Genomic DNA, 60,948 nt, shown 5'->3' on the forward strand with positions numbered 1-60,948 from the left:
TAAGCAACAAGGATAGGATACATAATCTGGGAAGTGATTAAAGGGGTTCCTTGTGTTAAAAAAAACCTTTTTTGCATGAAGTATCCTGTGAAAGAAAAAATACATACTCTTCCATTGATTTGCTTCTACTGGGATCCAAATGGCAGATCATAATGGGCAATGGGCGTTTTTTTTTTTTAAGATGAAAAATAAGGATATAGACATATTGTAGTTGGGAATGTTAGCTGTAGATAAAGTTCACGGGCTGAGCCCTCTTCATACTCACCGGGTGTTTGCTGCACAATGCTGCAAACACCTGTTGCTAACATCTGCATGGGTGTTAACTAGAGATGAGCGAGCACTAAAATGCTCGGGTGCTCGTTACTCGAGCCGAACATTTCCAGATGCTCGAGTGCTCGTTTCGAGTAACGAGCCCCATTGAAGTCAATGGGAGACCCGAGCATTTTTCAAAGGGACCATGGTTCAGGAATAAAATGTGTTATTTAATTGAAAAATAATGTCTTCTGATAATTTGCAAACATCTGCGATCTATTCTTCACTGTTCCGCGCGTATATTATCTCCCGACAAGTTAGCAGATGTAAAGAACAGTGAAGAATAGAATAAAAACAGTGAACACAGTGAACACAGTGAACACAGGATCATTTAAGATAAAAACACAGTGCAGAACACAGTGCAGAATAGATTACAGATGTTCGGCACATCTGCTTACTTGTCGGGAGATACGCGCGGAACGGCGCGAACAAAATAGCATGTGAAGAACAATATATATGTGTGTGAAGAACACATTGCAGATGTTTAAATACATCTGCAATGTGTTCTTCACACATATATATTGTTCTTCACATGCTATTTTGTTCGCGCCGTTCCGCGCGTATCTCCCGACAAGTAAGCAGATGTGCCGAACATCTGTAATCTATTCTGCACTGTGTTCTGCACTGTGTTTTTATCTTAAATGATCCTGTGTTCACTGTTTTTATTCTATTCTTCATTGTTCTTCACTGTGTTTTTTTAATTAAATGCTCGATCTCGAGCAGGGGAAATACTCGTCCGAGCAACGAGCCGTCTCGAGTACCCTAATGCTCGACCGAGCATCAAGCTCGGACGAGCATGTTCGCTCATCTCTAGTGTTAACCCTTTGATCGCCGCTGGCAAAGCTGTTGGCGGCATTAAAAAACTGACGGTGCATGGAGGCTTGCTTCTGGCATCAGCTTCTGAACTGTGCCAGAAGCTTCGGTTGCAGGCTGTGTATTATAGCCGACACCCACCGCTAACACCCGCGATCAGGTATAAAATGCATACAGCATGGCACCACATAGTATAAAATGCATACAGCGTACCACCATGTAGCATAAAATGCATACAGAATGCCGCCATGTAGTATAAAATGCATACAGAGTGCCGCCAAGTAGTATGAAATGCATACAGCATACCGTCATGTAGAAAAAAAAGCATACAGCATGCCTCCATGTAGTATAAAATGCATACAGTGTGCCTCCATGTAGTATAAAATGCATACAGTGTACCACCATGTAGTACAAAATTAATTCAGCGTGCCGCCATGTAGTATAAAATGCATACAGTGGGCCGCCATGTAGTATAAAGAGGGGAGCATGGGTGGCGGGGCAGGAGCTGAGGGGAAAACCAGGAGCGGAGGTGTGCGGGGAGTGGAGGGTGGGAGCACGTTGCCAGACAAAGCACTGGAATGCGGTGCCGGTCATTATATTTATCCTGTCATTAGGGGGTTAAGCTATGTGCGCAGTATTCTGGTCATTATTTTACATCTGCATTAATTAGCTAAAACCAGAAGTGGGTCCCCTAACACAGACAGAAGTATAATCTAACCATTATCATTTCAATTCCTGTTTTTGATGCTAGGACTGGTTGCCCCTAGCAAGAAAAAGCAGACCCGACATCAAGTTTCACTTCTCTGGTCGACTGCCTGACCCGGGCGTATTACCAGATTGGCAGTCAAACAGCCAATACGGCAAATAACCGCTCATAGCAACTAGCCAAACTAGAAGTCAGGTCCACTCATCACTACCATTGTTCCCTGGCGTGCAAACTCCTGTACATATTTTGATGTTATCATTCTTATGGTCTGGTGATGCGTGTAACTTTCCAATGGACCCATTGTCATCTATTTAGTGTGAACTATCATCAGAAGCAGAGGGGAAACTGTATGAAGAGCTTCTCTGTGTTCTCTGTTGTTTACATATGTTGATATATAAATATATTTGTACTATGTGTTTTCTGTTTGGAAAAAAGGAAGGAGAAAGCCACCCAGTAGGACTCTAGCACTTGTGCCTGCTGTCTTTAAACTATCAAATGTGAGCTGAAGGGTTTTTTCATAATCCAATAGCTCTTGTGATGTAGGACTTTTCCTATTACTTTGATTACCTATGCCCACCAGGTTCTTTGCTATTCTCCTCAGTTTAGCCTGTCCCTGCACTAGCTGTATTCCCTGGTTGTGCTGCTTATCTATGGGAAACCAAACTTTAGTTTACCCAAGATGTTGCCATATGCCCATTTTTTTTAACTTGAAGCTATTTTGTGCAGCCCGGTCCCTGACCAATGGTGGATCTTCATAAAGGGCTTGGGTTTTGGGGGTTTGTATACTTGCCTCCAGCTCCATCTCTTCACAGCTCTGTCTTCTCCTCTTCCTGCCCGCATGCCCACACGGTGCCAGACGCAACCCGTAGTGTAATACTTAAAGGGGTATTCCTATTTCAGCAGAACTCACCTCTCCTAGGTGAGGTCTCTGTGGCTCCCGCGGTTCAGCACGCGTCCCCGTCACCTACTCGCAAAGATTTAAAGAGCCAGCGTGCCGATAATTGACCCTAGTCTGTCATAAATTCCTGCCCCTTCCTGTGACCTTTGCCGGATCTTCAAGCCATCCCCTGAAGAGAAAGCCCCTGCGTATCCTGCTTTCCTGAGTATCCTGCATTCCTGTGCATCCTCCATTCCTGTGTATCCTGATCCGTGTGCCAGTCCGTTGCTGTGTTCCTGATCCATATGCCAGCTCCTGACGTGAGTCCTAGTGTGCCTTCCTATATTGTTCTCCTGATGTCTCTCCGGGTACAGATTGTCTGCTGCATTACTACCTTGGCTGCCACCGCGGGCTAGTCGCACCTGTGGAATGACCTGGTGATACCATGCCGCATCAAGACCATCCCACTTTGTGGCAGGCTCTGGTGAAGACCAGGTGCCACTTAGACTCCGGCCCCAGGTGTTGGCTAGTACCATCTGCCACGGTGGTCCAGAGGGTCCACAGACTCACTGCCCTGACATTAAGATCCGGCCGTGGACCCCACCAAGGAGCCACATCAGATACTGGCTGAACTTTCCGGTATTGTCGCCTGATCGCAGAGTCCAGTTTGTGTCCAAATTCTGGCGTTCCTTGTGTCTCCAGCTGCAGGTCAACGTTGACCTTTCTTCTGCCTAGTAGAGAGGGTGAACCAGACTTTGGGCTGCTACCTCTGCCATTTCGTCTCAGCTCGTCTAGACAACAGGGTTACCCTACTACCTTGGGCTGAGTTCTCCTACAATTGCCTGGATTTGGGTTCTGCTGGCTCGGCTCCGTTCTTTGTGGTCTATGGATGGATTCCTCGCCTTCCTCTTCCACTGTCTACTCTCTCTGATGTCACTGCAGTAGAGATTCTGGTGAAGGACCTCAAGTCTATTTGGGACCAGACCCACCAGTCCCTTCTATGAGCTACAGACCATACCAAGACCCAGGCTGATAAGAAACGTCAAGCTCCTCCTGTCTTCTCTCCTGGTGACAAAGTATAGTTATCCTCCAGATACGTCCGGCTTAAGATACCCAGCTACAAACTTGGTTCCCGAATCCTTGGTCCCTTTGTGGTAATTAAGCGCATTAATCAAGTGGCCTACAATGTCTCACTCCTGAAGCCAGTGGTCTTAACCCGCTTCTCCCAGCAATCCCCTCCTCCTGCTCCTGAGGCGGATTGTAGACTGGAAGGGGTTCGGGCCTGAGGAGAGATCCTGGGAGCCCAAAGAGAACATTTTGGATCGGACTCTTCCCCAGAGGTTTCCTGGGACCAAGAAGAAGAGGGGGAGGCCGAAGGGGGTGGGCTGTCACAGGTGCTCTGTGCACCCGTGTCCCTCCGTGTGCCCCTGGTGCCCAGCTGAACTCACCTCTCCTGGCTCCAGTGTTGGTCTCTGCGGCTCCCACAGTTCGGCGTGCGCGTCCCCGTATTGAAGGGCACGCACGTCGGCTCGCAAAGATTTAAAGGGCCAGCACGCCGATAATTGGCGCTGGCCTGCCATAAATTACTGCCCTTTCCTGTGTCCCTTGCCGGATCTTCAAGCCATCCCCTGAAGAGAAAGACCCTGTGTATCCTGCGTTCCTGCATATCCTGCGTATCCTGCATTTATGTGTATCCTGCGTTCCTGTGTATCCTGATTCGTGTGCCAGTCCGTTGCTCAGTACTTGATCCATGTGCCAGCTCCTTCGATTCCTGGCGTGAGTCCTAGTGTGCCTTCCTGTGCTGTGTGTTATAACGATCTGTATACCTGTGTCACCATGGTCAGATTTCTGTCCACTAGTAGGGAACATAGAAGCTTTTTATAAAAGGACAGCAAGCAGAGATCTAGAAAACTGAATTGATACAGAAAGTATATTGGAAAATTGTATAACTTTTTATCATAAAAAGAATTACATTAATTTGATGTAATTGGAGTACCCCTTTAAGTCCTAACATTTTGCCACATGTTGGTTTGGATGCTGGAGGACCCTAGTCATATGAACAAACTGGGGCCCATGGGACAGGCCACTGCCATCTTCCATTCCCTGAACATAATCTGCACAGCAGGAGAGCTGTTCACCCAGATCACACACTATATACTTCACGCAACAATTTTTATGGCTGGCTTCTACTTCTTATTCCATGCTCCATTCTGCTCCAATGTAAGCAGGCTGCCAGGCTTTTCTTTAAATAGATCCTGTATGTATACACTATACTGAGGTTAGTGGATTTACTTGTTTGATTCTCAATGCTAAAGTTACTTGAGGAGAGACCACTAAGCATCATGGGAACTATGGGCAGCATATAATTGATCGCTCTTTAGGGCGAAGACAGGAAGAGGTTAGTCTCTGGCCACTTCTCAGTTGCTAAAGTAGATTTCCGACAAGTTGCTTCAAAACAGAAAAATGCAATAACAGAAGAAAAAAGGTGAGAATCACAATACGCTTGTGAGTTCTGTTTTGAGAGGGACAATCATATTAGACAATTTGGCAAAACCATTTTGAAGTCAGAGTTACACTTTAACATTGTTAAAATGTGAAGCCTATCAGTAATTGATGCTTCTTTTGGTAATAGCATCAGGTTCCCTTTATTCTCTTTTGTACCAATGACATTATCATTATGAATTGTATTGCTTGTGGGTGGATACATTTTTATTGTTTACCTAGGGCATTGAAATTCCTATTCCCAGCATTGAACAAAAAATACTTTTGTGGCTTCAAAGGGATGGAATATTGCAGAGATAATCACAGTTTTATGGATATGCAAATCGGCCAGTCAGTTCACTGCGGTAAAGCTATACTAGCTATATTTGCTTACAGATTTGCTTCCTAGTTTTCTGTCTGTGATTAATACTATGCCTATGTCATAACTGCCGATCAGACCTCTGCACAGCGCATATGCAGACTGATTTGCATATCCATTATAAGAAAACCACAGGCAGAACAGAGCCTCTGTAGGGTCTGTAATATCTCGATCCATTATTACAGTTTTCAGAGTGCTCAATGAAACGTGCCTGGTTAGATTTACAACACTTCCTCTTTGTAAACTCTACTGAGTTGGCTTCAGTCCAGTGAAAGCGGAATAGGATACGCCTCACTCATGCCTTATTTTACATGTCAATTGTTACTCTCCTCCTCTTTTAGATATCCTGGGAGCTAAACCACACTTAAAGAAAACCAGACTTCGGACAGATAAGTAGTTCAGATCTTAAAGACCTTGGCTTTTGCACTGTATTGGCTCCTGGACAAGTTTTAGCTTTATACGGATTTTTCACATGGAGCTTTACCCATGTTCTAACAGCCGTGCCATTCAAGGGGATTATTCAGTGATACCCAGCTCCTTGCTGTTCTCTGCAGGTCTACTAGGAAATATCATTGCCCTCTTCATCCTATGGCAACACAAGTTACACTCAAGGAAGAAAGCCTCTGTATTTTACATCTTGGTTACTGGTCTGACTGTGACCAACCTGTTGGGCAAATGTTTAGTGAGCCCCATGGTGTCTGCTGCCTACTCCAAAAACCAAACTCTGGTGGAGATGGGTAAGGATCGGACCCTGTGTAACATCTTCAGTTTCTTCATGATTTTCTTTGGGTTGGCTCCAATGCTTATTCTTCTGGCGATGGCCCTGGATTGTTGGATTGCGTTGGCAAATCCATTTTTTTACCATATGCACATCACAAAAAAATCAGCTTTGCTAGTGCCGGTGATAGTATATATCTTCAGTGCCGCCTTCTGTTCAATGCCGTTCTTTGGAATTGGGAAATTTGAACAGTATTGTCCAGGGACCTGGTGCTTTATACAAATGACTGTGGAGGGCTCGGAGCCTAAAGTTCTTGCATATTCTTTACTGTATGGTACAGTTATGGGAATATTGGTTCTTACTATCATCATCTGTAATGTGGGTACCATGAGACTTCTTTACCAAATGTATCAAACTCAGACCCACAGGAACTCTCTCAAAGTTGGACCCAAGGTTGAATTTGAAAAGCAGTCTGGAATGGAGGCGCTAGATCATCTAATCCTTTTAGCAGTGATGACCATCCTTTTTTCAGTTTGCTCCCTTCCTTTAACGGTGCGTATTCACTCCTGTTAAATGTTCGGGTTATATTTTACAACTTTAGAAGATGTAACAAGAGGCTCTTTATGTAAATAGATTTGTAGTTGATAGTAACGGAAATTTTAATTAAGATCTTGGTGTAGAATAGAGGTATGCCAATGAAGTATCCCACACATATGTGTTCTCCTTAATTAGTTGTTAATGCAGCTGCTATTTGACCTGCATCCTCCCTGAGTGCTGTGTACAGTATATGTCCTTAGGATGCAATGGAGCCATCATCAAATGTCACATCTGATGATATTTTAGGGATGACAATTGAATCTGTAACACGGTCTCCTAACTATACTGTTTTATTTAAGGGACCTGTGTCACTTATATGTCTGACTGATCATTGGGTCCCTTCCAAGTGCAACATCTGCAACATGGTAAAACTGCACTATACTGTAAAAGTATCTGTGTAAGTGGCTTAAAATTATGGCTTCAAAGATTCCAACTAAAAGAACAAAATGTTTTTAATCCAGGAGAGTCACTTTGGGGCTAGTGCTACACTGCAGATATGCCCGTAACACATGTTAAACAGTCACATATCACCAGATAATGCTGTGTGCATCACATGTGGTAAAAATAAATGTGGTCACAAAGTAAATTGCGCGTTAATCAGGTACAGGCAGTCCTCAGGTTACGTACAAGGTTTTGTAGGTTTGTTCTTAAGTTGAATTTGAATGTAAGTCAGAACTGTATATTTTTTAATTGTTACTCCAGACAAATTTTTTTGGGGTCCCTGGGATTTTAAAAATGTTGGATTGTCATAAGAACCAGGGTTAACAATAAAGCTTTATTGCAGACACCTTTAATAACTCTTACAGCTGTTTATTGTAGCCTAGGGCTAAAGCTCAGTAAATTACCAATTACCAGAGGTCTGTTTGTAAATAGGGGTCCTCTTTAAGTCGGTTGTTCTTAAGTAGGGTACTGCCTGTATATCATTTTTGTGATCTTCACCTGTCTTACGTCCACCAATATTCTACTTTTAATACGCCTTAAATTGAATGTGAAAAAAACAACTAAGCAACTTTTTAACGACAACTCCATTACCACAAACTCACACAAGTCCATGTTTCTTTTTATGACACATGCATGTAATGTCGGTTAAGGGGCTCCTGAAAAATATATCCCACAGTTAAATATATATAATACAAAAGACAAACAATGCACTTCAATGCCCTTTGCCCCAGACATGACATGATAGTGCTGCCCTCTAGTGGAACACCAGACATTAGAGCCACGTTTATTTGTACCCCCTGGAATAACGGTATTTGCAAAATAGCTATTTGAGAAGTTAATCAGGTTTTTGTAGGTTTATCAAGTTCATTGTGGGTTTTTTTTAACATTCTGCACTTTGCATCTGTTCACAAATGTAGATAACATCTGTTTCTTTCCATTGCCTTGGGAAATAGATCTAAAATAGAACAAAAGAATATGTAATAGTGTAGTCATAACCGTGAATCTACAGATGAATATCGCAGAGGGGAGATAGAGCATCTCCATTAGACCGCGTGTGTATGCTTTAGAAATAATGGCCTTCTATTATTCCAGGAACACTGCCACCCTTGTTGATGGTTGGGCTTGATACTGCAGCTCACCACCAAGAGACCACAGCTATTTTCAGGGGTCACAACTGTTTTAGATATAAGGCACTGCTGGTTTAAATATGCACAGTTTCGTTTATGTGGTTACTCTACTATATTTATTGATTTTGATTGATTCTACTTATGAAGCATGTTTTTTGACACATAGGGATAGTTAAAATTATAATTTTTCAGGGCCCGGGTCCCCACCAGCACCGCACCACAGAAGCAGCAGATGCCATGCAATACCGCACCATGTAAACAGGAAAAAAGGCTCACCATGTGTGAACAGGTGTTGAATACTCACTGTTCCATGTGGTCTCAGCCACTATCTGAGAGCAAATAGGCGGCCCCTATATGCAGTCTCCTGCTAATTTAAAAACACCTGGGTCGAATGGGACGGAGTGCTGGTACCAGGAAAAACTGAATAAATGAAGGGATAGAATATACTAAACCAACATGGGGAGAGAAAAAAAACTGGACCTCACATCCACATACCACACAATGATCTACTGCCGCTAGGCTAATTATATAACGAACTCGAGGTACTTAGTTACATTTTGATCAAATTGTATAAGCCCACCAACCACTTCACGGGGACCTCTTTATGGTGGGTCCATATGTGTATGTGTGTTTTAACTTTATATGTTCCCTCCCCCCCTTTTATATGTCATAAAAGACCCCTGGGGGACATGCTTTTACATTTTCTAAAACATTTTTTGGGGATTTTGCAGCAGTTGGATCAGATCTGGACTGGGTATGGATCTGATTCACCCCTACAGCCGGGTCTGTATTGCTGGCGGCAATGCCAGCTCTCCTCCTCTGTACATCATGCTACTTCAGCGTGATGCTACTAGGAGTGGAGAAGGGAGAAGCGGTAATAAATTGCATCTCCCTTCTCCCTAGAGCAGTGGTGGCGCCCCAGCGCACCAGACAGGACTCAAAGAATCTTCCTCCAGTTCCAAGCAACTTAAAAGATGCGGCTTTCAGTCATATTTTGATACTTACTTCGCTACTTGGGACTGTAGGAAGAGGGAGCATGAGTAGGCAGGGGGCGAATTATCTTTGGAGAACCTCCTGCTGGCCTTACAATTCTCTGTATATAGAAGGACACTGGAAAGAAGCTAAAATGACGAACATTTTCCATCTTTCTACCTCAGGAGGCCAATTGGAAATTGTTGAACAGGGAGCAATAAGTTACTGCTTTAATTTTTGGTTGTCACTGCGCAACAAATAAGGGGGGTTTTGGGTTCAGTTTGGGCACTCAGCCGCTACAAGGTTCACCATCACTGCCCTAGAGTCTCAGGTTGTCGCCAACATTTGGATACCTGGTCCTGCTTCCGGGGTTAGCACAGGAGCAGAAGAAAACTGCAGCGATGAGACTCGTCTACGTCTTTCGTTAGTGGGCGGTCGGGGACGGGTTAATAAAGGCATTTTTGAAAATAACAGGAACAGGAGATGTTTGACCAAACCTGTAAGTGTCTTTGTAATCTCTGTAGCTCCACTTCAGGTAGTGATAAAACATAATGCCATGGCTATTCAGTTCAGTTTGTTGTCTGTTTTGCACTAGACATCCTGGGTCCCATAGAAGGAATTTTCTTTGTAGCTGCCCTCTGCTCAAACATAAGGTCTTGAATGGTGTAAATATGAAAGGGATTGTTTAATATTTGTATGATAAAAAGTTATACAATTTTAGTTAAAAGGATGTGAAAGTTACACCATGGATGTAGGAGCTTGAGAACCAGGTGATTCTTTGTTTTCATATGTCAAGAATCAGAACACTAGTACAAAACACTTTATTTGCATGTGGAGACATTTTTTTTATATATATTATTGCCTGATAATTTCTGGATTTGGTCAACAAGGGTGGGCATGGTCTTAATTGTGTTTCTTGCACAATAGTAGCCCAGTATTAACCCCTTCAGAAGAAGTTCCCTTTCTATATTTCCACGTTTCACTCCTCCATATGAAAAAGCTATAACTTTTTCTGTTTAAAAAGTAATATGAGAGAACCAGGAGCGAGGTGGGATATTGCACCAAAGTCATGATCAGGTCATGTAGGGGATGTGTTTATCAGAGCTAGGATGTTGGTGCCCTAGGAAATCAAACAAAACTTCCCAGTTTCCCACATCCTAAAATCAATAGCAGCAAAATACAAAAGAATCGGGGCCAATTCTTGCCTTTTTGTTACCCAATGAGAAAAATAAAATGGCACCCTTCCACCATTAGAAATTATCAGGAAGAAATCTAAGAGGCCATCTGCTATTGGATCATTTACAAATAGGTCTACAACCAGTAAATGTAGCGCACATAAAAATAGGAACCTGCAGTACATAGGCTGAACACATAAATATTTATCAGAAATGGATATACTGTATGGATAAATATATACTACCAATGAAAATACAGCACAAATAAATATGTATCTGCAATGAATGCACTAAATGCTATATATACCAGCAATAAAAATACCACACCAATTGCTTAATATATATCAGCAATGAAAATACAGCAAGGATAAGTATTTCTCTCACATTTAAATATATGTGTATATACATATATATGTCAAAGATGAATATACTGCACACATAAATATATACCAGCTGTGAATTTCTACATATAAGTATATAGCAGCAATGAAAGTACTGCACATTAGGTGGCCATCAAGCAGACATAGCCATTAGTTCTTTTTAAATTGGGTATCAGCTGTCAAGTTCTCCCTTTGTGCTAGCCTGGTCCATCCTGCTCTTCATCCTGGGGTAATTATTCTCCATCAGGTACAGAACATAATGAAGTTAACTTCTCCTAGCCATGACTCCTTGCCTTGGTGATTCAGCCTTTGGAGCACATCTTCACACTCTGTTCCCAAAAACATCACCGTCACAGCATAGTGTCCCTGGAATTACACCTATGTCCCAGACTCTGTTCCTAAGTAATATTTACCCCTCAAAACTGCAATTAGCCCCCTGCATATACTAAATCAAATACGGTGACCAAGCAATATATTATAGTATATACTACAGGATATTAATTCTTTAAATAAATTATTATAGTGTCCCCTGACTGTATATAGTAAGGACAGGATACACCTCATCAATTTAGTTTAGAACATCACCTCCATTATAACTTTACTTGGCACAGTCCACCCTAATATTAATTTATCAAATTGCCCTAATTATAAAACTATTTAGCACAGCAACCCCAATAAAAATGTACTTTGCACAGATCCTTCTCCTTAATGTACTTAATACACACTGCCCCAGGATCAAGGTCATTGCAGCGACTGTACCATGGAGCACTGAACTTTTAGTCAATTGTAAGTAAGTGTGTCTTGCATATTATTGATTACTTTTAGAGTTGTAGTGTGGAATTGCACCCATCTAATTTTGGTAGAACTCTAGGGCTTTTAGTGACTTATGCAAAGAGTCTAAATGAATTATATAATTGCAATGTTCATTGGTCTATTTGAGAGTTGTAGAATATAATAGAATTGTATTATTATATCATGTTGGGAGGTGTAGTATCTATGTATACAGTATAATAGGATTGTATTATGGTCATGTCCAGTGATCAGGTCATGATGGGAGGTGTAGTATCTATGTATACAGTATAATAGGATTGTATTATGGTCATGTCCAGTGATCATGTCATGTTGGGAGGTGTAGTATCTATGTATATAGTATAATAGGAGTGTATTATGGTCATGTCCAGTGGTCAGGTCATGTTGGGAGGTGTAATATCTATGTATACAGTATAATAGGATTGTATTATGGTCATGTCCAGTGGTCAGGTCATGTTGGGAGGTGTAGTATATATGTATACAGTATAATAGGATTGTATTATGGTCATGTCCAGTGGTCAGGTCATGTTGGGGGTGTAGTATATATGTATACAGTATAATAGGATTGTATTATGGTAATGTATAGTGGTCAGGTCATGTTGGGAGGTGTAGTATCTATGTATATAGTATAATAGGATTGTATTATGGTCATGTCCAGTGGTCAGGTCATGTTGGGAGGTGTAGTATCTATGTATATAGTATAATAGGATTGTATTATGGTCATGTCCAGTGATCAGGTCATGTTGGGAGGTGTAGTATTTATGTATATAGTATAATATGATTGTATTATGGTCATGTCTAGTGGTCAGGTCATGTTGGGAGGTGTAGTATCTATGTATATAGTATAATAGGATTGTATTATGGTCATGTACAGTGGTCAGGTCATGTTGGGAGGTGTAGTATCTATGTATATAGTATAATAGGATTGTATTATGGTAATGTCCAGTGGTCAGGTCATGTTGGGAGGTGTAGTATCTATGTATATAGTATAATAGGATTGTATTATGGTCATGTATAGTGGCCAGGTCATGTTGGGAGGTGTAGTATCTATGTATAGAGTATAATAGGATTGTATTATGGTCATGTCCAGTGGTCAGGTCATGTTGGGAGGTGTAGTATCTATGTATATAGTATAATAGGATTGTATTATGGTAATGTCCAGTGGTCAGGTCATGTTGGGAGGTGTAGTATCTATGTATATAGTATAATAGGATTGTATTATGGTCATGTATAGTGGTCAGGTCATGTTGGGAGGTGTAGTATCTATGTACATAGTATAATAGGATTGTATTATAGTCATGTCCAGTGGTCAGGTCATGTTGGGAGATGTAGTATTTATGTATACAGTACAATAGTATTGTATTATAGTCATGTCCAGTGGTCAGGTCATGTTTGGAGATGTAGTATCTATGTATACAGTATAATAGGATTGTATTATGGTCATGTCCAGTGGTCAGGTCATGTTGGGAGGTGTAGTATCTATGTATATAGTATAATAGGATTGTATTATGGTCATGTCCAGTGGTCAGGTCATGTTGGGAGGTGTAGTATCTATGTATATAGTATAATAGGATTGTATTATGGTCATGTCCAGTGGTCAGGTCATGTTGGGAGGTGTAGTATCTATGTATATAGTATAATAGGATTGTATTATGGTCATGTACAGTGGTCAGGTCATGTTGGGAGATGTAGTATCTATGTATATAGTATAATAGGATTGTATTATGGTCATGTACAGTGGTCAGGTCATGTTGGAAGGTGTAGTATCTATGTATATAGTATAATAGAATTGTATTATGGTCATGTCCAGTGGTCAGGTCATGTTAGGAGGTGTAGTATCTATGTATATAGTATAATAGGATTGTATTATGGTAATGTATAGTGGTCAGGTCATGTTGGGAGGTGTAGTATCTATGTATAGAGTATAATATGATTGTATTATGATCATGTCCAGAGGTCAGGTCATGTTGGGAGATGTAGTATTTATGTATACAGTACAATAGTATTGTATTATAGTCATGTCCAGTGGTCAGGTCATGTTGGGAGATGTAGTATCTATGTATATAGTATAATAGGATTGTATTATGGTCATGTCCAGTGGTTAGGTCATGTTGGGAGGTGTAGTATCTATGTATATAGTATAATAGGATTGTATTATAGTCATGTCCAGTGGTCAGGTCATGTTGGGAGATGTAGTATCTATGTATAGAGTATAATAGGATTGTATTATGGTCATGTACAGTTGTCAGGTCATGTTGGGAGGTGTAGTATCTATGTATATAGTATAATAGGATTGTATTATGGTCATGTACAGTGGTCAGGTCATGTTGGGAGGTGTAGTATCTATGTATATAGTATAATAGGATTGTATTATGGTAATGTCCAGTGGTCAGGTTATGTTGGGAGGTGTAGTATCTATGTACATAGTATAATATGATTGTATTATGGTCATGTCCAGTGGTCAGGTCATGTTGGAAGGTTTAGTATCTATGTACACAGTATAATAGAATTATATTATGACCATAATGAACACGGCAGGTTAGAAACTATTTTTAAAAACACAAAGGTTTTGTACAATTGAATTAGGGTTAGTAAAGCAGTGCACTGGATACAATGCTAAGTAGCTAAAAGTGTTTAGTGACTATTGGCACAGCTGCCAGTAAAATGGAAAGTCATATACGCCTTCAAGTAATGCTTGTTAAGAATCTTAATGCTTCTGTAAATTACCTTGAACATTAAGAAAAGAAATCCATTTACAGCTTTCAGTACTATTGATTTACTAAATATCACACCAAGAAAATTCAGACTTAATAGCTAACAACTGCCATAATGCCAATGCTTCTTGTTATAAGTGATGTTTACTCTTGTAAATTAGGATTGTTGATTTATAGGGAGGGCTCTGCTTCTGAATCATAAGGAAAGAAAGGCTATTAGTAAGGAACCACAGGACTATAATACTTGTTTATAGGCCACTTTAGATGCTATGAATTTACTTAGCAACTGCATTAATGGTTTTGTAAATTTAATTGTATCCCAACAATGATCTAGAAGACGTCTGGCTGCTATGTAATGTGATTTAGAAAAAAGGGGTGGTTGTAAATAAGGCTGGTTTCACATGACATTATTTGTATACACTAAGCGTACACGTCGGTAGGCACCCGATGTATATGTTTAGCGCAGGGGTCCGGAACCTTTTTGGCTGAGAGAGCTATGAACGCCACATATTTTAAAATGTTATTGCGTAAGAGCCGTACCATATGCACATGCTCTCCAGTAGATAAGTAGTCCCAGTGTCTCGGGTTCCCCTGCAATCTAGGTCTCAGATTGCAGGCACACCCATGCCCTTCTCCGTGGCGGCGCCCCTTTCCGGGCTCTCTCAACTCACCACTGGCTTCCATCCTGGCTGGCCAGCACGTTCGTGTCAGCACTCGTGGATTTAAAGGGCCAATGCACCGCTGATTGGCGCTGCCCACTTTCCAGGTTTCTATAAAGACCAGTGGCTCCCAGTATTCCCCATCGGATCTTAGTGCTTCATGCCTACGAGGAAGCTTTCCACAGTGTTTCCTTCCCAAGTGTTGACCTCCCATTGTGATCCCGGACCTGTTCCGAATTCTGCTCCTTTGCTGCCAGCCCTGACCTCTTTCTTTCTACCCGACCTCGTATCATGTCTGCCTGGACCGTATGCCTGTTCCTGACCACGAGACTGCCTACTGATCCTGTACCCCGACCTTGGCTGCCACCGTGGACAAGTCGTGCCTGTGGAATGACCTGGTTGTACCACGCTGTAGCAAGACCATCCTGCTTTTTGGCGGGCTCTGGTGGGCGGGCTCATTGTCTGTGGTTGTCCAGGGGGTTCACTACTCCAAATTCTGACACCCACCACATGCCTCCCAGTAGATAGGTAGTCCCAGCACATACCCCCTGTAGATAGGTGGCTACAGCACATACTCCCATTAGATAGGTAGCCACAGCACATGCCCCCAAGTAGATAGGTAGCCACAGCACATGCCCCCCAGTAGATAGTAGTCACAGCAAAAAAAAAAGAATATTCATTTACCAGCGCTCCCTGCAGCCATCTCCTCATAACCCCCCCCCCCCCCCCCCGCTTTTGACCCAGGCTTAGAAGATGGCGGCGATGGTGCCTGGGTCGTACAAAGGACGTAGGCAGCGGTAACATCGCTGCCTGTGTCCAGTGATCAGTCTAAGACACAAACAGCAGCCATCACTATTTATCAAAGATCTGTCTAAGAGCCAGATGCAGCCAACAAAAGAGCCATCCCAAGCCATAGGTTCCCTACCCCTGGCTTAGCGTATGCATTGACAAATAGTGGCAGACAAGGGCATAGTTGTTGCCTCCTTCTGGCCACTAAACATCCTGGGGGGTCTCTGAGTGACGTATCCCACTGTATAGGCACAGTGCGCAGCTATTGGTTGTTGCAAAAGTAACAGTCACACTTGAAACCTGGGCTCAAAGTTAGTACCAGTAGAATAAATCGCACATAGTGGATTGTCCTTTATTACAGATTTTAGGGCCTTGAAGATTTAACATGACTTGATCACTAACAGGTATGTGCTTTTTGTAATGGGCGGCATATTTTCCAACAGACAACCCTTAATAGTGGTAGAATTTGAACAAATTCCACCCATAAAGTATATGTTCGCTACCGGTGTAGTCCTAGGTCCAAACAACCTATTTTTTATGAAGTGTTGAAAGGTAAGCAAGTAATAGGATGGCCCATAAAAATTGAAATAACATGGCATGTCTAATTCTTACTTACTTTTCTGTACCTGATAATGACATTATATGTGAGTATAAAATATTTAAAGGGGTATTCCAGGAATCAGCATAATTCATATACAAGTGGGCACTCAAAATATAAGCTAATGTGTAATTAGTTGTTATTTAAAATTTTGCTCCCCTTAGCAGAAAATGCTGGTGACATAGACTGTGATGGAGAATTAAAATGCTACTGGCCCTTTAATCAGTCCGTTAATTTCCTCCGCACGGTCCGTCGCAGAAAAGAAGATGGCCGCTGGTCACATGTCCACATCACATGTCCATTAACTGTCTAGGCAGGTCATGTGATCACGACTATGTTTGGCTGTAGTCGGTTGGTTGCAGAGCATCCAGTATGGTCAGTGTTGTGGTGATGGCAGTTACACATCATTACTATGGTAACAGAGCAAGAAAGTCTGTTATATCATCACTGTTAGCAGAGCATAAGTGGTAGGAGGAGTTACTGAGAACTAAAAGATCATGGAACTTGCAGTTACCAGTGGCGGCCATCTTAGTGATAACTCCACCTACTTTAGAGAGGCCATAAATTTAGTAAATCATAAAATCATATTATTTTAGCTCCGTTTTGTGACTAATGACATTGAGTATTGTTGTATTCATTTATTTATATCATCAAGGATTTTTGTGTCAGACGTTCATATTCCCGGAATACCCCTTTAAAGACCATCTACACCTGCCAACTGTTTTTAAATCTGCCCTTCTTGCAGCACACTGCTCAGTGAAATGCAGCTCAATCCCTCCTTTAGAGGAGGCTCTTCTATAACGCTCACTCACTGCTCAGTCTTTCCTCTCCCAGTTATAGTAGTAACAGTACATAAAAGACAAGAGAATTCTCAATCTCTGTATAGCAGTATTATAGTAGAACGCAGGTAAAGAGACAGTAGAATCTTTTTGCATTATCTATTGACATAGTAACTGTTAATTATGAATGGAGAAGGGAGGGGGACCAGAGCCCTTATGCAGCTATGATACACACAAAGACATATACTATGGTGGGCATTCATTATTGACTTTCTGACTGTTTTATGTCTTTTTTCTTTCCCGCTGCACATAATTTATATGTCTCATTGCAATATTGGTCCTTTTCCGACAATCATGCCTTTTTTGGCAGGCAGGGGACAGGCAATTTGGCCGCAGCGTTGAAATCCCAAGACGTTTCCTACATTTCTAATTTCCTGACACTTTTTTGGCACAATTTTTGCCACACACTTAAGCCCTTTCCACACTGGCGTTTTTCACGCGCGAGTTCTGCGCGTGCATTTGACGCGCAGAACTTGCATTGCACTCTGTCCCATTGTATTCAATGGGTCTTTCTCCATTAGCGTTGGTTTTCACGCGCGTGCTTGCGTTCGTTTTCACGCGCGTCAAAATCGCAGCATGCTCTACTTTTGCGTGTCAAGAACGTATTGCACTCGCAATCATTGCAAGTGCAATGCGAGTGCAATGCGTTTTAAACGTAAGGGTTGCTAGGTGACCAGAATAACAGTATTTCCCCTGCTCGCGATCGAGCATTTAATTAAAAAAACACAATGAAGAACAGTGAAGAATAGAATAAAAACATTGAACACAGTGAACACAGTGACCACAGGAACATTTAAGAGAAAAACACAGTGCAGAACACAGTGCAGAATAGATTACAGATGTTCGGCACATCTGCTTACTTGTCGGGAGATACGCGCGGAACGGTGCAAACAAAATAGCATGTGAAGAACAATATATATGTGTGAAGAACACATTGCAGATGTATTTAAACATCTACAATGTGTTCTTTACACACATATTTATGCCGCGCGTATACTTTAGGATACAAAACCTCCTTGCAAAGTTCATGCACCAGGTCTGGCATTGAGGTTCCAATCTCTGTTTGCCAGAAATGTTTGCCAGACTAAAAGTCTTTCCAGGACCTTCGTGCTTATTCTTTTCATTTTCTACTACACATTTTGCATGAAAGGACATAGCGTCGACCACAGCAAAAATGATACATGCATTAGATCAGGGGTCGGGAACCTATGGCTCGCGAGCCAGATGTGGCTCTTTTGATGGCCGCATCTGGCTCGCAGCCAGGGCTCCTATCCAGGGGCATTACTACAGCCGTGGCATCTGCTACGCTGCCTGTCAAGACCAGGGGCCCATATCTGGCTCCTGTTGTGCCCCTGGCTGTAGTTATGCCCCTGGATGTATTCAGCAGAGCAGCGCAGGGTCCGCGGGGTTAATTCAGGGGCGGCGCCTCTCTCTCCCTCCCTGCAGCAGTCTCCTCCATGTGTGAGAGAGGGAGGGGAGGAGACTGTCTGCCTGCAGCCAATCCCGGGGCTGGATGTAGCAGCCCGGGAGATTCAGACAGAGGAGACCAGAGAGCTGCATACTGAGGAGACATGCAGCACCTGAGGAGAAGGAGTCTTCCCCCAGAGATAAGTGCTCCCTCCCCCCCAGTGTTTCCTCACACTCTGCACTAACCCATTAGTGTCCTGTGTGCAGGAGCAGCTATGAAGCTCCTAAGTGTCCCTTACAGACCCCTCTGCGTCATCCCCTCATATCTTCCCCCACCACTGCATTTCTACATTAATGTGAGGTTCTGCAGCAGCTGAGATACAAAATAGCTAGGACCTAAGACAAAATTGTGATGCACGTCAGTAATAAATGTGGCGCATGGTCCGGCTTAGCAGTAACAGCAGTCTAGCAGTCTTGTGGGACACAGAGCAGCTGCCACATAAAACTGGCGCAGACACTTTAACAAATGTGTATTGGGATGTTCTGCGGGGGTGGCGTGTGTATAATGTTCTGCGGGGGGGTGGCGTGTGTATTATAATCTTCTGCGGCGGGTGGCGTGTGTATTATAATGTTCTGCGGGGGGTGGCGTGTGTATTATAATGTTCTGCGGTGGGTGGCGTGTGTATAATAATGTTCTGCGGCGGGTGGCGTGTGTATTGGGATGTTCTGCGGGGGGTGGCGTGTGTATAATAATGTTCTGCGCGGGTGGCGTGTGTATTGGGATGTTCTGCGGGGGGTGGCGTGTGTATAATAATGTTCTGCGGGGGGTGGCGTGTGTATAATAATGTTCTGCGGGGGTGGCGTGTGTATAATAATGTTCTGCGGGGGGTGGCGTGTGTATAATAATGTTCTGCGGGGGGTGGCGTGTGTATTATAATGTTCTGCGGGGGGTGGCGTGTGTATTATAATGTTCTGCGGGGGGTGGCGTGTGTATTATAATGTTCTGCAGGGGGTGGCGTGTGTATAATAATGTTCTGCGGGGGGTGGCGTGTGTATTGGGATGTTCTGCGGGGGTGGCGTTTGTATTATAATGTTCTGCGGGGGGTGGCGTGTGTATAATAATGTTCTGCGGGGGGTGGCGTGTGTATTGGGATGTTCTGCGGGGGGTGGCGTGTGTATAATAATGTTCTGCGGGGGGTGGCGTGTGTATTGGGATGTTCTGCGGGGGTGGCGTGTGTATAATGTTCTGCGGGGGGTGGCGTGTGTATTATAATCTTCTGCGGCGGGTGGCGTGTGTATTATAATGTTCTGCGGGGGGTGGCGTGTGTATTATAATGTTCTGCCGTGGGTGGCGTGTGTATAATAATGTTCTGCGGCGGGTGGCGTGTGTATTGGGATGTTCTGCGGGGGGTGGCGTGTGTATAATAATGTTCTGCGGGGGGTGGCGTGTGTATAATAATGTTCTGCGGGGGTGGCGTGTGTATAATAATGTTCTGCGGGGGGTGGCGTGTGTATAATAATGTTCTGCGGGGGGTGGCGTGTGTATTATAATGTTCTGCGGGGGGTGGCGTGTGTATTATAATGTTCTGCGGCGGGTGGCGTGTGTATTATAATGTTCTGCGGGGGGTGGCGTGTGTATTATAATGTTCTGCGGGGGGTGGCGTGTGTATTATAATGTTCTGCGGCGGGTGGCGTGTGTATTATAATGTTCTGCGGCGGGTGTATTTTAATCTTCGGCGGCGGGTGGCGTGTGTATTATAATGTTCTGCGGCGGGTGGCGTGTGTATTATGTTCTGCGGGGGGTGGCGTGTGTATTATAATGTTCTGCGGCGGGTGGCGTGTGTATTATAATGTTCTGCGGGGGGTGGCGTGTGTATTATAATGTTCTGCGGGGGGTGGCGTGTGTATTATAATGTTCTGCGGGGGGTGGCGTGTGTATTATAATGTTCTGCGGGGGGTGGCGTGTGTATTATAGTGTTCTGCGGGGGGTGGCGTGTGTATTATAATGTTCTGCGGCGGGTGGCGTGTGTATTATAATGTTCTGCGGCGGGTGTATTTTAATCTTCTGCGGCGGTTGGCGTGTGTATTATAATGTTCTGCGGCGGGTGGCGTGTGTATTATGTTCTGCGGGGGGTGGCGTGTGTATTATAATGTTCTGCGGCGGGTGGCGTGTGTATTATAATGTTCTGCGGGGGGTGGCGTGTGTATTATAATGTTCTGCGGGGGGTGGCGTGTGTATTATAATGTTCTGCGGGGGGTGGCGTGTGTATAATAATGTTCTGCGGGGGGTGGCGTGTGTATTATAATGTTCTGCGGGGGGTGGCGTGTGTATTATAATGTTCTGCGGCGGGTGGCGTGTGTATTATAATGTTCTGCGGGGGGTGGCGTGTGTATTATAATGTTCTGCGGCGGGTGGCGTGTGTATTATAATGTTCTGCGGGGGGTGGCGTGTGTATTATAATGTTCTGCGGGGGGTGGCGTGTGTATTATAATGTTCTGCGGGGGGTGGCGTGTGTATTATAATGTTCTGCGGGGGGTGGCATGTGTATTATAATGTTCTGCGTGGGGTGGCGTGTGTATTATAATGTTCTGCGGGGGGTGGCGTGTGTATTATAATGTTCTGCGGGGGGTGGCGTGTGTATAATAATGTTCTGCGGCGGGTGGCGTGTGTATTATAATGTTCTGCGGGGGGTGGCGTGTGTATAATAATGTTCTGCGGCGGGTGGCGTGTGTATAATAATGTTCTGCGGCGGGTGGCGTGTGTATTATAATGTTCTGCGGGGGGTGGCGTGTGTATTATTATGTACTGCGGGGGGTGGCGTGTGTATTATAATGTTCTGCGGGGGGTGGCGTGTGTATTATAATGTTCTGCGGGGGGTGGCGTGTGTATTATAATGTTCTGCGGGGGGTGGCGTGTGTATCATAATCTTCTGCGGCGGGTGGTGTGATCCCCGACAAAAATGCGGCCGCGGGACCCTCAGTAAATAAGCCCCATTGTACGGCTCTCGCAGAATTATATTTTAAAATATGTGGCGCTTATGGCTCTCTCAGCCAAAAAGGTTCCTGACCCCTGCATTAGATGCTTGCAATTCTTAAGAAAATCTGAATGTCTCTTTTTAATTTAATATGCAAATTAGCCTTTAATTATCAAGGGTGAGTACTCTGTTCACTCATGTATGTCAGAGAATAATACCATCTAAAAACCATCTAAATACCATCTAAACCACCATTTGTAGCTGATTAGTATTTAATCCTCTCATCACTTGGACTTTGGGGTATACACTTACCACTTGCCCCTGGATCATGCACTGGATAACAGACAACATTGTGAAATGGACTGACTTCTTCCATTGGCTTATCTCTGGATTTCTTAGAAGAAATGGAGTGGTGTCAGGGGTTCACACCTATGTTTCTCTCTTAGTTTTGCAGGTTTTTAGAGTTTTGGCCACTTTTTAGGTGCATTTTTGCAGCTTTGCCAGGGTCTTAAGAAGTTAGAAGAGTTTGTGTCTGTTGCAGTGTTCCTGAATGTATCTTTCCAAAACAGATGTTTTCTTTGTTTTGCAACTTTTTAGGTGCAAAACAAAGTACAACTGGTCCCATGCTTAGTTCCATACATGCAGCTAAAAAGTTGCAAAAATTTAAAAAAAAACACAAATCAGAGACGAAGAAAAAATCCCAGATATGTATTACAATGGCAAATTTAGGAAGATACATAGCATTGCTAAAGTACGCCAACTTCAGCAAACTTTAGCCCATAACTTGTAGTTTCACCATCATCCTGTTTAAATACAATCTCATACTGGGTGTCAGGGGTGGTCCCGCAACCCATATCGCAGGTCGCGGGCTCACCCGTGCTGCTCTGCCCCCGCCAGCGTGCCGCCAGCGCGTCTCACCTGGCCCGGCTCCTGGCTCGCTCCCCTCCGCGGTGTGCGCGCGTCCCCAACTGCTAGGGCGCGCGCCGCTCCTTCTCCAGATTTAAAGGGCCAGCGCTCCATTAATTGGCGCTGGCCATATTGCCCAATTCTATATAAGCCTGCCTCTTCCTGCAAGCCCTGCCGGATCTTTGTGCCTCACAGCCTGAGAGAAAGCTTTACTGCGATTAGCCTGCGTTCCTGTGTCTTCTGCGTTCCTGTGTCCCTCCGTGTTCCTGTGTTACCTGAGCTCCTCCGTGTTCCCGTGTACCAGTGATCCTCCATGCTGCTGTCCTGTGTGCTGTGTTCCCGTACCCCTCTGCTTGGACCTCCTGTTGCTGACTCCGGATTGAACTCTGACGTTGCATCTCTGCCGTCCCAGGTAGTGGCTTGAGTCATCGTCTGCAGTGGTCCAGTGGATCCACAACCCACAAGCCTGACACTGTGTTCATAATTTGAGGTTTCCAGACCTGCTCACTTTGGTCAGGTTTCAGCCTAGTCACATTTCTTGTCTTGGCCTCTGAACTTATATGCATGAGCATCAAAGCCACTTTTGTTTTCAAGCTCCTTATCACCGGACAGACAATGCAAAACATCAATCAATACAGTATGCTTCTGCAGTATATGCCTCTTCACTGTAGCTATTTTGGCAAAGCGCACATGGCAGACATAGCATTCAGGTTTCCACCTGTATAACTTGTCCTATGACTTTTCAGTTTGTATGCGACTTTCTTGGCATTTGTCTCACTCACATTTGGAAAACAAAACTCCTTATAGGCATTAGGTGAATAAGATATCTGCTTGATATTGGATATTTTACCTTCTTGGTCATCAACAAGCAACGGAAACTTGTTCTTCACATCCCACAGATTCTTAAGTACAAAAGCAATTAGTGGAGCTAACCCCCTCATTACATGTAGCTGCTCTTCTACCAGCCTGTTCACATTGTGCATTTATATTATAGGAAGTGTGATGCAATCATGGGTCAAAGGCAGGTTATACATAAAACAAGCATCAGTGTTAATTTCAGTACCAAGAAGCAAACTAATGGAATGTGCAAAAGTGGATCTTTATTCTCAGAATGTGGACAACTGCTCTCTTCCTTGGGTCCAATTCATAAAAACGGTGTTCCATAGATCCCTGTGGGGAACTGGATAGGCAAGATAAAATGTTTAAATCTACATAAAACAGGGGGGAGCCTACTATGCGGAGTATAGGGATTAAGAGTATTCAGTCCGCGGTCCGGCTTACACTTTATCCCTATACGGCTACAATTCAGTACCTGCAATTGCCTGCAAATTCTTGTTAGTATATTCGAGTAGTACAAGTACAAGTCCCAGCTGTACAGTGTCATTATGTGGGTTTAACCCATTTTGGTCACAGTTCAGACTGCAAGACATTGGGGGTCATGTATCTTTATTTTGATCTGCTTTTTTCTCTTCTTTTTCAGGTTTTTTTTTTTTTTTTTGGTTGCATTTTTGCCAGGGGTCTAAAAAACATTTATCACCAGACTGCTGGTGGTAGACTGTCCTTACAAGCCTGCTCGTTACCTCTAGTGAATGATGCCACTGTTTATAGCTAGTTTCTGGACATTATTCCTCCAGAGAAAGGGACTTTATAAAAATATGTAAATAAGCTCATAGCATCGTCATATATTAATTATGAATGCCCACCGCCCCTATTCAGTATTCACCCCTACGTCCCACCCACCCACAGCCCACAGACAGCCGTGACGTCAGCCGGCTGTCTGCAAATTTCACGCAAGTGCAATAACTCCCTCCTTGCACAGCCGCACTAGTAAATTTCAAGCTACACAAAAAAGGAGTTTCTGTGCATGTGTAAGATTTGCAGGCAGCTGGCTGATGTCAGTGGCTGTCTGTCAGTGCGACACAGGGGTGAATATTGAGTGGTGAGGCGTGCATAATTATTGTATGGCGGAGGCATGAGGCGCTCAGGTGACATGAGCCTGAGCGCCTCAAGCTCATTTACATATTTTTATAAAGTTCTTTTCAAGAATGATGTCCTGAAACTTGCTAAAAATAATCTGGTGTAATCTGGTGGGAAATGTCTTTTAAAAAGTTACCTGGCGGGTACATCTGTTGCAGTGTTCCAAAATGGATCTTTCCAAGACAGATGTTTTTACTTTGTTTTGCAACTTTTTGTAGACTTTTTAGTTTCCAAAAAGTACAACTGACCCCATGCTTCCATATATGAACCTAAAAAGTTGCAAAAGCATGTAAAAATCTGCAAAACAGAGACAAAGTACATGTATCACAACGGCAAATTTAGAAAGATACATAGCGCTGCTAAAGTATCCTAAAAAGTCACAAAAGAAAACAAATGATACATGTGCCCCATTGAGACTCACTTTTCGCCCTTAACCCCTTCTCGACATTTGACGTACTATTACTGCATGGCGGAAGGTGCGAACAAAAATGTTCTAAAAAGTGATCAAAAAAGGTTATGTGCGCCAAAATGGTACCACTGTAAAGAACAACTCAACTTGTAAAAAATAAGCCCAAAACTAGCTCTGTCAACCAAAAAATATTAACCCCTTCCCGACATTTGACGTAATAGTACTGCATCGCGGGAGGTGCGTTCCCGCAAAATGCAGTACTATTACGTCAAGCTTCTGGCCCCGGCTCCTGAACGGAGCCGGGGCCAGAAGCTGCGGGTGTCGGCTATATGTTATAGCTGACACCCGCCTCTAACACCCGCGATCGGAGATTTCTCCGATCGCGGGTGTTAACCCCTAACACGCCGCGGTCGCGCTGACCGCGGTGTGTTAGAGGCATTTAAAGTTATTGAAAGTTGAATCGGACCCCCCCGCGGCGCTTACCGGGGGGTCCGCTCCTCCGATCGCAGCCCCGGGACTGCCGGTGCCCGGGGCTGCGCGATCCTCCTCTCGGTGCCGGGTCCCTGCCTCCTGGCAGGACCCGGCTGTAAGACACTGGGCATGCGCAAAAGTTACAAGCACCAAAATGATACCAATAAAAAGAGCAACTTGTCACGCAAAAAATAAGCTTACAACCAGCTCCGTAAACCAAAAAATACTATAATTATGCTGCTATAAAAATGGCAATACTAAAACAAATGCAATTTTTTCTATTCTAGTTTTCCTTCAATAAAATTGGACAAATAAAAATAAAACTATATAAATGAGGTATCACCGTAATCGTAGTGATCCGTAGAATAAAGATAATATATTATTGTTATGCTACAGTGAACAACCCCCCAAAAAAATGCTAAAAATCCAAAACAAGAATTGATGATTTTATTTTCCTCCACACGTAAAAAGTTAATAAAATTTCTTCAATAAGCTAAAAACCCACTAAAATTAAGTTTTTTTTTACAGTGCATCTCGTCTCGCAAAAAATAATCCCTTATTTGTCTAAATTGCTTAAAAAATAAATTAAGATTGTATAGCCTATTCCCAACGAGCGTTGTTATAGAACGGTGCGGCGGGTAGTGACTTTCCAACACCGGTCAGGGTAAGACGGCGGCTGTTCACTGATCGGGGTAAGACGGTGGTTGTTCCTGACAGCCATCCATCCTGCCCCATGGACCAGAAGGGTTACGTCCCCCCCACACACCCCCAGTTAATTATCGCTGCTACTGGCTCATCAATTCAGACGAGCCGATAGCAGCGAATTTACTTATGACGTCAGTAATACCGGTCACCATGTCTATAGACACGGTGATCGGGGCAGGGTGACGGCTGTTCCTGACAGCCACCAATTTTGCTTTGCGGTCCAGAGGGGTTTTGTTGCCCCCCTCTGTCCATGTTTGTCGCTATTGGCTGGTCGATTTGGTCCAGCCAAAAGCAGCAATATTCGTCACAATGGGCATCGCTAGGGTGAATAAGAGCAACACTTGGTGATAATTTCCCTACTAAAACGAAGATTTGGTACAAAAGTGCGGGCCGTGTACATTGTACAGATTATGGTGTACAACTCTTACGAGCTGTTCCAATGTGCAGGTCCTGCCGTATCATTTCTCCGTTTTCAAGAGGAAGATATTAGGAAACTAATATTGGGACAAGAAGGACGGCCCCAGTACCTCTGGTTTAGATGTTCCTGTGTTTTGCCAGGACAGCATTTTCCCGGTGAATTCTGCTGCTTCTAATAGTAGGACTCAATAAAGAGTCTGTTCCAAAAGAGAAGTTAGGATGGACACTATGTACTAAGAGACCTGCGACAACTCCAGAGTGACAAACGTTTAGTTGGTCCCCTGGTATATTCTACCTCCTTATACACTAGACATTCACAATTCACGCCCAACCTATTGTGAATTAATTTCGGTAAAATGAATAATTGTAACAACTGTTATGTCCCGTTGCTCCCTATACCCCTCCATTATTTCATAAGGGGCGCCACATAACGGGCACTGAACTTTCCAGAAATAATTGCAATTTCCATCTTGAACTCCGTTGCACATCATATTTGGAAACCACCTATATGTTCAAAATGCTCATTTCACCACGTGTATTTCACTACACCACATATTACACCTTGCTATATTCCCCAAGGGGTGTACATTCAACAATTAGGGTCACTTTTCGGGTTTTCCTCTGTTTTGGTACCACTACGGCTCTCCAAATGCATCCTGACACATGTGAAGGATTTCTTACAAATTTGGCCTCTAAAAGACAAACATCCCTCTTTTCCTCTACTGTGCGCCCATAAAGCATTTTATATGCACATGTGGGGTACTTCTACACTCGGGAGAAATAGTTTTACACCTTTTTTGGGGTTATTTAATATATTATCCCTTGTGGCTTACATAAATTAGGGGTAAAGTGACATTTATAGGAAAATTTTCACCTTTTTAATGATTCGGGCCTAATTGGATCATTCACCGGTAGGAGCAAATACATATATTACACATTGCAAAATTCTCTAAGGGGTGTGCATTCAAAGATTAGGGTCACTTTTCGGATTCTTATCTGTTTTATACCACTAGGGTTCTCCAAATGCATGTCAAACATTTCTGTCAAATTTGGCTTCTAAAAGGCAAACATTCCCCTTTCCTTTTACTGTGCGCCCATACAACATTTTATATACACATGTGGGGTACTTCTACACTCGAGAGAAATAGGTTTACACATTTTGAGGGGTTATTACATTTTTTTATCCCTTGTGGCTATATAAAATTAGGAGTAAAATGACCTTTATAAGAAAATGTTCACCTTTTATCTATTTAAGTCCTAATTAAATCAAACACCTTTACGGACAAATACACATATTACACCTTGCTAAATTCTCTAAGGGGTGTGCTTTCCACTACGGCTCTCTAAATGCATCCTGACACATGTAAAGGATGTCTGTCAAATTTGCCTTCTAAAAGGCCAACGCCCCTCTTTCCCTTCTGAGCTTCACTGCGTACCCATACAACATTTTATTTGCATGTGTGGGGCAATTTTATACTCGGGAGAAATGCTAGTACACATTTTTTGGGGTTGTTTCATCTTTAATGCCTTATGGGATACAAAAATTAGCCGTAAACGTGACTTTTTTGGGAAAATGTTCACCTTTTTCCTTTTAGGGACCTAATTGAAGCAAACACCTGTAGGGGAAAATACACATATTACACCTTGCTAAATTCTCCAAAGGGTGCACTTTACAAAATGGTGACACTTGTTGGGGTTCCCCTCTGTTTTGGTACCACTAGGGCTCTCCAAATGCATCCTGACACATGTAAAGGATGATTGTCAAATCTGGCTTCTAAAAGGCCAAAGCCCCACTTTCCCTTCTGAGCCCTACTGTGCACCCATACAACACTTTATATGCAAAAGTGGTGCAGTTCTGTGCTTAGGAGAAATAGTTTTACACATTTATGGGGTTGTTTCATCTTTTATCCCTTGTGGCTTACAAAAATTTGGGGTAAAAGTGACTTTTTTGAGAAAATTTTCACCTTTTTTCCCTTTTGGGGCCTAATTGAATCAAACACCTATTGGGGAAAATACACAAATTACACGTTGCTAAACTCTCCAAGGGGTGTACTTTCCAAAATGGTGTCTCATGTTGGGACTTTCCTCTGTTTTGGTACCACTATGGCTCTCCAAATGCATCCTGACACATGTAAACTTTTTCAGCCATATTTGCCCTGCAAAAACGAAACAACGCTCTTTCCATTCCAAGTGCCCCCCTGTGCCCGTACAGCAGGGTACAGTGACAAAATGGGTATTGGCATGCTCAGGAGGAATTGCCCTCAACATTGTAAAATGCATTTTCCTTTTTAACCCATTGTGAAGGTGCAAATTTTAGTGTTAAATGAATCTATAGTAAGATAAAATTACATTTCTCTAATTTCACTTTCATTTATCTTTCACGCTCATGAAACGCTCAAAGGGTTAACAAAATTCCCAAAGGTTGTTTTGAATATTTTGAGGGGTGTAGTTTCTAAAATGGTGTCATTTGTGGGGGGTTTCTGTCATGTGGGCCTTATAAAGTCACTTCTAACTAAATTGACCCTCCAAAAGTAGGTTTTGATGATTTTCGTAAAAATCTGAAAAATTGCACCTAAAGTTATAAGCCTCCTAACATCCAAAATAAAGGAAAAGATGTTTGAAAAATGATGCCAAGTTAAAGCAGACATATGGAAAATGTTAGTTATCAAGTTATTTTAGTGCTATGACCAACTTTCCAAAAAGTAGAAAATTTTGAATTTGGAAAACATTGTTTTTTTCAAAATTTTTGCCAAATTTCCATTTATTTCATAAATAAATACTAAATATATTTATTAAATTTCTCAACCAGCATGAAGTACAATGTGTCACGAAAAAACAATCTCAAAATCAACTGGATATGTTAAAGCGTTCCAAAGTTATAACCACTTAAATAGACACATGTCAGATTTTAAAAAATGGTCCGTGTCAGGAAGGTGAAAAGTGGCTTCAGCGTTAAGGGGTTAAAGTTACGTCTCCGAAAAGATGGCGATGCAAAAACAAATGAGATTTCCTCTATATTAGTTTTTATCCAGTAAAATTGTAAAAATAAATGAAAAACTGTATAAATGAGGTATCACCATAATCGTAATCACCTATAAAATAAAGATAATGTAGTATTTTTAGTGAACTGTGTATGACCCCCAAAAAATACGAAAAAAAATAAACCAAAATTGACAATTTTATTTTCACCCATACATTCAAGAGTTAATAAAATCTCATCAATAAGCTAATGACCCACGAAAATGAATTATTTGTAAAGTGCATCTCATGTCGCAAAAAATAAGCCCTTATATGTCCAAATTGCCAAAAAAATAAAGATTGTATAGCCAATAGAAAGTGACAATGCATAATCTGTTCTGAATGGCGCAGCTCCCTCCGATGCCCTGGCGTGTGCCCATACAGCGGGTTACCACCACATATGGGGTATTGTTATACACGGGAGGGATTGGGTATCAAATTTTGTGGAGCGTTTTGGTATTTTATCCACTGGGAATTTGTACATTTTCTGAAAAACACATTCATTTAGCCAAAAAAGTTAACTTTCAAAATTGTATCCATGACCCCATGCTTCCATATATGAACCTAAAAAGTTGCAAAAGCATGTAAAAATCTGCAAAACAGAGACAAAGTACATGTATCACAACGGCAAATTTAGAAAGATACATAGCGCTGCTAAAGTATCCTAAAAAGTCACAAAAGAAAACAAATGATACATGTGCCCCATTGAGACTCACTTTTTGCCCTTAACCCCTTCCCGACATTTGACGTACTATTACTGCATGGCGGGAGGTGCGGACAAAAATGTTCTAAAAAGTGATCAAAAAAGGTTATGTGCGCCAAAATGGTACCACTGTAAAGAACAACTCAACTTGTAAAAAATAAGCCCAAAACTAGCTCTGTCAACCAAAAAATATTAAAGTTACGTCTCCGAAAAGATGGCGATGCAAAAACAAATGAGATTTCCTCTATATTAGTTTTTATCCAGTAAAATTGTAAAAATAAATGAAAAACTGTATAAATGAGGTATCACCATAATCGTAATCACCTATAGAATAAAGATAATGTAGTATTTTTAGTGAACGGTGTATGACCCCCAAAAAATACGAAAAAAAATAAACCAAAATTGACAATTTTCTTTTCACCCATACATTCAAGAGTTAATAAAATCTCATCAATAAGCTAATGACCCACTAAAATGAATTATTTGTAAAGTGCATCTCATGTCGCAAAAAATAAGCCCTTGTATGTCCAGATTGCCAAAAAAATAAAGATTGTATAGCCAATAAAAAGTGACAATGCATAATCTGTTCTGAATGGCGCAGCTCCCTCCGATTCCCTGGCGTGTGCCCATACAGCGGGTTACCACCACATATGGGGTATTGTTATACACGGGAGGGATTGGGTATCAAATTTTGTGGAGCGTTTTGGTATTTTATCCACTGAGAATTTGTACATTTTCTGAAAAACACATTCATTTAGCCAAAAAAGTTTACTTCCAAAATTGTATCCGATTTTGTTTTAACCCCTTAAAACAATTAAAGGGTTAACAAACTTCATAAAAGTTGTTTTCCGTACGTTGAGGGGTGTAGTTTCTATAATGGGGTAATTTATGGGGTTTTACTTTTATTTAGGTCTTTCAAAGTGATTTGAAACCTGAGCAGGTCCCTCAATAGCAGGATTTTGCGTTTTTTATGAAAATGTGAAAAATCGCACCTAACGTTCAAAGGCCCATAACATCCTACAAAAACAAGAGGATGCCTAAAAAAACCATGTCCACATAAATTAGACATTTAGTGAATGTTAGTTATTACATTTTTTTGCGGTTATGACTATGTATGGAAAAAGTAGAACATTTTGAAGTTCGAAAATCACGAATTTTTCCAAATTTTCACCAAATATCTGATTTTCTCATAAATAAATGCAAAACATAACACCAACATTTTTCAACTAACATGAAGTACAAAGTGTCACGAGAAAACAATTTTAAAATCACTTGGATATGTTAAAGCGTTTCGAAGTTATAACCATTTATAGTGACACAGGGCAGATTTGAAAAAATGGGCCGTGTCAGGAAGGTGAAAAGTGGCTTCAGCATTAAGGGGTTAAAGGGGCCCCCACCAAATGTGGACAATTCTGCCCGAATCGCCCTCTGTGTATTTGGGACCGGGCTGTGGGTTTGCCGCACCGGGCAGTCGGCAGACGTGGGGCATCCCCCGACTTCAGCCAATGACAAAACCAGGGAACAATACGTTCCATGCTCTGCCATTAGACGATGCAAGGTAAATCAAGATGACAGAGCCACCATCTTGGTACACCTTCTAGGGACACCACGAGGGAAGATGATGAGGTCGGCGCACATTGCGGGAACAGAGGAATGTGAAATATAATTTTATCATTTTACCTTGGACTGTATATAGTTTTTATAGTGAGTTATTATAGGATGTCTATATAGTTATAATAAGGGGACTGTATATAGTTGTTATAGGGGAACTGGATAAAGTTAATGCTGTGGGTCTGTATATAGTTAATGCTGGAGGACTGTATATAGTTAATGCTGTGGGACTGTATATAGGTAATGTTGCGACTGTATATAGTTAAAGCTCGGGGTGCATATAGTGATTACTGGGGGGCTGTATACAGTGAATACTGGGGGGCTGTATAAAGTGATTACTGGGGGCTGTATATACTGATTGCTGGGGAGGCTGTATATAGTGATCACTGGGGGCTGTATATAGTTATTGTTAGGGGGCTGTATACAGTAGTTACTGGGGACTGTATATTTATTGCTGGGGGCTGTATGTAGTGATTGCTGGGGACTATACATAGTTATTGCTGGGGGCTGTATATAGTGATTACTGGGGGCTGTATATAGTGATTACTGGGGAAAGTGTATATAGTGATTACTGGGGGAAGTGAGATAGTGATTACTGGGGTCTGTATACAGTGATTGCTGGGGAAGCTGTATATAGTAATTGCTGGGGGCTCTATATAGTGATTGCTGGGGGCTCTATATAGTGATTGCTGGGGGGCTAGTATATAGTGATTACTGGGGCTGTATACAGTGATTGCTGGAGGGTTGTATATAGTGATTACTGGGGGCAATATATAGTTATTGTTGGGGGGCTGTATATAGTGATTACTTGGGATTGTATATAGTGAATACTGGGAGCTGTATATAGTTATTACTGGGGAGGCTGTATATAGCAATTGCTCTACCCTGTCTAGACTACATTTAATGGGGGCGCCCAGGGACCCCACCAGCCTGTATCTGGCCCTGGTTATTTAGTGCCATAGCATACCTCCACCATATGTAAGGGATTAGGTCCGGCATCCGTCGTTTCTACCCCGAGGTCCGCCGGATTTCACCTGCTTCTTTACTGTGCATGTGAGTGTTTGATCTATCGACACAATCTCATTTTTAAATACCGCGGTTAGTCTGAATCCATAGGGTTGTCCGACAGCCACACTCCCCCGATTTCTGTTGCGTGCAAGCCGGCGCCGATGCACCAAAATCCAATCACATGCACAGGGGCGCACCTGCCACAAGGCGAGTTGAGCGTCTCGCCTCAGGTGAGCCTCCTGCTGGGGGGAAAGGGGGGGGGTGACACCGTGCTCCCACTTCCCACAGGCCGGCACTGAGCTCCCGCACGCCGGATGGGACCACATTGCAGCCCTCCATCTGGCATCTTGCTCCCCGATGCTGCCGGCACCTTGCGCGCACCCCCCAGCGCTGCCGGCACTGAGCTTCCGCCCCCCTGCCAGCCTGCAGGAGAAGGCCGAACGGTAAGGCTACTTTATATTTGCATATATATATGTATATGTAATATATGTGCGGGTGTATACGTGTATATATGTGCGTGTGTATATGTGTATATATGTATATGTGTGTGTATATGTGTATATATGTTTGTGTGTATAAATGTGTATATAAGATTATGTGTGTGTATATGTGTATATATGTATATGTGTGTATATATGTATATGTGTGTGTATAAGTGTATATATGTATATATGTGTGTGTATCTGCTGTATCTACTGATTGTATATGTGTATATATGCTGTACGTATATGCAGTATTTGTGATATTTATAGGGGCTTCTATTTTGTACTACATGGCTGTACTCTATATGCATTTTATACTGCATGGCAGAACGCTGTATGCATTTTATACTACATGGCGGTACACTGTATGCATTTAATACTACATGGTAGTATACTGTATGCATGTTATACTACATGGCGGTACGCTGTATGCATTTTATACTATATGGCGGCACGCTGTATGCATTTTGCATTGGGTTTTTTTTACACCAAACCAATATGATGGATCTGGTCCTGACACTCCCTGACATATTGCATATATAGGGGGGCGTCTCTCTATGGTTCGCCTCAGTCAGCAGACAGGCTTGATTCACCCCTGTCCACAGGACATTAATATAAGCTCAGTATAAAACAGCTTATGTGTGAAGTGATGTGTGAGGTAATAAGTGAAGTACTGTACATACTCATTATAGTCAGTATATAGACAGCCAGCCCCCAGTACTATATAGCCAGCCAGTCCCAGTAGTATATAGCCAGCCAGCCCCAGTAGTATATAGCCAGCCTCTAATAGTATATAGCCAGCCCCCTGTAGTATATAGCCAGCCAGCCCCCAGTAGTATATAGCCAGCCAACCCCCAGTAGTATATAGCCAGCCAACCCCCTGTAGTATATAGCCAGCCAGCCCCCTTCTGTATATAGCCAGCCCAGTGTAATATATAGCTAACCAGCCCCCAGTATGCCCAGCACATAAAAAAATAAACTTACATACTTACCTTGTGGCCGTCGCCAATGCTTGGCCCCTTGATGCTTCCAACCCGTGACTCCTCTTCTGTCTTCTCTCTACTGTAACTGCTGGCAGAGATGCATCCATGCGCTCTGCCCGCCGGCACACACTATGATATGGCGGTGTCGCCACTGATTGCATCATAGTGTGCACCGCCCAGCAGACTGTATGTACGCATCTCTGCCAGCAGTTACAGCAGAAAGAAGACAGAAGAGGAGTCACCGGAAGCCGCGCGGAGCAGCGTGGAGCCGCGTCAAGCATTGGGAGTGTGGTAGGTGAGTATGTTAGTTTATTTTTTTATTGCCTCATGTAAAAGCAGAGGGTATGTTTTTCGACACATTTTTTGAGTTAAAAAACTTTGGCTTATAAACAAGTATATGCGGTAATATGTGAGATAGACAGATAGATATACAAATAGAAAAATTGATAGATAGACATACAGATAAACATATACAAATATATATAGACAGATATAAGAGAGAGTTCAAAAGGCTGCATGTTTTAGGCAGATGAACTTTTTTAATATAATAATGAAAAAGCAGACAGCTTTTGAAGATTGCTCAAATAATAAACGCTCTTTACCCCAGAGCAGGATTGGCCCCTTTAATACTACATAATCCAAACTTAAATAGCCACACAGAAAACCATCGCTTAACCATTTTCAATTGTGGTTTGACTTGGGTCGGCTGCAGCTTTATTGAAACCTTAAATAATTTTACAGTTTGTTTATTTGAATTTATACACACTTTTAACCATTCCACATTATATAACACCAGATAAGACCCTGTATGCCTGCCTTATCTAAGGGCATGTAGGGCTGTGTTACACATGAAAAACTGCCAAGAAGGAGGTCATGTATCCCCAACGACATGACCCTCCGACTCCAACAAAAACGTCACATCTCCATTCCAATCTGCAACCCGGACAAAAAGATGTTGAGTCTGATGTCCGACAGATGGACCCCATCAGGCAACAGCAAACAATAATTGCTGATGCCTGAAGTGATACACCACCACCCAACCTTTGGCATATACAAACTGGAACACTCGGGTATTGCTGCAACTCCTCTTTATAACAGCTGCATCCCTAGCCCTGTACCATACCGTCCATGATTATGTCTTACCATGGCAATTCCAGGTAAGAGAAGAAGAAAAAAACACAAATCGCTCCAGGTCTGACTGAATTAGCACAAACAGTTGGCTATGGAGATTGTGGCAGATGACCCTCAAAATGAAGATCATCTTCATCTGTCCTGTAGAAAGGCCTCTGCTTTTTTGGTAAGGATCACCATAATGGAGCATTTTAGGACTTGATCATCTCTGTGAGGGCAGAAGGGGGCAGCCACGAGACACAAACACTGGATGGAGAAATGACAGCCCCAAGAGGTGGAACACTTACGCCAGAACTTACAGGCCCACAAAATAGACAGACCTATGCACTATCCTCTGAGAACCCCATAGAGGTGGAAAAGCAGAAAGAAGCTGCCCCAAGTAAGGGCATTGTGGTCATCATGACCGAAAGCCACTCATCAGTAAACTTATTATCCAAAATTATCTATTTTAATTTATTTATTTCATTATTTGATCCCATTAATGAATGGCTGGACCATCGTCCCAAGTGTCGACACCTCCTGTGTCTTCCTCCTCATAGATAGTAAACTCTTGTGACCATTGTACCAGCCCATTCACCATCCTTATAGAGTGTAAGTTCATGGGAGCAGGCCCTGTTTCATATGACTATGCTATTGTGGTGTCTTATTTTATTTGTATGGCTGCTAAATGTAGGGTGTAAAATACAGCTAATTAAATGTATCCGAAAGACTGTAAGCTCTTGTGTGCCAGGTCCATATTCCTATTGGCCCTTCTGACAGTGGTATTATTCCATAATGTCTTATTTTGTCTCCATATGTACCTGATGATCTGTAAGACGCTGCAGAATATGATGGCACTCCATAAAGATATATTAGCATTATTAATAACTTGTAAGTGTATGTACGCCATGAGTTGTACAGTGCAATGGAATATGTGCTATATAAATAAATTGTCTGAACCAACATCATGACTTTGGTTCAACCTCCACCTAAATCAAATTTCCACCAAGCGCTCGTGTATAAATAAATAATGACGCAGACTTTTCAGGACATTTCTGAGTAATTTTCACAACCCAAAACTACTAAAACTTGAATATAATTATGGCCATTGTCTCGGGTATTTTGATTTCATTTACTACACCGCACTCAAAATGGCACACCTTGTCAACAATCACCAAATCCGCAGACACCAAGGACCAGATGTCCAAGTGCTCGTTCTGTAATATTTGGACCTGGTGTCTTCAGTCAGGTGAGTATTGAGTGGAGACACATCACAGAAATAAGTATCACTAAACGCTGGAACTGTTGGGGGTGATAGTAGACGTGATGCCTCAGCAAACTACTTCACTTTTGAAAGCATCAATTCCATAGCCACAGACTCCAACCCCAAAGTTGAACTACAAGACCCAAAAATGCAGATTAAGACAAGGACTCCCAAGTCTGGGGAACTCACCAACAGGTGCAGGAACAACTGGTGCTTGGGTCACAGCCGTCTAGACCACAAGAGGCGCTATAGGAATTGCACAGCTATGGAGGCTGTGGGAACGACAATGCCATAGAATTTTAAACACCTGGCGACCCGGATGTGGAAGAGCTGTGCCTATCCCCAGACTGGCACCGCCAATGGGAGTGGGTTAAAGTTCACCTTCTGGAAATCGCTGGTGGATATAAAAGTGCCCCAGGTCACCAGTCAGTATGGTGCACACTGGAATGGAAGAAGTTGGGAGTATAAGCTGCCCAGAGGAGGGGGGAGCAGGTCTTCTACAGGGACCTCAAGATCTATAGGCTATGGTGGAAAGGGGTACTCACAGCTTGAGCAGGGGGCTAGATACTCATAGAAGCAGCAGCCTGAGCCTCTGCCCTGGGGCACCATATGTGAGGGAGGGGTTCAGCAGCCAGGATAGGGAGCTGGCCAAACCCCTACCCTGCAGTACTGCAAGAGTTAAATGTGCTTCTAGAAGCAGAGGACAGTGTGGAGAACTGTGAGACAGTGGGGCACATTTTCTGTCAGACTTTGCATGTTTGGCAAGCACACTACAGCACACTGGAGAGGAGGAAGGGTGAGTGCTACTCACCCCTCCCCACAGCAATGCATGGCGCCAGCCCTAAACACAGGAAAAGATGGCGCATGCTCTCATTTTTCCCTGCATGGTACGGTATGGTGCCACACTGTACTGCCCCCCTCCATAGTGCGATAGCCAGCCAGCCTAGTGTTGTTCCATATGAGACAGATAGTGCCAGTGCGCCCTTTTGCTGTAATCCTTCCCTTAGTTAGATAGTAAAGGACCACCCTTAGTCACACAGATTGCATTCCCCTAGATAGCTCAGTGACCTCCCCCACCCCCTTTAATTAGATAGCAAAGGGACGCTTACTCAGATAGCACAGGGCCCCCCAATAGTCAAATTGCATAGGACCCCCCTGGATAGCAAAGGGCACCCATAGATATCACAGAGACCCCCCTATGCCAGATAGCACAGAGCCCCCCCTTAGATAGCACAGGGAACCCGCTTAGATAGACATGAGTGCCACCCATGTCATGCAGAGACCACAGGCAGTGGTAGTACCACAGCACCTGTGTCCAGGATTCAGTGCACATTCCAATGATTGATATTGAGGGTTGGCACAATGCCCTCCAGGTTGGGAGGCCAGGACGGCACCCTAAGCGTTTGCTTCCCTTGCCTACCCCATGTCTTGAACGAGATAAACATATCCTGTCTGTTCAATCTGAACCAGAAGACATGCTAAAGGAGTTATCTGCTTCTGTGGACTGGTACCAACGTAATGGAAAAAATGGGGCTCATTTACTAAGGATATTTCGGGGATTACACGTCTTACACAGGTAGTTAACAAGTGTCTGTGCTGGGATTTTGGCAGATGGGATCCTTTTTTGGCGCAGCTGCACTGGCTTCCATGTGACACAAATTGTGGCGAGCCGTTGGATGATCTGACTTAATCGGACTGAGTGCAGGATTTAACTTTCAAAATGTATCACAAGCCCAAGCACTTAGATAAACCACTAAAAAGATGGTGAACTCTATTACACCTGAGCGGCGGAAGCGACACATGCAGGATATCGGGTGCTCAATCTTAGTGAATTGCGGCACAGTGCATTATCGTCGGACAATGCATTTTCGGTGAACTACAGCGGGAATGTAAGTAAATGTGCCCCAATTGTTTGGGGGTTTTTTTGTCAAAAGATGAGAAGACATTTAATCTTGAGATTAAAGGTTCAAATGTTTGTAGGAATGCAAGAACCCTTTAAAAATATAGGTTTTTGGCAACTGGATAGTTATTTCCAAATTAAGTGAAGGCACACGTTAGACTCTGTAATAAGCTTCCCAGAGAGGGCCTGAATAAGAGGGCATCATTTCCCAATATAATGAGATCTTTTTGATATTACCACCAGCTTTTATTAATATTATAGTCACAGTTCCCTAATGAAAAACATTTCCAGAGAATCTCTTCATTTTTGTTATTAACCCTGCCAGTACCAACACAAAAGATGGTTTACCATCTAAAAATTATTATTTTAAGACCACTTACTGTAAACACATTGGGAAAGCAGTTCTAACCACAGAAACGCCTTCTTTGGAAAGTACAAAATGACTTCACCCTGGCATGTGGTTTATAACCGCAGCAAATTTGGCAATCATAAAGTAAAAAATGTAAAAATAAAAAAAACTAAATATGAAAGAAGTGATTCCTCTATGGGCTAAGGGGTTCAGGTGTTATATTTACGTTTTCTGAATATATTTGTGGCTAACATCCAAAATATTTTTTGTAAGCATAAAAAATTCAGACCTGACTCACTGGCCCTCTGTGAATTACACTACTACACATGTTAAAGAGAACCCGTCATGCAAAATAACCCCCCTAAACTAAATATATTTTCATAAACTGCCATTAGAGAGCATTGCCTCTACCCCTTCATTGTCCCTCTACATGCCTGTAAACCTAAGCAATGAGGTCCTAAAGCTGTATGCAAATGACCTGTGAAATGTCGAATGAAGCATTAGCATATTCAAGCTGTCCACTCTATTCATGAGTGGGAGGCACAGCCACACCCCCAGTGCTTGACTGACAGCCTGTATAATGATGTGAGCCTGTATAATGATGTGCTTCCTGGTGCTGGTGGCCACGCCCCCTGCAGCCTGTGTGTGCATGTGTGTGTGTTTAGGAGAGATACAGCAGCGCCAGGCAGCCATGTTACAGCAGAACATGTGAGATTCATGTGTAGCTGATGTCTGTGTCTCTCACCTGTATATTAGGAGGATGCAGCATGTCAGCAGATGCAGCACACACACTAGCCATGCTTTACTATACATTACACACATGAGCAGGGGGAGGAGAGGGGAGGAGTAACAGCGGTGACATCACTGCCTCTGACCATGTGACCAGCCTCATTTACATGATAAAAAATAGATGATTTTATAATGATTAATGTATGAAATAACTAGATAAAGGCTGGGATGGGATCCTTGTGAGCTGCTCCAACAGGTAGTAGTGACAGGACAAGTGACACAGACCTGATGACAGGTGTCCTTTAAGAGCTAGTACTCAGTCAGTAAAAAAGCCATTAGTGGCATGTAGTACCTCACCGGTGACAAGAAGAGGACTTTATTCTGACTTCTGCCGGCCATGACTTTTGAATTTGCTGCCAGATGTCTTCAGCTCCTGTCAACACATCTCCACACCGCCCCCAGGGCTGCCATCATGGGAGGAAGTTACAGGACCCGCCCACTAGAGGGGGCCTGAAAGTCACTCTCTACCTCCTTTTTTCCAGAACGGAGTCATCTCTGAATTAGTGATGGGAAGTTAGTCTCTTTTCAGTGAACTGGATCATTAGGCTTCGCTCATATAATATAGGGAGTCTCTGTTCTTTGGGAGAGTCAGCTGTAAAGGGCCGTGGTTTACTTGGCTATCCCTCCCTGCTGAGAGCCAACTAGTGTAGGGTGAATTTATTAGAATTAGAGAGGGAGACGGGGCAGGGGAGGAGGACGAGAGACCTGAGACACGTGCAGTCTAGAGACGAGCGAACATGATCGTCCGAGCTTGATGCTCGGTCGAGCATTAGCGTACTCGAAACTGCTCGTTGCTCGGATGAATACTTCGCCCGCTCGAGAAAATGGCAGCTCCCGCCGTTTTGCTTTTTGGCGGCCAGAAACAGAGCCAATCACAAGCCAGGAGACTCTGCACTCCACCCAGCATGACGTGGTACCCTTACACGTCGATAGCAGTGGTTGGCTGGCCAGATCAGGTGACCCTGGGATAGACTAGCCGCTGCCCGCGCTGCTCGGATCATTCTGTGTCTGGATGCCGCTAGGGAGAGAGCTGCTGCTGGTCAGGGAAAGCGTTAGGGTGTTCTATTAGCTTACTGTTAGGCAGGAGTGATTCTCCAAGAACCCAACAGCCCTTCTTAGGGCTACAATAACGTTCTACTTTTTTTATTTTATTTGCAGCTAGTACCATATTGTGAGGAATTTGCAGGGGGACTTGCTACCGTTGTGTTTAGCTCTTAGTGACACACATATCCACCTCAAACACCAAAGTGGGAAAATTTATTAGGGGTTTGATTTCAATTAGGCACAGTCTGCCATTTACTTTTTATTTTACGTTTATTTTTTTAATAACTCAGTGTCATCTCATCTGGCATAGTAGTGTGCTTTCATACTTGGCTAGAAAATAGCCATAGGAGAATCCAAACAGCTTACTTACGCCTACAGTAGCGTTATATATATTTGATTTCTGGTTGATCTGCTGGTGGCTGTACTTGCTGCAGTGCATCTACTAGCCAATTGTGAGCAATTTGTAGTGAGACTTGCGACCGGTGTGTTTTGCGCTTAGTGACGCACATATCCATTGCAAAGACCGAAGTGGGAAAATTTAGTAGGGGTTGGATTTCAATTAGGCACAGTCTGCCATTTTTCCTTTTTTATTTTACGTTTATTTTGTTTCATAACTCTGCGTCATCTCATCTGGCATAGTAGTGTGCTTTCATACTTGGCTAGAAAATAGCCATAGGAGAATTTAAACGGCTTACTTACGCCTACAGTAGCGTTATATATATTTGATTTCTGGTTGATCTGCTGGTGGCTGTACTTGCTGCAGTGCATCTACTAGCAAATTGTGAGCAATTTGTAGTGAGACTTGCGACCGCTGTGTTTTGCGCTTAGTGACGCACATATCCATTGCAAAGACCGAAGTGGGAAAATTTAGTAGGGGTTGGATTTCAATTAGGCACAGTCTGCCATTTTTCCTTTTTTATTTTACGTTTATTTTGTTTCATAACTCTGCGTCATCTCATCTGGCATAGTAGTGTGCTTTCATACTTGGCTAGAAAATAGCCATAGGAGAATCTAAACGGCTTACTTACGCCTACAGTAGCGTTATATATATTTGATTTCTGGTTGATCTGCTGGTGGCTGTACTTGCTGCAGTGCATCTACTAGCAAATTGTGAGCAATTTGTAGTGAGACTTGCGACCGCTGTGTTTTGCGCTTAGTGACGCACATATCCATTGCAAAGACCGAAGTGGGAAAATTTAGTAGGGGTTGGATTTCAATTAGGCACAGTCTGCCATTTTTCCTTTTTTATTTTACGTTTATTTTGTTTCATAACTCTGCGTCATCTCATCTGGCATAGTAGTGTGCTTTCATACTTGGCTAGAAAATAGCCATAGGAGAATCTAAACGGCTTACTTACGCCTACAGTAGCGTTATATATATTTGATTTCTGGTTGATCTGCTGGTGGCTGTACTTGCTGCAGTGCATCTACTAGCAAATTGTGAGCAATTTGTAGTGAGACTTGCGACCGCTGTGTTTTGCGCTTAGTGACGCACATATCCATTGCAAAGACCGAAGTGGGAAAATTTAGTAGGGGTTGGATTTCAATTAGGCACAGTCTGCCATTTTTCCTTTTTTATTTTACGTTTATTTTGTTTCATAACTCTGCGTCATCTCATCTGGCATAGTAGTGTGCTTTCATACTTGGCTAGAAAATAGCCATAGGAGAATCCAAACAGCTTACTTACGCCTACAGTAGCGTTATATATATTTGATTTCTGGTTGATCTGCTGGTGGCTGTACTTGCTGCAGTGCATCTACTAGCCAATTGTGAGCAATTTGTAGTGAGACTTGCGACCGCTGTGTTTTGCGCTTAGTGACGCACATATCCATTGCAAAGACCGAAGTGGGAAAATTTAGTAGGGGTTGGATTTCAATTAGGCACAGTCTGCCATTTTTCCTTTTTTATTTTACGTTTATTTTGTTTCATAACTCTGCGTCATCTCATCTGGCATAGTAGTGTGCTTTCATACTTGGCTAGAAAATAGCCATAGGAGAATCTAAACGGCTTACTTACGCCTACAGTAGCGTTATATATATTTGATTTCTGGTTGATCTGCTGGTGGCTGTACTTGCTGCAGTGCATCTACTAGCAAATTGTGAGCAATTTGTAGTGAGACTTGCGACCGCTGTGTTTTGCGCTTAGTGACGCACATATCCATTGCAAAGACCGAAGTGGGAAAATTTAGTAGGGGTTGGATTTCAATTAGGCACAGTCTGCCATTTTTCCTTTTTTATTTTACGTTTATTTTGTTTCATAACTCTGCGTCATCTCATCTGGCATAGTAGTGTGCTTTCATACTTGGCTAGAAAATAGCCATAGCTATAGGATAGCATTGTTTGTTTTTAAAAACTCAAAAACACAAAAAAAAAAAAAAACACAAAAAAAAGTTAAAAAAAAATTAAAGTTATAACTCTCATTTTAAAAATGTTTAACCCGAGGGCTAGGGGTAGAGGACGAGGGCGGGGACGTGGGCGTCCAACTACTGCAGGGGTCAGAGGCCGTGGTCCTGGCCGGGGTGAGACACCACCTGCTTATGAGGGAGCAGGGGAACGCCGCAGAGCTACACTCCCTAGGTTCATGTCTGAAGTTACTGGGACTCGTGGTAGAGCACTGTTGAGGCCAGAACAGTGCGAACAGGTGATGTCGTGGATTGCCGACAATGCTTCGAGCAATTTGTCCACCAGTCAGTCTTCCACGCAGTCCACCCATGTCACCGAAATCGCCACTCCTCCAGCTCCTGCCCCTCAGCCTCCTCCCGCCCAGTCTGCCCCCTCCCAGGAAAATTTGGCATTTGAACCGGCATACTCTGAGGAACTGTTTTCTGGACCCTTCCCACAGTCACAAACCACTTGTCCGGTTGCTGCTGAGCAATTTTCCGATGCCCAGGTTTTCCACCAGTCACAGTCTGTGGGTGATGATGACCTTCTTGACGTAGTGGAAGTGTGTAAAGAGGTGTCCGACGATGAGGAGACACGGTTGTCAGACAGTGGGGAAGTTGTTGTCAGGGCAGGAAGTCCGAGGGGGGAGCAGACTGAGGGATCGGAGGATGATGAGGTGACAGACCCAAGCTGGGTTGATAGGCCGGGTGAACACAGTGCTTCTGAGACGGAGGAAAGTCCTCGACCAGAACAGGTTGGAAGAGGCAGTGGTGGGGCCAGACGGAGAGGCAGGGCCAGAGCTGGTGCATCAGCGCCAAATGTGTCAACTAGTGAAGCTCCCGTGGCGAGGGCTCTTGCGGCGAGGGCTAGATTTTCAGAAGTCTGGAGGTTCTTTAAGGAAACACCGGATGACCGACGGACTGTGGTGTGCAACATTTGCCAAACCAGGCTCAGCAGGGGTTCCACCACTACTAGCTTAACTACCACCAGTATGCGCAGGCATATGAATGCTAAACACCCCACTCAGTGGCAACAAGCCCGTTCACCTCAGGCCGTGCACACCACTGCTCCTTCCCCTGTGTCAGCTGATAGTCAGTCCCCTGCCCAGGACCCTGCCACAAAAACCCCATCGTCGCCTCCACGATCCTCCACAGCATCCACCAGCGTTCAGCTCTCCATACCCCAGACGCTGGAGCGGAAACGCAAATATAGTGCAACCCACCCGCACGCCCAAGCCCTTAATATCCACATCTCCAGATTGCTTAGCCTGGAGATGCTGCCCTATAGGCTAGTAGAGACCGAGGCCTTTCGCAACCTCATGGCGGCGGCCGCCCCTCGGTATTCGGTCCCCAGCCGCCACTACTTTTCCCGGTGTGCCGTCCCAGCCCTGCACCAGCACGTGTCAGACAACATCACCCGTACCCTGACCAACGCCGTTTCTGACAAGGTCCACCTGACCACGGACAAGTGGACGAGTGCTGCCGGGCAGGGCCACTATATATCGCTGACGGCACATTGGGTTAACTTGGTGGAGGCTGGGACCGAGTCTGACCCTGGGGCTGGTCATATACTGCCGACGCCGAGGATTGCGGGGCCTACCTCGGTCCAGGTGTTTCAGGCCTACTATGCCTCCTCCTCCTCCCACCCCTCCTCCACCTCCTCCTCCGAACTACCATCCGTGGGCACGGCGCCATCAGTCGGTAGCTCTAGGCACAGCAGCAGTGCCGTCGCTAAGCGACAGCAGGCGGTGCTCAAACTGCTGAGCCTAGGCGATAAAAGGCACACCGCCCAAGAACTATTACAGGGCATCACGGCGCAGACTGATCTGTGGCTGGCACCGCTGAACCTGAAGCCAGGCATGGTTGTGTGTGACAACGGCCGTAACCTGGTGGCGGCTCTGCAACTCGGCAGACTGACACATGTGCCATGCCTGGCCCATGTGTTAAATCCGATAGTTCAGCGTTTCCTCAAGACATACCCCAATCTGTCTGATTTGCTCACGAAGGTGCGCCGCATCTGTGCGCATTTCAGGAAGTCCAGCACAGATGCTGCCACTCTCAGGGCAGCGCAGCGCCGCCTCCAACTGCCCGCTCACCGACTGTTGTGCGACGTGCCCACGAGGTGGAATTCAACACTGACCATGTTATCCAGAGTTTACCAGCAGCGCCGAGCGATTGTAGACTGCCAGATGTCAACTTCCACCAGAACTGGTAGTCAGGTCAGTCAGCTTCCTCAAGTCTACAATGAGGAGTGGACGTGGATGTCTGATATCTGTCAGGTGCTGAGTAACTTTGAGGAGTCAACACAGATGGTCAGTGGCGATGCCGCCATCATCAGCCTCACCATCCCGCTGCTTGGCCTGTTGAAAAACTCTCTGATCAGCATGAAGTCGGAAGCTTTGCGCTCGTCACAAGAGACGGGGGAAGAAGATTCCCTTGTTGATAGCCAAAGCACCCTTAGGTCTGTTTCTCAGCGCATATCGGAGGAGGTGGAGGTGGAGGAGGATGAGGAGGAAGAGGAGGAGAATGTTGGCGAGACACAAGAGGGGACCATTGTTGAGTCCTTCACTGTTCAGCGTGTATGGGCAGAAGAAGAGGAGTTGGAGGAGTTGGAGGAGGAGGAAATGGACAGTCAGGCCAGTGAGGGGAGTGAATTTTTACGCGTTGGTACTCTGGCGCATATGGCAGATTTCATGCTAGGCTGCCTATCCCGTGACCCTCGCGTTCAAAGAATTTATTCCAGCACCGATTACTGGGTGTTCACTCTCCTGGACCCACGGTACAAGCAAAATCTTTCCACTCTCATCCCTGCAGAGGAAAGGAGTGTGAGAATGCATGAATACCAGCAGGCCCTGGTGCACAAGCTGAAACAGTATTTCCCTTCTGACAGCGCTAGCGGCAGAGTGCGTAGTTCTGCGGGACAAGTAGCGAGGGAGAGTAGGCGAGCAGGCAGCTTGTCCAGCACTGGCAAGGGTACGCTTTACAAGGCTTTTGCCAGCTTTATGTCACCCCAGCAAGACACTGTCACCTGTCCCCAGTCTCGGCAGAGTAGGGCTGATATTTACAGAAAGATGGTGAGGGAGTACGTAGCTGACCATACCATCGTCCTAAATGATCACACAGCTCCCTACAACTACTGGGTTTCAAAGCTGGACATGTGGCACGAACTGGCGCTGTACGCCTTGGAGGTTCTTGCCTGCCCTGCCGCTAGCGTCTTGTCCGAGCGGGTTTTCAGTGCAGCTGGTGGCATCATCACCGATAAGCGTACACGCCTGTCGACTGACAGCGCTGACAGACTGACGCTTATTAAGGTGAATAAAGCCTGGATTTCTCATAATTTCCAATCTCCACCAGGTGAAGGAAGCTCAACCTGAATAATTGATCCACTCCTCCTCCTCCTCATTTTCCTCCTTCTCCTCCTCTTTGTACAGTAAAGCAGAGGAAACTGGCTATTTTTTGACAGGGCCCACTGGCTCTAGCTATAGTACTTTATGCATTTAATTTTTCTGGAGGGCCACCGACCCGGTCCTCTGTTTTAAACAATTTTTGGGAGTGCCACATACAGGCACTCAATCTATTCAATTCTTCTGGAGGGCCACCGACCCGTTCCTCTGTTTTAAACAATTTTTGGGAGTGCCACATACAGGCACTCAATCTATTCAATTTTTCTGGAGGGCCACCTACCTGCTCCTCTGGTTTGAAAACTTTTTGGGACTGCCACATACAGGCACTCAATCTATTCAATTTTTCTGGAGGGCCACCTACCTGCTCCTCTGGTTTGAAAAATTTTTGGGACTGCCACATACAGGCACTATCCAAATTAAATTGTCTCCATAGCAGCCTCCACACGTTGTCTCCATTGCTACCTCCAAAAGTCGTCCATATAGCTGCCTCCATACATCGTCCCTTTATCAAACGAGGTGTGTCAGGCAGAAATTTGGGTTGTTTTCATGGATTCCACATCAAAGTTGTTAACTTTGTCGCCACCCAGCTGTGTTATCCACAAAATATACTAATAAACTTTTATCATTTACCAATATTATTTCAGCGCTTCTTGCGCATCTGTTTACATTCCCCTCACCCGCCATATCCCAAACTTATAAGAACGCTACTACACTTGATCTTATACAAAAGGTTCTTAGAAGTGCTGTTTGGGGAGTAGCCTAGAGACAGGGGCTTGGATTGGCGAAAGCTCGTCTGGCTGCGGAGCGCCAGCTCCATCCCAAGATCCAACTAACATAGTTTTAACTGCAGCACCTTTAATCTTCTACTAGTTCACTGCCTCCATACATGGTCCCCTTATCAAACGAGCTGTGTCAGGCAGAATTTTGGGTTGTTTTCATGGCTTCCATGTTAACTTTGTCGCCACCCTGCTGTGTAATCCACAAAATATACTGGCAAACTTTTATCATGTACCGATATTATTTGAGCGCTTCTTGCTCACCTCCTTTGGTTCCTCTCTGCCACCCATTGGTTTGAAGCCTGAGTCCATTTAGGGTATGTCGCCATGACACTCTCTAGCCTGCTGCCGCTGCCTCTGCATGCCGTCCCCTATAGTGTCAGGGTCAATTATTGGATGTTTTAGATGCTATCTAGCTTCATTCTGTCACTCTGTCATGGCCATGCTGTTGCCCATAATTTTGGCATAATGGTGCGATTAAGCAGCCTCAGAGGCATCCATGCATGCTGCCCCTGCTGTTTCCTGTCCATTTCCGTGGTGTTTCCATCCTTTTCTGAGGTTCCCAGGTGTTTGGCCAAGCTTCCCTGTGCAGAGCCTTGGTCCCCTTGAAAAATGCTCGAGTCTCCCATTGACTTCAATGGGGCTCGTTATTCGAGACGAGCACTCGAGCATCGGGAAAAGTTCGTCTCGAATAACGAGTACCCGAGCATTTTAGTGCTCGCTCATCTCTAGTGCAGTCCTCTTGCCTGACTTGACCCTCTTTAATGGGATTTGCAGAAAATGGCTCAGCTCTCGGGTGGGAGCCAGCTCCCACTTTGTGCCACCTCGGTCTCGACTGACCCATCACTACTGGTGCTACTGGTTAAAGTAGGTATGGGGTGGGGGGATGGGCATTGACCGGGTGCTGGAGGAGTGATACTGAGCTGTCACTGCTCCCGGCAGTTTTCTTGCTTTATGAAACTTCCTATAGACTTTTCCTGTGGTGACCTGATTGGTTCTTTCCGGAATCTATCAGGTATTGACTACAGGAAAGAACCAATCGTAGTGATTACAGGGAAAGTCTGGTGCAGTAACCGCTGCCCTGTATATAGTGAGAGCTGAAATAATCAGTTATATACAATGCAGTTGTTACCATGTGTAGTATATAAATAGTATGTATAGCACAATTTGATCCTCCACCTGTGGATGAAGAAAATAAAAACATCTATATTAACCATCAGGTCATTAAAGGGGTTTGGCCATGAAAGTTCTAAAATCTTAATCTTATTCCAAGAGCCGTAACCTTTCCATTTTCCCTTCACAGAGCTGTGAGAGGCCTTGCTATGTGTGGGATGCATTGCACTTCCAAGTGTCAGTATTTAATATTCCATGTTGTACACTGGGAAGCTGGAAAAAAATCCAAATGCAGTGCAACTGAAATAAATATGCATTGGGGCAGATTTACTTACCCGGTCCAGTCGCGATCCAGCAGTGCGTTCTCCGACGAGGATTTGGGTCTTCCGGTGATTCACTAAGTTCGTGCGCCCGATGTCCACCAGGTGTCGCTGCTGTGCCTAGGTCCGCCGGAGTTCACCTGGTTCTTCTCGGTGCATGTGAGTGATTGATTTTGCGACACATTTCGTTTTTTAAATTCTGTGGTTTTTCCGAATTCGTCAGGTTTTCCGGTGGCCACGCTCCCCGATTTCTGTCGCGTGAAAGGCGGCGTGATTGCGGCCGTGGAGCCCTTAGTAAATTAGCCCCATTTTCTTAAGGGTTTCATATTCCGGCTTTTACTGTAAACCACAAATGAAACCTCTCCGTTATTTTTTTAGGTTGCTATGATAAAACAGATACCAAATTTGTAAAGGTTTGTTATGTTTTAATACATTTAAAAAATGTAAATCTTCCCTAACATTTTGGAACTGTACAATGTACAACCTTTTATTGCAACTTTTAAGTGTGGTAAAATTAAGAAAAAGTGTCAATTTGAACATTTTTTTGTGCCATTTTTGGACACATGGAAACCTGGCATGTTTATTTATTTATTTTTTAAACTTTTTTTCAGTGTCTCAGTTTTTCACGCGGATTTTCAATGCAATTTCAATGTGTTTTTCAAGCGCAGATAAATCGTGTGAAAAGGACTCAGGACTGAGCTCTATCTTTTCTATGGCAATTGATGCGTGAAAAACGCATTGCACTTGCATTGCACTTGCATGTGTCTCAGAGTGCAATGCATTTTTGATGCGTCTCCATAGACTTGTATGGTCCCTTTTTCATGCGCGTGACTTGCAAAAGTAGAGCATGCCGAAAAAAAGTCTGAAAAAGCCCATTGATTACAATGGGTCAGAGAGCAATGCAAGTTCTGTAATGCAAAAGCACGCACAGAAAACGCGCGTTTTTAGTGTGTTAGAAATATATTGCACTGCCTCTGCTAGGGTCTAATACAGGTGCAGAGATTTATCAAGGCACACTAGTTTTCTTACATAAAAGCCCTGAAATCATCTCAATTACATTTCACACCATCAGTAATTGCGATTATGTCCCCTTTTACACCATTTCCACACAAGTGGGTGTGGAGGGACATGAAGGGTAGTACGGCAGGGCGTTCCTGCCCTGCACCCGCACACTCGCTACAACTAGTGACCTCTCAAGCTGCATGGTTGCTAGTATAAAGTGGAATTCTATGACAGGCAGGATCATTATGCTGCACCGCCTAGCTTAAATATATAGAGGCGGTCCCCGGGGAACGTAGGTTTGTTCTTAAGTTGAATTTGTATAGTTTATCATTGTAACTCCAGAGAAATTTTTTGGTCTCTGTGACAATGGGTTTTTAAAAATGTTGGGCTGTCATAAGAGCCAGGATTAACAATAAAGGTTCATTACAGACACCTGTGATAACTGTTATAGCTGATCATTGTAGCCTAAGGCAAAAGTACTGTAAATTACCAACATCCAGAGGTCCATTTGTAACTAGGGGTCAGGTGTTCTTAAGTAAGTCAGGTGTTCTTAAGTAGGGGACCGTCTGTATATAATATCAGTGCTGAATGGGTGGCGATTTTATCATGGCTAATACTCTTGTGAGTCCTACGCAACCCAAACTAAATGATATATAATTCAAAGTCGATATGTTTGCAATGTAATGTATGTGGTGGTAGGGGACACTAAATTTTCCCAGTCAGGGGCCCCAAAATTCCTAGAGGTGGCCATGACTGCACCCATAAAATACCACAGATATATATACATATAAATAATTATATATATACTGCATCCTCCTGATTTGTAAAAAGCTCCTCTCCCCTAATTGAATTATAAATAGCTTCAATAGTTTAATTAAAATCTGGCCCCTGTATACCAAATCTCTCCAATAGTTTAATTATATACAGCCACCTATATACAGATTTACCCCCCCCCCCCAAGTTTTATTTAAATCATGCCCCATCTACATCGTCACCATACAGTACCACATATAAACCCCTCTCCCATTTAAATAGGTATCTATATTGGTAAAGATATGAGAGACAATATAAAAGAAGCCAATTCAGTAAACTATTAATGAGTTCCACAGAAATTTGTTGGAAAACCCAGTTACAAGTAAAGACAATATGAAGAAACATGTATGACTTGGCAGGGACTTCTCCAAACCAAAGTCTATCAATTCACAATCAGCATTGGCAGCACTGTTTGTCTGTCTGTAAACTTATTATGTGTATCTATCTGTTCACTTACTATTGAATAACTTGATCCTATTGCCTTAAGAAATTCCTGTTTAGCAAAACATGTTACCATAGCCTGTTCCAACAGGCTCAAATAACATAACTGATGAAGTTATTCTTGTATTCATTACTGTTTTTCTTGGAAGAACATAGCAGTGTCACCTGTTGGCAGCTGTACATCTATTCATATTCCTTCAATAAGCAAACCATGAATTATGGAACCGGGTCCTGGATAACATCAGATGTCCATTAGGCCTGAATGTACAGTAGAGAATTTACAGTGTCACATAGTTATTATTGATTACAAGACTGTTATACATAATGTCTGTCAGCCAAGTCTTCTGTTTAAGGGGAGTCACAGGGGTCTTTCCACAACATGAGCTTTGATTTCTGATAGGGTTAATAGATAAGGGTTCCTCTATGGGCTAATAGATGTAATCCTAGTCTGTAATTAAGGAAATAATGGCACTATAGTTAAAACTGTGTTTCCTAAAAAAAAATATTTCCAATGATTGCTCAATAAACTCCATTAATACGTTTCTATCTTTTTCTCCCCAGTTCCGAGTCTACATTGGAGCATTTACAGAAGGGAAAAATGAATATGCCGATCTTGTAGTCTTGAGGTTTCTCTCAATGAATTCCATAGTAGATCCATGGATTTTTATCATCTGTAGGACATCAAGATTTCACACCCATGTACATAGACTTTGCAGCAGGATTCACTCTACAAGCAACAGCCCGAGCCAACTTCTAGAGGAGAGCATTAAAAGTGCATTGTAATCTGAAGAGTTGCCTACTGTTTCTTGCTGTAGCTAAGACTTTGGAAGTTGACTAAGAAAGAGGCTAATACTCGTGGAGAGAATGCACTGTCTTTTAGCACAGTGTATAGAGGAAATCTACCGAATGCTAGATATTACTTGCATGGTACATGTATTCTTGTCTGAGAAACCAAGGTACCATCCGTCCACGAAGCTGCACCTGGTGAAGTTATGTTGGGAGGTCAATAAGAATTTAGGAATCAGATGTGTCCATCTTAACAGTTCTTCTTGACCATATATTTACACAAGCATCTTAGCATGACCATCTTTGAAAAGATTTTGTGATATTTGGTCAGTAGAAGTATTTGCTATCATTTACCATGTGTGGCCAACCAGTTGTTGTGATGTGAGAGGTAGGTAGCACATTACAATAGTCCTCGGGGACTACAGGAGTACAGAGCTCAGCTATCTTCATTAGTCACACTGAAGGGAATGGAGCAATTTTCCAACTATGAGAAAAGGTATTACTTGAAAAGTTAAAAAAGCTAAGGGTCAACATATCTTCACAGGGATTATAGGAAAGAGGTCAGTTGTAAAAGACAGTGAAACTTGTGAATGCTACTAATTTTACTTAATCAACATTATTTATTTATGAACATATACACACACATAATTAGACAGTGGGGTATTCAACTGTGTGGTTGTTTGTCACTGCATGTCATCTAGTTTTTTAGGCTAATCATACAATGTTCACTCAAGGTGATTGAGTTTGTACTTTTAATCATAGACAGCACAATCCTTCTTATACATGTCCTAAATGAGAGTCTAATTATCTAAGTGGATAAGTAAGGCAAGTCCAATAAAGCATGATGGCCAAGTGGTTAAAGAAATATGGCCTGGATACCAGTGGCTACAGAAAAGTTGGGGGGGGGGGGGGTTAAAATAAAATACAAGGACACCTGTACAGGAACAAAATGGCAAGTGTCAACATACACATTAGCAGACCTCAACAATCTGATGTGAAATTGGGGGCACTTCTTGGCCACCATTGAGAATGTTCTCTAAAAGAAGATGAGTCACTGCTTGATTTCTGTGACTAGTTCTTATGCAAACACCATGGAGAGTGTGAAACACCAACTGCTATGATTAGGATTAGATAATAGATGTTATCTCTACAGGACAGAGTGTGTTGCTAAGATCTTATCGGAGTAGAAAAAACAAACTTCTGATGAAACCATAAATAAGCCTAGTCGTGGCCAACAAAGAGTATGGTCAACAACCAGTGGCCAACAACTGGTATGATTAGGATTAGATAGTAGATGTTATCTTTATAGGATAGAGTGAGGTGCCAGGTATGGCAATACAGAGAAAGTAAATGTATTCGATTCAAATACTATATGAAACATATACTATATGGAGATTAATAGCATGCACATAACTAAATATGGCAGAATGACAGTGGCACTCATTTTCATGCTAAATATATAAATCACAGAAAGAACTACTTTTGTTTTTTATATGTTATAGATATCTTAATGGGTCACAAAAGTTATTATTGTGAAATACCTGCTTGTCAAATCAGCATCCCAGAGCCTGCTGGGATAAGGTTAACAAGTGCTAATCATGTCATTTTACCCATAGGTTACAAGCAAAATTATAGAACATTTTGTAGTACCATTTACAAATGTAATTATTATAACTGAGAAACTTTTAAAAAGTTTTTAATTTATAAAATTAGTGTTCTTTCTAAAAGCAAATGGTAATAAATATGGAAATGAAAATTATCTGACTTATGTACCTTTTATTTATTCATCTACGTGCATACATATTTTGCAAGACTGTGCCCTTCATGCTTTTTTAAGAAAGAGGGGATTTTTTTTTAACACCTTAAGCTACCGTGACATTAGGGAGCATCATGGTGACCTTCTGTTTCGGCCACCATGACGTTCCCTAACGTCTGCTCTGCTTCTGAGCCTGATAGTCACGATCCCGGCTGTTTAACCTTTAGGCACCATGGTCAAACATGAAGGGAATATATTTCAACTAAAATATAGCAATAATGTGAAGTAAAACGTGTCATGAAAATACAGTCTGAAAATAAACTTGGTAAGATAAAGTGTTTCAAAGTTATAACTGCATATCGTGACACAGGCAGATTTGAAAAATCATTGGTGCTCTATTGGAGCATTGTAGGAACTTTATCCAACACACAAACTCCCTCGAAAAATATGATCTTGACAGCCCCCCCCCCCCCCCCCCGCCCACACTCTGATACCAACAGCTACAATTTTTTTAGGGACGCAGGCTCAAGGACAGCGAGAACGCTGGAATCCGAAGAGCCAAACGTAGATTCATCTGAGTTACAAATATACAATCTGTCTTCTTATAACCTTACGGAAGACCCAATTAAGCCTCCTAAAAAGAGGCTTATCCTTCACCCCTATACCACATTTTGATCACTTCACGGGTAAAGGATGTGAATCTCTCTTTGCCCGCAAACTTGCACTGCAAGAGGCAGAGAGGAAGAGGCACTAGAGGCCCTAGAACAGTGATGGCGAACCTTTTAGAGACTGAGTGCCCAAACTGCAACCCAAAACCTAATTACTTATGGCAAAGTGCCAGTACGGCAATTTAACCAGAAAACTGACGGTTTAGTTTAGAATCAATTTACACAGGACTGCCTGAGCTCGGATTCCAGCAGTCCTATACACACTGAAACGCCACTTTTACACCATTTTACATCACATAAAAGAGTAATAAAAAGTTATCAAAAGGTCACGCAGTCCTCAAAATGGTAACAATGAAAACAACGGCTCATTAAGAAAAAATCACCCCTCCCCAGCTCCGTGCACTAAAGTTATTAGCGTCACAAGATGGCGAAACTATTTTCTTTTTCGTACACTGTTTTAATTATTGAAAAAGTATTAAAACACAATAAAACCTACAAATCTGGTATCACTGTGATAGGACCGAACCAAAGAATAAAGGAGACAAATGATTTGGAGCGCACAGCGAAAGTATTAAAATCTACAGCTTCCCAGTACACGACATGGAATAGTAAATGAGAAGTAAAATATGTTACGCAAAAAATAAGCCCTCACACAGGTATATATATATAAATGCACAGGTATAAATATATAATATAATATGCATATACATAAATACATACATAGAAATACATGTTACTTACTCTTTGGTTGTCCAAGGTGGCGGCCATGCTGGCGGGCAGAAGTTCAGGTGTCTGTTGTTCCGGGGGGGTCAGTAGGGTAGATGGGCAGAGGGTGGGCGGCCAGAGTTAGGGCTGGGGGGGGGGTAATGCAGCATCTGGAGTTCGGGGCAATGGGGTTATGAGGCATGAGTTCCAGGGGAGGGGGTGATGCGGGGCAGTGACCGGAGTTGGGGGGGGGGGGTTTAGTGAGAGCGGCCGGAGTTCGGGCAGGCAAATTGCAGTAGTGGGCGGAGTTTGGGCGGGGGGGGGGGAAGGGGTGCGATAGCGGGCTGGGGTTCGGGCACGGGGGCTTGTGGTAGCGGCGCAGTGAGTTTCGGGCCGGTTGCTTAGTGGAGGGGAGGGGCGGGAGCGGGCAGGAAATCAGCCTCCTGCTGATCTATGCCCCGTGGATGCGCTGAGTTAAAAAAAAAAAAAACTCACCTCAGGCTCGGCGTTCCTCCGGCTGATCACTGCAGCGCACACGGAGTAAGGTGCCCAGCGCTGGCAGCGTAATGACATCACTATGCTGCCAGCGCTGGGACGCTTACCGTCTTGTGCGCTGCTGTGATTGGAGTGACAGAGCAGGAAGTGTCAGCACCCTGCTCTGTCATGGCCGTTAGCAGTATCGGAGCGCAGCCATGACAACCAGGTGTGGACAGTGGTTGTCCGCACCTGGCAGTGGTTAGGAGGATGGGGCGCGTGCCAGCAGTGAGGGCTCTGCGTGCCCTCTCTGGCACGCGTGCCATAGGTTCGCCATCGCTGCCCTAGAAGATTTACTTTTAGAAAATGAAAGGGGACCCATAGATGGAAGTACTACTACGGACGATCTGCCCTTACTTACAGGACCATTCACCAATCTTAAACCTCGGTCCAAAACAACACCTACATTTTCACAATACCAACACATTGATATGTGAAACTGGTCACGGCAGATAACAAAAATTTGAAACTGTCCAAAAGCAAGATTGCATCAAATCTAACCCCTAATGAACAGTCGGCATTAATGGAGCTGAAGGAGAATTCCAACATAGTTATAAAGCCTTCCGACAAAGGCGGTAATAATGTCATACAGGACAAAAAAGACTATATTGACATGACTAGAAGACTTTTAAATGACACAGAGACTTACACCAGACTGGAGAGGAACCCCACGGACACCTTTTTGGGCGAACTAAAGATCATCCTTGATGACGCTCTGCAGCAGGGACTAATATCGAAACATGAATATTCGTTTATGTTTAATCCATCACCTACCATTGCGACTTTCTATGCACTTCCCAAAGTGCATAAGAAACGCTTCCCCGTGCCAGGGAGACCCATTGTCTCGGGGAATGATAACCTCACACAGAATCCCAGTACTTTCATTGATAAAATCTTGGCACCCTTTGTCGAAAGTCTTCCTTCATACCTTAGGGACACTAAGGACACCATCTCTCGCTTGCAGGACATTCAAATATCTTCGAACACTCTATTGGCTTCACTTGATGTAGAGGCCCTTTATAGCAATATTTATCATGACTTAGCTTTAAAAGCAGTCTCATTTTTCGTATCCACATGGGGAACATAATACCAAGCACACAACCGGTTTACGTTATCACTTCTCGAATTTGTGTTGAAACACAATTATTTTTTGTTTGAAGACACTTTCTTTTGGCAGATCAGGGGAACTGTCATGGGCACAGCATGTGCCCCCAACTACGCAAATTTATTTCTTGGGTGGTGGGAAGCAACCATAGTCTTTTCTGAAATTCTGGAACCTAACACCAATCACATACAATTTTGGGGTCGTTTCATAGACGACGTGCTAATCTTATGGGAAGGGGATAAACACAGCTTTGAAGCCTTTGTAAAGATACTCAACTATAATAAGATAGGAATGCACTTCACTCATGAGATACATGCCACTCAAATAAATTTTCTTGATTTAACTATTACTGTATCCCCTGAAGGCCACCTTGATACTAAAATCTACAGAAAACCTACATCCACTAATAACTTTCTGGACTTCAGAAGCTGGCATCCACCGGCCCTCAAAAAGGGTATACCGGTAGGCCAATATCTGCCTGCCAGACGAAACTGCTCAAACGAATCGGCCTTTCAGAGGGAATGCAATGATCTTTACAAAAGGTTAAGATACTAAAATTATCCAAAACGAGCCCTAAACACAGCATTCCATCGTGTCAAAAATCTACGCCAAGAGGACCTCTTGAAGCCAAAAGCACAGATGTCAAGCTCCCCTCAAATCAGATGTATAGGACAATTTGATGGCTATACACGGGAGGTGACATGGGATACTACAGAGGTATTGGCCTTTGTTGAAAGCAGATCCAGACTTAAAGGAAGTGTTGAGTTCGCACCCAAGACTCACATTTCGGAGGGGCCCCAATTTAAGAGACCATCTGGAGCTTAGTTATTTAGAGCCCAAACCTAAACCATCTAAAGACTGGCTTACACAAGCTACCGTGGGCTCATACCCCTGCGGTAACTGCTCTTTCTGTCCCCTTCTGCCTAGAGTTAAAGAATTTACAAACCCCATTAATAACAAATGCTATCAAATTCGACAGTTTTTTAACTGTCGAAGCAAGGGGATAGTATATGTCGCAACTTGCCCCTGTCCGAAGCTGTATGTCGGGAAAACAACCCAGGAGTTTCGGAGGAGGATCTCCAAACATATAAGCACTATACGGAATGAAGAAGATACTCCAATTTCTCGCCACGTAAGACTTCTACACGGAGGGGACCTGGGGTGCTTAAAATTTTGGAGCCTGCAACAGGTGAGATTGGGTCCATGCAAAGGAAACTTGGACAATAAACTACTGAAAGAAGATCCAAATGGATTTATAGACTGGAGAGCCTCAGTCCAAAGGGACTGAATGAAGGATTCTCCTTCTTACCGTTCCTGTGATTCAATGAATGAAGGTTTCTCCTTCACTCACAAAAACCGCCATTGCCGACTCAGACTACTTTTTACTGGCATTGACCTATTATTCCCCATGTTAATTTAATCCTTTTGGATACTGTACTAATGTACTCTGAGCATGCAAGCTCCGTGACGCTGTGTATAGGCGGCTTTCCCCAGAATGCTTCATTCGGGTCCCACATTAGTAAACATCCGGCCCCAGGTAAGGCACCGTGGGGCTTATTAGCCTATCCGAGATAGTAATTCATGCCCACAACTTCCTTTATCTTCTAAAAGCCATCCTCATAGGTTCTTTCTCCCTATGACGAGTAGCGCTTTTTAATGAGTCCTCCTTGATAGTTTATATAAACTCTCAACACATGCTCACCATTTTACAGTCAGCCCTAAACCCCTGATGACGCCAGTTTCAGCGAAACATGTCGGGAGGGTCTGGTTGAGCGATACATTTTAATTTGCAAAGGGCAGTGCAAAGGGAAAATGCTAAGTTCGGAGGTTACATATAGGCCAATCAACAAGCCTTTGAGATAGTGAATTGGTGAAGTGTTGAATATAGCAGGAAGTTTAGGGATGACTTTGAGAATAATTCTCATCCGCCTATAGATGCCCATTGTAGCGTCGGCTGCTATAAGAGAGGGAACTGATCAATCCCTAAAGCATTAGTTCTTTATGAACATTAACTGAGCATCCCAATCCTGCTGCATCCGACTTCCCAGTCACTGCCCATTGTGCATTTTAACATTTTTTCAGTTCAGTTGTTCTTAAATGAAATCCTAATATAAGTTACATTTTATTACTATATGCCCTGGTGGCCTAAGGGCTATTTTTGGTCGCATGCCGAGCGACTATGAGTCTTTTCTAATACTTTAACCAATACCCCAGCCACACTAGGCTTCAACTACATATTTGGGTCCAAATTGTGTCATTCCCTCCCCCTCGGCTTGAATGGGAGGGGGCAGACTTTGTGTTTTTTAAAATAATAACGGCTCGTGCACCTGCCTGTCCATCACATCACCATGGACAGATTCTATCCACTGGATGTAAACATAGAAGCTCTCTATAGAAGCAAAGCAAGCAGAGATCTAGAAAATAGTGAGGAATTGATACAGAAAGTATATCGGAAAATTATAACTTTCATTACACAAACAATATCAATTATTTGCTGAAAGTGAATAACCCCTTTAAGTGCGGACCATCTGTCTCCATTGACCAGCACAAGGTAACTAACTCACTGATACTTGTAGTCTTATACTTGTATTTTGTACTCCACTAAACTGTATGTATCAGTTGCGTGTGTTATTTGTCTAGTGTGCCCTTAAGGCAATTTCCATATATACTCGAGCATAAGCCTAGTTTTTCAGCACAAAAAAATGTGCTGAAAAACCAAACTCGGCTTATACTCGAGTAAAAAATATATCGTTTTTACAAGGTTTTTGTGGTAAAATTAGGGGCCTTGGCTTATACTTGGGTTGGCTTATAGTCGAGTATATGCGGTAAATATAAAATTTTATCTGTGCTGTTCTTTTATCTCAATTCACGAATCTCCACATCCGTGTTATGGTTATATACATGCTACCAGGTTGGCTCCTCACCCTATAAAATCCCGTTATGGACTGGGCTCATATCAAACAAGAAGTTGGTGGCAGCCTACTATGTTGATAAGGTTCGGTTTCACTAGGCTAGTGAAATGGGTCTTTTTTAGCCATTCTGGGTTGTGATTGAGTGTTGTATTATAACAGAGGTTGTGGGGACAACTGTAGCTCACTTCCAGCTCCTCTCAGAACTTGTGCATTCAGGGAGTGTCTATACAAATGATGTGTAGTTCATTTTTACTTAACTTCAGTGGTAGATTTCTTTTACGATAGAGAAATCCAAAATTCATCACTGACTAAAGGTCTATCAAGAAAATCTACATTTTCCCCTGTAAAACATTAACTCCTGATTCCTGGAGTATTCTAAGAATTTTAACATACAATAAAAATTGTGCAGATAAGTTGCAGCAAACTATGTTGTATAGACCGTATGTAACTATGTCACCATATACACAATATAAACATACTACATAAACACAGCATAGGTAACATGAACAAAGAAGAGGCGCTATAGTAATAGTTGTTGTACCATTCAGATGGTGAGTCACTATTCTTGGTTTTAGTCTTGTAATATCTTTTTTTGGCACAGCCAAATTTTTTTTCTATTAGAAGTTTATAATAGGATGGAGGGGTGTACTTTAAGCTTCCAAAAGTAATAATTTCCCCCTAAAGAAGGCTACAGACAGCCAAGCATTTATCAAGGCAAAAATTACAGCTTTCCCCTACCCATGTTATGACATTAAAGGGATTAGAACATATTTACCAATTATGGCCTATCCACAAGGTGGTCAACGTTGATTCAAGCACTTGAACTGGCAAAGGAAGCTCTGGATATATCTGTCAGTACAATGGAGACGAACAGGGTGTCAATGTGTCTCTGACACTTCATATAAAGAGATAGCTCATGGAACCCTTGTTTTTGTGATCAGTGGGTATACAACAAGATCAGCAATCTCCATCACATGCCTTCAAACATCATTCAATTTTTTTCATTTTACTGTGGTGAATGGGTGATATCAAGAAAAAAACGCATCAAATATGAATATGCATTTAGGAGAAAAAAGATGATGCGTATAAGAAGTAAATATATATTTTATAGAGCAAATAATGCATTAAAATCAATTAAAAGACCCAATTTGTATAGACAGGCAAAAGGCCAATACATAATAGTGTGACATATATGAATAAATAAAAAGATCATTGTGGCACAATATACATGTAATATATTACAAATAATAAATACATGAAGAACAATGTTGTTTAATATGAACCCAAAAAATCGGTTGTATTACGACTGGATGAGCTGC

General features: G+C 43.1%; 1 protein-coding gene across 1 annotated transcript; it reads left to right on the plus strand.

Annotated features, from left to right (window-relative positions):
* Positions 1-5,762: 5,762 nt before the first annotated feature.
* Positions 5,763-53,708, plus strand: PTGDR (prostaglandin D2 receptor). The gene is made up of 2 exons (XM_072116108.1): positions 5,763-6,838; positions 51,725-53,708. The coding sequence occupies exons 1-2, from the start codon at positions 6,041-6,043 to the stop codon at positions 51,944-51,946; spliced, it is 1,020 nt and encodes a 339-aa protein (XP_071972209.1). The 5' UTR covers positions 5,763-6,040; the 3' UTR covers positions 51,947-53,708.
* Positions 53,709-60,948: the final 7,240 nt, after the last annotated feature.

The sequence above is a fragment of the Engystomops pustulosus genome, chromosome 7 (genome assembly GCF_040894005.1).
Source record: "Engystomops pustulosus chromosome 7, aEngPut4.maternal, whole genome shotgun sequence".
Classification (NCBI taxonomy): domain Eukaryota; kingdom Metazoa; phylum Chordata; class Amphibia; order Anura; family Leptodactylidae; genus Engystomops; species Engystomops pustulosus.

Coding starts and splice junctions, on each gene's coding strand:
- PTGDR (XM_072116108.1), top strand. CDS start 6,041: ATGGAGCTTTACCCATGTTCTAACAGCCGTGCCATTCAAGGGGATTAT. Junction 6,839..51,724: donor TTTGCTCCCTTCCTTTAACG/GTGCGTATTCAC, acceptor TTTTCTCCCCAG/TTCCGAGTCTACATTGGAGC.